This window comes from Polyodon spathula, chromosome 1, assembly GCF_017654505.1.
Source record: "Polyodon spathula isolate WHYD16114869_AA chromosome 1, ASM1765450v1, whole genome shotgun sequence".
In the NCBI taxonomy this organism is placed as follows: Eukaryota; Metazoa; Chordata; class Actinopteri; order Acipenseriformes; family Polyodontidae; genus Polyodon; species Polyodon spathula.
Window position 1 is genome coordinate 85,034,292 of NC_054534.1, and position 63,116 is coordinate 85,097,407.

General features: G+C 39.4%; 1 protein-coding gene across 4 annotated transcripts; it reads left to right on the forward strand.

Moving 5' to 3' along the window:
* Nucleotides 1-15,576: 15,576 nt before the first annotated feature.
* LOC121323538 (H(+)/Cl(-) exchange transporter 3) lies at nt 15,577-57,923 on the forward strand. 4 transcript variants are annotated; one of them, XM_041264654.1, is made up of 14 exons: nt 15,577-15,703; nt 24,094-24,269; nt 42,065-42,222; nt 44,613-44,712; nt 45,580-45,767; nt 46,233-46,355; nt 48,512-48,718; nt 48,967-49,047; nt 49,194-49,739; nt 51,711-51,897; nt 52,267-52,665; nt 53,096-53,312; nt 55,666-55,741; nt 57,554-57,923. In XM_041264654.1, the coding sequence occupies exons 2-14, from the start codon at nt 24,110-24,112 to the stop codon at nt 57,716-57,718; spliced, it is 2,607 nt and encodes an 868-aa protein (XP_041120588.1). In that variant the 5' UTR covers nt 15,577-15,703; nt 24,094-24,109; the 3' UTR covers nt 57,719-57,923. The 4 variants fall into 4 exon arrangements, with proteins under 4 accessions (XP_041120588.1, XP_041120600.1, XP_041120592.1 ...); XM_041264666.1 differs by lacking the exon at nt 55,666-55,741 and having other exon boundaries at nt 15,578-15,703; XM_041264658.1 differs by lacking the exons at nt 15,577-15,703; nt 24,094-24,269 and adding an exon at nt 31,852-32,091.
* The last annotated feature ends 5,193 nt before the right edge of the window (nt 57,924-63,116 follow it).

A 63,116-nucleotide genomic window follows, 5' to 3' on the forward strand; every position in this document is an offset into this window, starting at 1 on the left:
GGGTTTAAGTCTGGAGACTGTGCTGGCCATTCCATGATTTGAAGCCTACTGTCTTGCTCTTTTCTTCTAAGGTAGTTCTGACATAGCCTGGAGGTATGTTTTGGGTCATTATCTTGCTGTAGGATGAACCCCTGACCAACTAGACGTATACCAGACGGTATTGCATGGTGCTGCAGAATGTTGTGGTAGCCTTTTTGGTTCAGGGTGCCACTCATTCTGTGCAAATCGCCGACTCTGGATCCAGAAAAAGAGCCCCAGACCATCACGCTTCCTCCTCCATGTTTGACAGTTGGTGTCACACACAGAGGAACCATCCTTTTGCCTACTCGATGACGTACAAAAACCCTGCGTGATGAACCAAAGATTTCAAATTTTGATTAATCGGTTCATAAGACCATCTTCCAGTCTTCAGTAGTCCACTGGCGGTGCTTCATGGCCCAGGCAAGCCTCTTTTTCTTATTTTGCATTCTTAGCAATGGCTTTCTTACTGCCACTCGACCTGTCAAACCTGTAGCTCGAAGTCTTCTCTTCACATTTGAAACTGAGACTTGCTTACTTCGACCAGTGTTAAGCTGTGCTTGAAGCTGTTGTCCTGTGAGCTGCCTATCACGCAAGCTGTTGACTCTCGGAAATTTGTCTTCTGATTCTGTTGTGGCTTTGGGTCTGCCAGACCTCTTCCTGTCAGAGTTTCCTCCAGTTTCCAAGTGCCTTTTGATGGTGTAGGAAACTGTACTCTACTGACACCTTGGCTTTCTTTGCAATTTCTCTAAAGGAAAGACCTACACTTTTAAGGGTTATAATGGTCTGGCTGTCTTCCTTTGTTAATTGCCTTTTTCTCGCCATTATGATAGCGATATACTACTTCCTGCAGTACAATACTGTCCAAATAATGCTTAAGAGGGTGTAGTAACACAGTCTGTTCCAACATTGCTTTTATATAGACAGTGGGTTTGTAAGTAATCAACAAAAGTTGGGACACCTGTAGGAATTTTTAACATCAATAAGTTAATAAATCATAAGTTGTTAACCCATTACTTGTTCCCTGGAAAAGGCCTTTTTGTATAACTCTGAAATGTACATTATTTTTCAGTTTTTGGTAACCTAAACATTTTTTTTAACCTTTGGCAGTTTACCACTTACCTTTGTACCATTTCAGGTTATTCACTGGACTTGAACTGCTTAAATTTCAATAAAAACTGGAAAAATGGGGGTGTTCTAAAACTTTTGACCGGTAGTGTACGTGGGAATTAATGACAAAAATCCATAAATACACAAGAGGTTTAAATACTTCTGATGTGTAGTTAATGTACATTTTTAAAGAGGGGCATGAAAATCGTAGACTGTCAGAACGTTTCAGAAATATTCAATTTAATCTAAATGCACAATATTGGAAAGGGGGGGGGGGTTACAGTGCCTTTCGATGTTTGACAATTATTTTCTAAAGACGGCAAGAAAGAAAAGTAAAAAAAAAAAAAGTAATGTTTGGGATACTAATGGGAAACTAATTTGCGTGACCATTTAGAGATTCTGAGGTCGCTCTAGCCTTTTAAAAAAATGCATTTGTAAAAAGCATTGAGAGGCAGAACACGTTCGGTGGAGAAGAGCAAGTCCGTGCATACTCAATCCCAGGATCACTTTCTTTTGGATGCTGGAGGATGTGGTGCTAAAGCGTTATCGTCCCACTCTTCTGGTCATCCTAGACCTAATAGCTGAATTGAAGGATAAACTAGACCCCAGTGTCAATCTAAGGACCGCTGTCCCTGCAGATGTGAAAGTGGTGTTTTCTCTGTACTACAGCCAGGGGTTAAGTGCTGCGTTGTCGGCAGGGAGCGCCAACCCTTTGCACTTCTTGGACAAAGAGAGCACCACTTCCGTACTTCACATGTGGAATATTTAACTGTTTCGCTGCTATTAATGTATGGAGATAGATTTACACACGTATAACTCATACAAATAAGCAAATAATACAATAATCTAAGAAACCCTTGAGAGATATTTAATGAAAACGTTTGAATTAGCATGTCTCTGGTCTGGAACAACAGGTGTGAATAATGAGTAAAACAGGTGAAGGTGAGGACAGATTAATAGCGACCCCTCACTTCTAAATATAGCACTGCACCAGTGACTACCTCCTGAGACCACATGGTATGTCTGGAGGCATAGCCCAATCCACCTTTTCCAGAGTGCTAGGCACATTTCTGGCATGCTAAAATTATATATATATATATATATATATATATATATATATATATATATATATATATATATAAACAGCTCTGGAAAAAATTAAGAGACCACTGCAAATTTTTCTTAAATCAGCATCTCTACATGTATGGCAGCCATTCCATTCCAGTGTCTGTTGAATTCCAACACAGGCATACCTCATTCTCCTGAATAAGGTACTGATTAGGGGATCACCTGAACCAAATCTTATTTAACGAGGAAAAGTATAAAAACCACTCCTGTGGTCATCACTATCCTCTTGCAATAGGACCAGCTGGATGGCAAAACAGTGCTAGTAGTACCTCAAAAGTAATTGGAATCAAAAAATAACTATTGACCATGCCCAAAGAGTTGAAAAGGAAAGTTTTGAGTGAGGAAAAGAAGGGTTCAATTCTGGCTTTACTGGCAGAGGGATACAGTGAGCGTTGGGTTGCTTCCATCCTTAACATTTCAAAGACGGCGGTTCATAAGAACAAGGTCAAGCAGCACACATTGGGGACAACAAAGCTACAGACTGGCAGAGGGCGAAAACGACTCTCCACTGACCGGGATGACCGCCAACTCATTCGAATGTCACTCAGCAACCGTAGGATGACATCAAGTGACCTACAAAAAGAATGGCAAACGGCAGCTGGGGTGAAGTGCACGGCGAGGACGGTTCGAAACAGGCTCCTAGGGGCAGGGCTGAAGTCGTGCAAAGCTAGAAAAAAGCCCTTCATCAATGAGAAGCAAAGAAGAGCCAGGCTGAGGTTTGCAAAAGACCATAAGGATTGGACCATAGAGGACTGGAGTAAGGTCATCTTCTCTGATGAGTCCAATTTTCAGCTTTGCCCAACACCTGGTCATCTGATGGTTAGACAGAGACCTGGAGAGGCCTACAAGCCACAGTGTCTCGCACCCACTGTGAAATGTGGTGGAGGATCGGTGATGATCTGGGGGTGCTTCAGCAATGCTGGAATCGGGCAGCTTTGGCATGAATCAAGCCAAGTACAAGGTTGTCCTGGAAGAAAACTTGCTTCCTTCTGCTCTGACAATGTTCCCCAACTCTGAGGATTGGTTTTTCCAGCAGGACAATGCTCCATGCCACACAGCCAGGTCAATCAAGGTGTGGATGGAGGACCACCAGATCAAGACCCTGTCATGGCCAGCCCAATCTCCAGACCTGAACCCCATTGAAAACCTCTGGAATGTGATCAAGAGGAAGATGGATGGTCACAAGCCATCATACAAAGCCGAGCTGCTTGAATTTTTGTGCCAGGAGTGGCATAAAGTCACCCAACATCAATGTGAAAGACTGGTGGAGAGCATGCCAAGACGCATGAAAGCTGTGCTTGAAAATCAGGGTTATTCCACCAAATATTGATTTCTGAACTCTTCCTAAGTTAAAACATTAGTATTGTGTTGTTTAAAAATGAATATGAACTTATTTTCTTTGCATTATTCGAGGTCTGACAACACTGCATCTTTTTTGTTATTTTGACCAGTTGTCATTTTCTGCAAATAAATGCTCTAAATGACAATATTTTTATTTGGAATTTGGGAGAAATGTTGTCAGTAGTTTATAGAATAAAACAAAAATGTTCATTTTACCCAAACACATACCTATAAATAGTAAAACCAGAGAAACTGATAATTTTGCAGTGGTCTCTTAATTTTTTCCAGAGCTGTATATATATATATATATATATATATATATATATATATATATATATATATATATATATAATATATAAGGATACTAGCATAACTGATGTTGGCTTTTCCAAACAATTCCGTTTCATGCTGAGTGACCTCAGCCATAAGGACTCTCAGCGCCTTCTCATAACATTTTTCTTTTTTTTTCCTGAGATATATATGTTTGTATTTTCATGCTCCCAAATGTCAACTGCTCTGTACTACTCTGCAAGTGCGGCCGCTAAATAGACCGACGCGCTCATTCACACCCTCATTATCATAATTGATGATCATTATTTGTGCGTGTTGAGTAATTTATGACAAAAAAAAAAAAAAAAAAAAAAAAACAGCTTGGGCCTAGCACCCCTCTCAATCCTCGGGCTTTCCTAGCGTGGCTGTGCTTGCCCTCGGCGACCGCGCACGTTTCAATGCCGAACTCGGCACCAACAGCACTCTCCTCGAAGCCGATCCCGGCACCGACTGATTTGGCACCGGTGAATCATTTTGAAAGCGTTTGCAGGCTTCTCATCAAGCGCAGCTGCTTCACCTGCAAAGCATGTCGGTCCAGTCCACTGGGTCCACGTAGAGATCGTCCAGGACACCCCCGATACAGTGACCAGGGAACTCTCCCACACAACTGGGTCACCCTCCCCTTCCCCACCACCGCTACAGAGGCACAGGAGGCGAGATGGTCACAGCTGAGGCGGTACCACTCGAGGGGACGCTCACCAGGGGACAGACGGTCGCCGCGCAGGCACTGCTTCCCTTCCCCACGCAGGTGCAGACGATCACCGTCACATCCGCCTAGAAGGTGCCCAAGCTCAGCCGAGCGGCGTTTTGCGGAGCTGGCGGAGACTGTAAGGGCCCAGCAGACCATACTGGAGACCCTACTGAAATCTCAGGGCAGGCTGCCCCCTACTACCGGGCAGCCCCACCCTCCACAGTCTCGTTTCCCATCCCCTCTTTCTAGACCCCGTAGCCCAGGCGGACGTCTCAGACCCAGCCACCTCCGTCGGGCAGGCCACAGTGGGGAGCACCCTGCCGCCTTGGCCCCACGTGTCACAGAGGGAGGAGTTCTGGGCGCTAATGCAGCATGCAGCTGCAGCCATGAATGTCCCCTGGCCGGCAGAACAAGAGGGAAAGGGAAACCGCTTCTTCCAGCAGAGAGGACACCCACAGCACGCCCTCCCTTCCTGGATTTTAGGTTAGTTTGCACACAGTCAAAAGCACCCGCAGAGGCGCACACAAAACAGGTCATAGATCATGTGGAAAAGTTAGCGCTCTCAATACATCAACAGAAGAGCAACTTCGTACCGCTTCAGTCCACAATGTTCCTGGGGATCAAACTGAACTCTATGAGCATGCTTGCCTCACTGTCAGAAGACAGGATTCGGTCATGCAGACCACGCTCTCCCTATTCAGAGAGGACACTCTCCTACAGGTCAAAGTATATCAAAGGTTGTTGAGGCTGATTGCAGCTGCCTCAAGAATCGTTCCACTAGAGCTGCTGAGATTGCGCCCGCTTCAAGCCTGGGTGTACGCTTAAGGTGCACCTGGTCTGAGATCGGTACCGGCTGGTGCGAGTGACCAGACAATGCCGGAAGACACTGGATTGGTGGCTCTATCTCAGCAATCTGTGCCTCGGATCTCCCCTCGGATCTCCTCACAGAAGGGAAGTGGTCACCACAGACTCCTCCAGCCTGGGCTGGGGATCGGTCTGGAACGGGAGAGGAATAAGAGGTCAGTGGAAGGGACATTGGCAGCAAGCGCACATAAATGTGCAATAGCTGCAAGCAGTGAGTCTGGCATTATCCCATTTTCACCAGGAATTAGCACACAAACATGTGCTGGTCCAGACGGACAATACCACAGTCGTAGCCTACATAAATCACCAAGGTGGTCTGCGCTCACCGGGCCTTCACCACGCAGCGCACAGACTCCTGTCCTGGATGCACAAAAACTTGCGTTCCATCAGGGAAGTTCACCTCCACGGTGTGAACAGCAAGGCAGCAGACCTCCTGTCCAGAAGAGCTCCAGACAGCTCAGAGTAGAGGCTGGATCGTCAAGTGGTGAAGCAGACTTGGGAGGTGTTTCAACTGGAACGAGTCGACCTCTTTGCCACAGTCGAGTCCACTCATTGCCCCTTATGGTTCTCCATGGAGAGAGACGGGGGGCCAGCTCCAACTCTGGGTCTGGCTGTTCAACAAAGCCGTCTATTCAGACAAGGTTTGCCAGATGCAGTAGTAGAAACATTACAATCTGCAAGGGCGCCGAGTACTAGAGCCCAGTACTCATATAAATGGAAAGTTTTCCAAGACTGGTGCCTTGCTGAAGGTCACGATCCGGTGACTTGCCCAATTGAGACGATATTCACCTTCTTACAACACCTGTTTGACGCAGGAAAACCAACGTCCACTTTGAAGGTATACCTGGCAGCAATATCAGAGTGCCATGACAAAACTGATCGGTGTCCCCTGGGTCACATTTCCATGGCAGTGCAATTTCTTAAATGGGATCAGAGGCTTCGTCCTCCCATGAAAAGTATGGTCCCCAAGTGGGATCTAGAACTGGTACTTTGAGCCCATGATGTTAGCAGAACTGTGCCCTGTTTTACTGAAAGTGGCATTTTTAATAGCCATTACGTCTGCCAGACGAGTAAGTGAGTTTCATGCGCTGTCCATCGATGACACATGTATGGCTTTCACTGGAAGTGACTTGTGGGTAACATTAAGAACCACCAGCGGAGAAAGAATGACGACTGGTTTCGTCTCCAGCGCCAGAGGGAAAGGAGCCGTTGTTGCCGTCTCCAGTGCCAGAGGGAGATGTCCCACTGTTGTCTCCAGAGCAGGAGGGAGAGCTGCACCAGTCCCCTGCAAGTGAGGGAGAGCTGCACCAGTCCCCTGCAAGTGAGGGAGAGCTGCACCAGTCCCCTGCAACAGGGGGAGACTACATGCCGCTCCCACCTCCGTTGCCAGGAGACTACACGCCTCTCCCACCTCCAATGCCAGGAGACTACACGCCACCCGAACCTCCGTCACCAGGAGACAACAGGCCGCTCTCACCTTTGTCGCCGGGAAACTACACACTGTCTCTGCCTCCGCCACCACCAGGAGCAGAGCAACAGGAGCTGCCTCTGCCTCTGCCACCTCCACCGCCAGGAGCAGAGCAGCAGGAGCTGCCTCTGTCTCCGCCACCTCCATCAGCAGAAGCAGAGCAGCAGGAGCTGCCTCTGTCGTCTCCATCGCCAGGAGTAGAGCAGCTGGAGCTGCCTCTGCCTCTGCCACCTCCACCAGCAGAGGGTGAATGGCTGCTGGGTTCCCGTCCACCAGCAGAGAATGAATGCCTGCTGGGTCCCCGTCCATTAGCAGAGGGTGAATGCCTCTGGGTCCCCGTCCACCAGAAGAGGGTGAATGCCTGCTGGGTCCCTTTCTACCAGCAGATGGTGAATGCCTGCTGGTATCACTTCCCCCACCATCACGAGGAGAGGAGCTGGAGCTGCCTCTGCCTCCATCACCATCAGGGTCGAGGAGCAGGAGCTGCCTCTCCCTTCACCAGAAGGACCAGGACTAGATGCTGGTGGTCCTCAGCAGCCTTTACATAGGCTGCAGAGGGAAGCACGGGGAAGAGCTGCCCGGCAGCAGTGGCCGAGAAGAGGGCCAAAACCTGCACCCCAGCTTGTCCTGACTCCCCACACATCATCGCTCGGGATGCCTGCACGACATTGCCCAAGGATGCCTTCACGTCATCACTCGGGGGTGCCTGCCTCGCATCGCCTGGGGTTCCCTGCTGCTCCGCATCGCCTGGGGTTCCCTGCTGCTCCGCATCGCCTGGGGTTCCCTGCTGCTCCGCATCGCCTGGGGTTCCCTGCTGCTCCGCATCGCCTGGGGTTGCCTGCTGCTCCGCATCGCCTGGGGTTCCCTGCTGCTCCGCATCGCCTGGGGTTCCCTGCTGCTCCGCATCGCCTGGGGTTCCCTGCTGCTCCGCATCGCCTGGGGTTCCCTGCTGCTCCGCATCGCCTGGGGTTGCCTGCTGCTCCGCATTGCCTGTGGGGCCACCGGTGGCAGGGTACGAGGGAGAAGTGGAGCGCCAGATGCTTTTCCATTGCTCTGTTTCATTTCTCTGTCAATACTCTCGCTAACAACTCTCGACACCGCAACTGACGTTATTCCCATTCTTATGCGCTTCTTTAGTGTAACGTCACATCCGCTGCTAGGTGGTTCTAAACAAGCAGGCATGTCAATGGCAAAAGGCATCAGTGCGTTTTAAAACCTCTATAAATTAAATTGTAAGGGGTCATTTTTTTTTTTTTTTTTTAAAGTAAACAGCATGGTGTAGTGTTGTGCTGCAGACTGCAACCACCATTCAGAAACTTTCTGAGAAAGAGAAAACTGCAGTTTCGTTAGTCGATTTTATGTATTGCTGGTGCCTAAATGGCAAGACATGTCGGTTTGTAGGAAACTGTCCAAATAATAGGCAACTAATAAAAAACTAAACACCACCATTTGTGTATAGACATGTAAGTTTATCATGTTCATTGTTATTATTATATTACTGTATACTACAGAGAACAATGAAGCACAACTGTTAAAATGTACAGCAGAATAATAAATCACTGTCAACTATTCCATGTATTTTTCATTAATATTATCAACTACTAGTGTTCTTGTTTAAAAATAAATTTTAAATTGTTTTTATGTACTTTAAAAATAAATTCTAATAAAGCGTGAATTTAGGAAGAAATTTGCCTCAACATTGTATGTTTGAAACTTTTTTGGTTTTAAAGACACCAAGTGTACCATTTTACACAAATGATTGTTCATCCCCTAATTTGAAAGAGTTTTCTTCACTTTTAATTCATTTTTTCAAGTCTATGCAGAAAACAATGATAGTGTCTGTGGCAGAGCAAAGCTCTGCCCTTTTTAAATTGGCAGGCATGGGGTTAATTTCCCCTACCTGCCTGGGTTTATTATGTTCAGGTGGCTGGGGTTGATTAGTTGATTAGGTTAATTAACGATCAATCAGCACCCAGCCACCTGACATAAAAGGAGGCCTCTGCTTATCATTTGGGAAGGGGGAGCTGAGGAAGCAGGTTGGTGTTTGTGGTTTGTGGTTTTTTGTATTTGTGAATCCAGTGAAGGCATTGCCCAGCCTGGAAACCTTAATTTTGCAAGTTTTGTTTTTGTATTGCTTTATTTGTGTTTAAATCCCTTTATTTTGCCCTTGTGCATGTTTATTTTGTGTTTATTTATAATAAAAGTATAGCGCATAGAGCAGTCTGTCTCTGGGCCTCTATCCACTCGCCAGCCTGCCACAGCGTCACATTTTTTAGAACCTCGTAGCAACAATATCCAAGGAAGTAAGTGTTTCTGACGAAAGCACTAAAGAGCCGTATACTACCCAATGGCACTTCACTGTCCCCAACCTGCTCTCCTCCAATCACTGCCGCACATCACTCTCACTGACTGCCACAACCCCTTCCCGGCCGATATAATATATATATATATATATATATATATAATATATATATATATATATATATAGTATATATATATATATATTATAGCATAATATATTAGGTATGGGATATTCCTGCCCTTCAGGTAGGTATTGCTGAGCTGTCTATGCCAAAGCTGCCGAAAGGCCCCCTCCTGGGATGATGCACTCGGTCCCGCCTACTGAGGGAATAAAACCGTCACTCAAAGGAAAATATTCATCTTTTTCCATCAAACCCATGAAGGCGAATGAAGCGACCGCGTGGGTGGTGGTTGTCTTCTCTTTCAGGGTACCAGAGTTACAGTAAGTAACCTAACATTCCCTTTCAATTCGAAGATGACCACCACTACATTAGGTATGGGAATATGTATACAAAAGCCGTCGCGGGGAGAAGGAACGGCAGCATATGAGGGATGCACAACATTGTCTAACCCAGAGGTTAGCGGTGTGAACTAACACCCTCAAGGACCCTTGTGCCTACAGAAAGAAAGCAGTGTCTACCAAAATAATATGGCAGAACCTGGAGAAAGTATGCAGCCTAGTCCAGCTAGCTGCAGTACAAATGTCAGACAATGTCAGGCCCTTTGAAAAGGGCCCAAGATCAACCTTCTTGTGGAGTGTGCGGCTACCCTACTTGGTGGGGGCAAGCCAGCACCATTATACGCAGTCTAGCCTTTGTTTACAATCCAGTGTGACAGACGCTGCTTAGAGAGAGGCTGTCCTAGGGTTTGTGTCCCATAACAGACGAAGAGCTGGTCAGATTGACACAGAGCTCTTGTCCTATGCATGTAGCATCTCAATGCCCGCACTGGGCAGTGGAAATTCAATCTCTCATCCTCTGTTGAAGCAAATGGAGGTGGAAGGAAGGCCTCTGATTCCACAGACTGATTAATGTGGAAGGCTGTGATCACCTTGGGGAGGAAAGCAGGGTTGATGCGCAAAAACACCCTGCTGCCATCTTCCCAAATACGCATGCGGGAGCTGTGCGCAGACAATTCCTGCAGTTCACTTACCTGCTTAGTGGAGGTGATAGCCAAGAGTAAGGCTGTCTTCAGACATGTACTTCAGCTCTATGGAGTGTATGGGCTCAAACGGGGTCTTTGTGAGAGCATCCAGTATAATATTAAGGCTCCATTCGACAAGAACAGTCCTCCTAGGAGGGAGCGCCTCTAAGAAAACGGGTAGCCAAAAAATGAGCACCCAGAGACAATGAATCTACAATATCTCTGGTAAGAAGAGACAGCTGCTAAATACACCTTCAATGTGGAAGGTGGCCTTCCAGCATCAAGCAGTTCTTGCAGAAACTGCAAGATGACTGACATAGGGCAAGATATGGAGTCATGGCTTAAAGTCAGACACCAAGCCTGAAAATACTTCCACTTACAGGTACACAAAGACCTAGTGGAGTCTGCCCTAGCGCTCTGCAGAGTACCCACAACCACATTCGATAGCCCCAGGGCTAGCCAGTGGTCCCTTTCAGGGGCCAGACCCATAGCTGGAACCTGCCCAGTTCCGGTTGCCAAAAAGAGCCTTTCACCTGACTGAGGAGATCCAACAAAGTGGAGTCTTCCACGGCTGGCCATGCAACAGCTGGCACAGGGTCGAAAACCATACTCCCCTGGGCTACTAGGAGAACTGACGCTTTCTCTAACTGGACTTTTTCGAGAAAAGCTGGGAGCAGCTTTATAGATGGGAAAGCATACAAAAATGCTTTGGGCCACTTGTGGGCTGCTCTCAGCTCCAAGCATTTATGTGCAGGGATGTCCAGTAATCCGGCCACAGTCTGTGAACTCCTCTACCTGCAAAGACCCCCCCCAACCACAGTGGGGTGCGTCTGTCATCACCAATTGACGGTTGTGTATCACTCCTATCCTTGCGCCTTCGCTCAGGTGAGAAGATTGCCTCCACCAGCATAGCGCTTCCCAGCATAGGTGAGACATGGTCAGCCGATGGTGTCTGTCGCGCTTGGGGTGCAGCCGAAGGCACTGAGCCTCGGACGCATGTGGAGTAACCCTAGTTGGGTGGGTGATGAAGCCGCGGCCATCAGACCCAATAGTTTTTAACACAACACCAATTGTACTGTGAACCCTTGTTGAAAAGGGCCAGACAGTTACAAATGGCAGCTACTCTGTCGTCCGACAGGTAGGCTTGCATCGTAAGGGAATCCAGCTGGAGACTCAAGTAGACCGTATGTTACACCAATGTCCTGGGGAAAAAGTAGACCAGGGAAAAAGTGGATCACAGTCTAGAATTTAAAGGGAAGGTTCCATTGTTTCTAAGGTTTACGCATAGATCGCTGTACTAGTGCTGCGTCTGGGGAATTTGTAGATTGAGCCCAGGGAATAAGTAGATCAACAGACAGCTGCAGCATCACACATTGCTTCTTAATGCTGTTCCAACAACTATACTAACAACAACATTTTTAAATACACACCGGCAGAAAAAGTTGACACTTTAGTCTGAGTATAAAGACATAACAGAAAACTTTGCATCACACATATTTTACAGACAGAAAATAAATAAATAAAACCAAGAAGGTGGTGTGTGAACACATTACCATACGATCTGGAAAATAATATGATCAGACAGAAAATGCTGAGTGCAGTTAACTTCCCCTTAATCAAATAGCTGCCGCGCCTTCCTTTTACCTTACTGCGCTTGCATGATCTACTTTCTTCCCAGTTTACTTTTTCCCAGCGACACTGGTATTAATGAGACCCAGCCTCAAACAGATCCTTCATCACAAATAGCTGTGTGGGCCACTGCTCCTTCCTGAGTCTGGGCAGATCAACCAGTCGTCCAGGTAATTCATCACCCTGATAACTTGCAGCCGCAAGGGAGTTAGGATGGCATCCATGCATTTCAAAAACGTGCGGGGGCTAAGGAGAGACAGCATGGAAAATTCAAGACGTTCCCCTGTAAGGCAGAGTGGAGATACTTACTGTGCGCTGGACCCATTGGAACGTGGAATCAGCGTTCTTTCGGTCCAGTGTGATAAACCATTCGCCCAGCCAGACAGTCTGGCGAGTACAGCGGACGCAAGCATCTTGTTCTCTACCTGCCGCGGCGACTTGTACCAAGCACCGTGAGCACTGCATGCACAATGCGTCCCGAGCGCCGTGCGCACAGAGTACCGTAAGCACTACGTGCACCATGTACTGTGCAGCACTGTGCGCTCTTGCACTAGCTCTGTAGCAGTGGGTACCACCGTGCCCACCGGGTACCGTGCACTGCGTGCACCGTACGTGCTGAGCCCTGTGCGCGCCGAGTACCGTGACACTATGTCCACCGAGTACCATGCAGAGCACCATGTGCACTGCATGCACCGTCTGACCCGAGAGCAGTGTGCAGAGTACCATGTACTATGTGCAATCCGTGCAACACCGTGTGTAGTAGTAGTAGTGGTATTAAACACTGTGTGCACCACGTGCACCGTGCGTACTGAGCACCGTGCACACTGAGTACCGTGCAGCGCTGATTGTGCACTACCGCTGAGGCACTGGGTACCGTGTGCCGCTTACACTAAGCACCTGTGCACCGAGATATAAATATCACAGGCTATGCATGTGCCGCGGTACCGCAGCACCGGGGAGACCGCTACGCAATGTGCCTGCCCTAACTGCGTGGTCAACACACACACCTGGTCAGCGCGTAGTGAGTACTGAGGTGAGTGGGCTTCCGTGGCCGGCAGGGTCTACTCGACAGCAGGGATGCGGCAAGGCCTAGCCCTGTGGAGGAGAGCGCAGCTGGAAGGGTCACTCGTCAGCGGGGATACGGCAAAGCCTAGCCCCAAGGAGGACACTCAGGAAGAATAGACAATGATTTGCAGATGACTGCACAGGCAGTCACTCACATACGACAGACAGATATAAAGAGCGGCCTACCACGCAAGCGGGGAAGTCGCTGAAAGACAGAAAGGTAAACAAGGAATCTGTCGTTTTTAAGTAGTTGATTCCAGGAAAGCGGCAAGCCGGCTTTCAGCATGAATGCAAGGGAAATACAACCGACTCGAATCGATTCAAGAAGCTTTTTCTTTATCCACATCAGCTAAACACAGAGGTCTTACCTTACCATCTTGAGTGGGAAAAAGAGGAGGATCTTCCTGTGAGTGACGGTTTTATTCCCTCAGTAGGTGGGACCGAGTGTGTCATCCTAGGAAGGGGCCTTTCGGCAGCTCTGGTACAGAGAGCTCAGCAATACCTACTCGAAAGGCAGGAATATCCCATACCTAATGTAGTGGTGGTCGTCTTCGAATTGAAAGGGAACTCACCTCACCTCTAGGCTTTAAATGCGGCCTAAGTATGCACAAGCTGAAGCGGCGCTCATTGTGACCCTCAGAATCATGATTGCGGCTCATTATTTGCTTAGGCCTCAGTACAAAATAATTGCATGCCCGCTAGACGATATGGATTTTGCAGCAGCAGTTTTGTGTCGCTGTTCCGTGATTTGTCAATGTCCTTAGTGTCTGTGCGTGTGAACGAGTCGTGGTCCCAGTGTGCTTGTGAATGTTGTCCAAGTGTCTTGTTATGTCTAAATATGACATGTTTTCACACGGTTTTGGGGTATAAAGGGGCAGCTTGCATGCTGCTGTGGGCTGTGTTGTGGTGTGCTGATCTTCTCAATAAAACCTGAATGAGATCTTGCTGTGGTCGTCTGCCTCCCTTTTGTTTACACCGGAACACTACAATATATATGGCTGTCAGTTAAGCCTGAAAATAGCAATCGATTAATTAGCACACTAAATAAAATCGTTCTAATATATATCAATGATTGTACTGCCCACATACAGTTTCGCTTCCTCGACGTGATTATTTTAATATAATTGTAGTTAAGTGAAAGCTTGTGCACTATAATTGAATGCAAGGGGTAGTTGTGCCTTGGTTGACGCAACAAGCGTAAAATAAATTTAACATACTACAGGGGTGTGTTACTAAAATATTTATTCCAAACAGATTACACTACTGTGGAATGTAATTTATATAAACTAGACATGAGTTTATGAAAAGTGTTTTTTTTTTTATCCAGTGACAGCTGCAGCATCACACATTGCATCTTAATACTGTACCAAGCTTCACTATATGAAACACACATTGCATCTTAATACTGTACCAAGCTTCACTATACGAAACACACATTTAATGTAACTGCAAGATGCCCATTATTATGATTAATCTGGTATCCAAGGTCATAATATTTTTTTTTGGGGGGGGTGGGGTTGGTGTGTGGGGGGGTGGCAAAAATGTACAACGTACTGTTGCATGAACACAGTTATTTGTCAATTTCAGGGTTTAATTATATTTAGTTCCCTAATAATATAAATCAAACTAAAGGTATGCTATTCTTTATTCAATGTGGTGTACGGTCTACACCACATGCCACTAGAAACGATGTGATATTGAGTTTACAATTCCCAGAAATTGTACTTTAAAGGGGGGGGGGGGGGGGGGGGGGGGGGGGGGCGAGGAGAGGGAAAAAAAAAAAACAGAAAAAAACCCATCTAAAGTTGTTTTGTTCACCCTTTACAAATATTGTAACCATACACTGTTATGCAAAGTGCTAGAAGACCATGGTTCTCTAGTAAACACAATGTTGCACCTTTTATACCACTCTGTGCAGTGGATTATGTGTGTAGTCATTTTCTCATACAGCGGATAGTCAACTATGCAAGTATTAAATCAGATGTCACACAGGAGTGGGAAAATCCACTTGTAAAATTGTTTTGATGAATGATCTTACATTTTAATAAATATGTTGTTGTTGTTATTATTATTATTTATTATTATTATTATTATTATAATTTTTTTATTAAATTTAATAATGATCTTATTAAAAAAAAAAAAAAAAAAACCTTAACTGTTTACATACGGTATCAGTACCTGTTGCTCTAAATCCAGACAACATTTGAGAAAAGTTAATTACAGTGAACCCGTAGCATTTATTTAAGATGGACCTTAATTCCAGACATCAATATAGTTGGGGCAATACAGGGAAGACTTAATATAATTCGGCGTGTGCAGCAGAAACGAGTTCGTGTTTATCTGCAACCGTCCCTCGTACAGTATAAATCGATAAACTTTTTTTTTTTTTTTAAAGAAACAACACCACTTGCTACTTTTCAATTAATCCGGACGGTTCTCTTTTACTCGGTGCAGGTGGAGCTAGAGAGACAGGAAGTTAACGTCATAGTACGACAGGAATCGGAAAAAAACCCACTATGACAAGGAGGCGAATGTCAAGTCATTTTTAGAAGAAACCAGAAACCGTTGAAGATAATGTTTTTTACTGTCTGTCGAGACACCGTGGCTTTGGAGAGGTAGGGTTGTAGCTTGTCTCTCTGAAGCTATGTCATTTTACGTTAGTGTCGACGAGCGAGATTTGGTACTCGGTAAGGGGCACCAGGCATAATTCGTTAGGAGTAACATAAATGTGTTGTCTTGTTGTTTTCCTTTCTATATAATATTTCCAAGTGCCGATTTTTGAAGAGAGGCTCTTGTGAGTATCGGGCCTTGTTCGATTGGGTAAATCTATTTTAAAAGGGATTTTGTAATTGGTCCCCAAGTTAGACCTTAATTTCTAATTATATATATAGTATATATATATATATATTATATATATATATATATCTATATATATATATAATATATTATGCTGACATATATACCCTGTGTGATAATATATACTGTTAAAACTATTAAAGTGTGTTAAGCTTAAACGACGTTGCATTGTTTTGCACTTGCTACACAAGATGTGTAAGGCATCTGAATCATGAAACTCGTTCTTAGCTATCTACGGTTCTTCTGCACTCGCACCCAATCCCACCGAGAACTGCTTGTGACAGAGTAAGGAGGGCTGAAATATGGGCTGGCAAACCGGAAAATAAACGTATGTTGCTGCAGTGGGATTATGGTCCATGATTCCTGTGTCCATTTCATTAAACCCTTTAGTGTTTTTTTTATTTTTATTTTTTTGGGGTGGTATGGCACAAATGTTTGTACATGTAGACATTAAAAGCTACAGGCCTCAGTGCAGTAACAGACACACTAACGTTATTATGAATATAGCCCATGTCATGTCGATTAAAATACCATGCACGATATCATGGGCTTTACAAAATGACAGTGTTTGGTATAAATAACCCATATCTTATTTTGTGTTCCCCTCATACCCCAGACATAGAAACAACAATATGTGCTATGGAGAAACTGACAAATCCTGTCTTGGTTTTTCACACAAGTAAATAATGAAATGTCTATTAATTCAAATCAAAGGGGGGATACCTTTGCAAGATAATTGTTCTGGATTGCAACAGGTTTAGGCACAAAGACATACCATAATCCTGCCAATGAAGGAACATGATACAGTGAATCTTGAATTGACCAATGTACAAAGACTAAACATGTACAGTTATCTGGGGTAATGGGTGGGGACTGATGGAGGGATAAAACAAAAACACGGATGATTCAAATCATAATAAAACTCATTCAAAGTTTGTACATACTTTATAGTTTTTTAAAGTAGTCAATCCTGCTTGTTTATCTCGTTGACTGGCTTTCTTTTTTTTTCTAATATTTGTCCTTAGCACTCTCAGCTGCTCAGCATAATTAAGCAGAGTTTCAACACACATGGGGGCTGTACTGTGAGAAACGCAATGCTGCAGAATCAGGTTATCTCCCCTCCTCCCCTTCTTTTTCACTGGACTCCGTGGTCTTTCCACAATGTCTTCATCAGTAAGCATCTCATATCCAGCTTCATCACGATCGCTATTCAGCCACTCCCCAATATTTTCAGCATCGACATTTTCACCTCTTACTATTTTCTGCACAATTTCTGCAATGTTATGCTGAGATTTCTTCCTCTCAGATTTCTGTAAATATTTTACAATGATGTTGCAATCTTCGGATTTGAGGAAACCTTCATGAGGATGAGAAGGGGCATTATCCTGCAGCAGGACATACTTTTCTGTCAAGCTTTTTGACTGCGGGTTCTCTCGAACCCGTGGAACAAACTTCTTATCAAACCATTCTTTAAAAATGTCACAATCCATCCAGTCCGATTTCTGATTAAAATAATCCATTGGCCTATCAGAGGCTTCGGTTCCTTTAAATGAGGTTGTTTTTTTTGCTTTGCCAATTACACAAAGTTTGAGTTTACATGAACCGGTTGCATTTGCACAACACATAAGTGTTAGCCTCTCTTTACTAGACTTATGGCCTGGGACATGTCGTTCGGCTTCAAATGCTAGAGTGGGCTTAAATAGTACTGCACAATGATGTACCACAATTGTCTTTACAATGAGTGCAGCAAGCGCAAAAAATAAGTGTTGTACTTACAATTAATTCTAATCAATTGTCCAACGTTGTCTGCTTTTTACAATGTACCACCACCCACTGTAAATCCATCTCAATTTTGTGTGCAGCTTCATAGCCACAATTCTGCCGCAGTCCAACAGAAATACGCTGTTGCGAAGTCAGTATGTTATAAAACCTGCATGAAGTATTTGCAAGTGCGCTCTGTAGCACTGGCAAGTAGTAATAAAGTTGTCAGTAAGTGGCGTATCAGAATTCCAGTAACAGTGAAGTCTATGGGACGGGATTGGTTCCTGGGAAAATGTTGTTAATAACCGGCATCTACTGTGTGTGTATATACACACATATATAGCTAAGAAAGGAACTTTCATATTTTTTTCCTGATTGTTTATGAATTTATTTCAGTACAAATATAAGTATTAATGAAAACTATGGTAAACAGCAAAATAATAAGGTATTTGTGTGAGTTTTTTAAAGCCTTGGTTTATACAGTCAGCAGTCACATATCCAACCCTATAAAATTTTGACTTCAGCGACAGTTAAACAAGAGTGACGCATATCTGATTATCTCATTTCAGCCCATTCCAACCCTTGTCTTTTTTTAAGGAAACACACAAATACAATGCCAAAAATACATAGCTGAAAGGACTGTGTTTAATAAGTAGGCTTCCATTTAGGTGTACTGTAGTTGGTTTTGTTGTTACAGTACTATATTTTCAACAGAAGTATTTTAATTCAAAATGATTCGGAAAATATCACTTGCCAAAAGATGACTGTGGACATGTGGACTGTAATACAGTACATACTTGTAGCAGTATGAAAAATTCCCCATTAACGACCCAACAGCAAGATGAAATCAAAATGTTACTCATACACAGAACAGTGTAAAACGTAAAAGGCAATAAAAGATTGTAGTGAAAAAATTAAGCTGACAAATGGTTTTAATTCAAAAACACTTTAAATACAAGAAAGGTATATCTCCAATACAGTCATATAAGCACGAGATTTAAACTGACTGGACCAGGCCTCAGTACAGCTCAGTGCATACGTTTGTATTAGAAAGCACGGATATCCATGGAGTCAATTCGAAACAGATGAAAAGACCGACTAAACTTTGCAATGTTTGATAGTTATACCTTTGTAAGCAATTGTTGACTCCCCTTCGTCACATGCTACATTCAGTAGGGCACATCCATCTGGTCTTTTAAAATACCTCCCCCGTCTCAGGGTCAACCATGTGTGATGAGAGAATTCTAAACTTGGACAATACTGCATTAAAACAACTATAAAATCACATTCACACACTATTTAAACATACTGATTAAAAACAACTTAACTATAAAATACACACACATACACATAATTTAAAACTTACAATTAATAACATAATTAATACCTCATGCAGAAAGCCAGTACTGCAAGATTTAAAAAGAAACCAAAACAAAAACCCAACAGTTTCCTGAAATAAAACAATATCCAAAGTCAGTATTAAAAATTGCAGACTATAGTGCTCGATAAGGCCCTAGTGTCACACTTTACTTGCAAATGAAAATGCACAAACGCAGCAAGGGATCACAGATTTAAAAAAAAAAAATACATCATAGTATCTAAAACTGTTTAATGATTAATTGTTTTACATTACAGTAGCTGGTCTCGTTTACTTTATTGTTCCTGCAATTTCGTCAGGTGAAACTGGGGGAAGCGCTGTGTAACTGCACAATAAAGACAGACTGATTTGCACATGTGAGAGAAAAAAAAACTGCAGGCTGTGACAGATAATCAAATAAATTGTAGTAAAGAGGCAGTCCAAATCTGTGGATAATGGAATATGCAGGCTCCCCCAGAATTCAGTTTTCCACAGGTTCACCATATTCTGCAGCTACATTGTCATAATTATCATGTTAAAGTGACTTGAAGTATGTAACTTAGTTCAATTCTATTTTTGTTAAATTAACAACTCTTTTGTCCCCATCAAAAAGTAGGAGGTAATTAAAGTGGAGTTAAGGCTGAAAATGCAGCCTAATAAGGTACTTGTGCAGTGTTGCATTTCTGTCTAACCAAGAACACATTATAAACAAACTGATATATGTACTATAAGACTTAAATCATATTGGAGAGAAAAAACAAACAAACAGTAGTACTTCAGTTGAAAGATTGCAGAGGAACAAAAAAGGCAGATGCAGGAGCTCATTTTATTGACAAAAGTGCTTCATGTATTAAATTTGAAGTACTTAACCTATACATTGTTTGATATGATTATGTTAACTTAAACATTTTTAAAGCCATTATTGATACAAATACCAAACACGTAAGATGCTCCGCAGAACACAGCAGATATAGCCTTAAAATTGCCTCTTTTCACTGTCTTTTCATGGTAATTATTAGCAGCAGAGTAACACAATAAATGAGAAGATGATCTATTCTTGAATATTTAGGCTATGAATGTTCAGCTGTAGGCTGCTGAAAATGTAAAAACGTATCAGTGGTAAAGAGAAAAAACACATTATTTAATTTCATTTGACAAGCACCCCAACCAATAGTACCATTAATTATTTGTTTATTTTTAAAATTTGGAATCACCAATTATTTCTTATTTTCACCCTAATTTGAAATGTCCAATTATTTTTATTTCAATCTGGCTCACCGTTGCCACCCCTGCACTGACACTGGAGGGATGGATACAGACATACGCGTCTTCCAAAATGTGTGCCATCAGCTGTCTGCTTCTTTTCACTCTGTGGGCCCGCCATGCAGCCACCTCGGGGGTACAGCATCGGAGGACCATGCAGCTCCGGGTAGCTTACAGGCAGGCCTGCAGGTGCCCGGTCAGCCTACAGGAGTCGCTGGTGCTCGGTGAGCTAAGGACACCCTGGCCAACCTAGACCCTCCCCACCCGGGCGGCGCTCGGCCAATTGTGCACCGCCCCCTGGGAACTCCTCTGCACGGTCGGCAGTGGATTAGCCTGGACCCGAACCAGCGACCTCCAGACTATAGGGCGCATTCTGCACTCCATGCACAGTGCCTTTACCGGATGTGCCCCGATAGTACCATTATTTTACTTGTCACATTTACAACACATTTCTGTAGCTACACTAAAAGTCGTCTTCGGTATTAAAACATGCTTTCTTTGAACTTGATCGAACCCTTCTTTTGTCTTGATCCCATATAGTTCTTAAATTACAGCAAAAGCTTTTTGCAGTGTTATTACATTGTAGTGTATGCTACTATTTTCAAATAGCTTTAAGTTAATGTGTGATATTTAAACTAGCCTATAGGTCCTTGAAAGAAGCTAAGATATTTAGCTGCAATTTAACAAGTTAAGGAGGTGTCTAGGAATATTTACATGTGTATATATATATATATATATATATATATATATATATATATATATAATATATCTATACATTATATGCGGATACGCCTAAATTTAGCTTCAAATGAAATTCAAAGGTGAACCCATGGTTGGTTTCGACCCAGGGTACATTTTCCTCTTCATCTGTGTACCACATCTAGGTGTTCTCATGTTTGAAAATTATTGTTTTGTGATACTGGTAATACATTTTAGATGGTATGATATTCCATTTTGAGGGTTGTGGGCATTTATTAGGGGTGTTAATGTTAATACAATATGCATCAGTTACTCATTTTTGGGGGACATACAGAAATACATATCATCTTACTGTAAGTAGACGATACAATGAGCCAAAACATTACAATACAAGCAACAGGGTTGTTTCAGGAATTCTTGTTTTTTTGTGGTCAGATTTGATCCCAGTCAGTATAATTTACCATAGGGTAAAAACTCAGAGACATCTCATTGTGTACAATTTTCTTGCACGCAGTTTATTTCCAAAGTTGAGCATGCATAACAGCTAATAAAAACAGCCTTGTGACTTGGAACATGAAGAGCAGTGTGCATCACAAGATGAGATTCAGCAGGGTGGTAAGTCTGGTGAAAACTTTGAAGTGTTTAGGAATACTGACTTCTTGGAGGTTGATGGTAAGTGTTTAAAGCATGGGAGTTAACAATAACAAGCCTTATAAACCATTTAAAACAAGTCATTTTAAATCTAAAGGCTATTTCTTTCTTTTTTGTAATTTGGTCTTTTGTAACAGGTTTAATGGACAAAATCCAGATCGACAACTTTGATTATTATTTTGTCTTTTTGTACACACGCTGCATATGCAGTGATTATTGTACAAAGGCAGATCTTGTGTTGATGGTCATCTTACTGTTTTATTATGAATAATGCTGAGTGTATAAAGAAAAGGTGTGTTTAATTTGATTAGATTTTTTACCTTTTAACTTTAAAATGTTACTTGTTGTATTTTACTTGGACAATACTGCATTAAAACAACTATAAAATCACATTCACACACTATTTAAACATACTGATTAAAAACAACTTAACTATAAAATACACACACATACACATAATGTAAAACTTATAATTAATAACATAATTAATACCTCATGCAGAAAGCCAGTACTGCAAGATTTAAAAAAAAACAAAACAAAAAAAAACCCAACAGTTTCCTGAAATAAAACAATATCCAAAGTCATTATTAAAAATGCTCCATTAGTGTGGCAGCTTTCACAATGCATTGTGTGTCCCTGTGGAAGTGTCTTAATCAATCAAGTTAAAGTGTTTATTTAGTGTAATGAAGTGTTTTTATTGTAAATTGCACCAAAATACATTAAAATATTAGACATTTTATTTAAACTCTGTAGAACTGTAAGGCACACATAGAACTTTAATAAGTTATGAAAAGAAAACAGAAATCAGTTTTGCGTAGAGAAATACTTGCATAGAGTAGTTTACCAACAGAAGATTTAACAATTAAAACATTTGGAGCCATGAAATCCTTTGATTCAGTTAGATACTGTAGTGTTCTCTTTTCTCATGTCTGTCATTGTGCAGTTACTATTTTTTTTTTCTTTTTTTTTTAATGAAACATTACATTTCTTTCTCACTGCACAGCTTTAGCATCCTGTGCCTTTTAGGTGAAAAAATCTGCCTAGTGCAGTGAGAGGAAAGCAAGCCTTTTAAATTGAAGTTAAAGAGGAACAGTCCAACTAGTGTGCTAAAATATAAACCTCTGCTGTATTATTATTCCCTTGCTTTTGTTCAGAAATGTCTGCCCTGTAATGTTTCTGTCATGTACACTACATACTGTAAGAGCATAGTAAGTGTTATGAATGAAAGGAGGTCATTTGGTCTATCAGTGCTTGTTACTTTATCCGGTTCCTCGTAGCTGTGTCAGCTCTTAATGGATCCCAGTGATTCAGCAGCAGTAAAGTGCCTTTTTGCTGTTCTGATGGGGCAATTTTAATTAAACTCTAATACTGTAGCTATGTTTTGGATATTTTATTTATTTTTTTTTTTTTACAGTATGGGGATGTGCAATGAACTTTTCTTGATGTAATGTGAAAGTCATAAATATTGAACTGTAACACCAGTAAATGCATGCTGTACATTGTTAGTTTTTTTTGGAATGCTGTAAATTTAAGGCCTTAGTTTAAACTAAGTACAGTAATTCATTGTGCAATGCTGTAAATCATTGTCAGTATGGAAATGAGGGTACAGTCCAAAATATTTTATGTGGAAAGCCACCAGCTGTATTACAGAACAGTGACACTCCAGCAGGGGGCCCTATAATATTGACAGTGGCCTTGCAGCTATTTTACAACCACGCATATTCACCTGAAATCTTCAACTGATAGGATTTTGTTGTAAGTCTGCCTTATTTAAAACTGTTGTACACAATAAGGAGGCCCTGTCTTAAAATAGAGTATTGTTTTGTGAAACTGTTTGATTGCTTATTAGCTAAGGGCCTGCTCAGTTCTAGAAGTGCATTGTGAAACTTGCCCTAGGTTACTAGTCTTCCATTGAAAAGGCTGGTTTACATTAGGTAAGAACATAAGAAAAGTTAGTGAACAAGAGGAGGCCATTAGACCCATAAATGATTGTCCAGTTCCTTGACTAATCCCAGGGTTTTGCTGTGCTGGATCTATAATATCTCTGCAACACAGCAACAACATGGTACATGTACTCACTACTGTGTAGAAAGGTGTCACCTACCCTCTCACCTGAGTCAGTCCCCATTCAATATCTAACAGTGTCTTGTGGTCCCAGTCTCTGTGCTATGCTGGAAGTAGTGATAGTCCACTCCTTTTGATCAAATCTTCCATAACCTTGCTCAGGAAGTGAGTCTAGTTGTTTTTTTGCTATACACTCTCAAAAACAGCAATGTCCTTTTTGTAATGAAAACTACTGTACTGCTACTTTAAATGCTGTCTGGTAAACCAGTTCTTAGTGCTGTACTATAAAATACAAGTATTTTTCCCAAGTTCTATTGCTGTAGGTAAACCAATAACCTGTGTATTTTGTTTTAGGTTGTCAAGTAGCTAAATGGAGTCAGAGCAGCTTTTCAACAGAGGGTATTACCGAAACAGTTACAACAGCATAACAAGTGCCAGCAGCGACGAGGAGCTTTTAGATGGAGCAGGCGTCATCATGGATTTCCACACCTCAGAAGACGATAATTTATTAGATGGGGATGCTTCATCCGGTAAGCAGCACTAAATCGCCATGTTTTGTATGGGAAAGCCTTAGGGCCATATTCACAACGTATGCTCCTGTTTTAAAAAAAAAAACCCAAACAAAGTGTTGATGTTACAGAGCTTCTAATAATACCCCAGGAGGTTCATTTGAGAGCTGATACTGAAATAGTTCTGCAACAATAGCAGTTTTTTTCCCCAACAAAAAAATAACCTACACACTTATCAGTGCATGGCCCATATTTACTCCAAAATGTCATTAGTAATGAACAGAGAAGAGTTCCATTTGCTATGTCAAATATCCTTCTCAAATTTCCATTTTAAAATATTGTCTTAAAAAATTACGTAATTTTCAGGTGGTCTTGCGATTCCTAGGTTATTTACTCTATAAAATCCCCACCGCTTCAACGTCTTCTTTCTTGACAATAGCCAATCAGTTGCTTTCTCTATTACAGTAACTGACAGACTAGCCAGCAATGTGCTTCGACACTGATGAAAGTGAAATGTCTTAAGACGTCAAACAGTAACATACTACCTATGTAAGATGAGCAAACTACGGACTAATTGCTATACCCTAGTGTAGTGCCAGATTTATGTTTTGTGGAAGTGTTTACTGTGGCATGTATTTGAGGTCCATGTATTGAAAGGAGGTGCGCGACAGGTAATGGACATCTTTTGTTTGCGGCAACCACTTTTAGGCTGTGTGAAATACCTGTAGAAGACACTTTCCAGTATGGCCCGAATGTACGTTTGGTGGTTCTTTGGTTTTAAGGGTCGTACTGTACATGTACTGGGTATAGTTCTGCCAACTCATCTATGGTTCTCAATCTTATTGAGCAGTGGAACAGGATTACATCAAGACTCAAGTCAGCTGCATTCTTAACAAGTCGGCATGAACAAATTGACTTTTCTTTTGTGCCCAATACGGGTTTGAAAATAGTAACACAGCATGCCTTCCCATGCCTTCTTTAGACAAGGAGAAACTATAGGGATAGGTTTTAAAAATAGTGACTAAGAAAAAGTGAAGGCCAATATTCTGTACTTTTTAGAGATGGAAAAATTATTAATTTCACTTATCAAATTAATTATGTTTGCCTCTCAGAATGTTTCTGGCACTGGTGTTTGTTCCCTACAGCAGATACTTGTTACTTGAAACCTCTTTCTTCGCAGCCTGATGTTGACAGGCAGTCTACCCATGTTAAAGGGATTGAGTTACGTTGCTGTCAGTACAGTAAAGGCAAAGATTTTTCTACCGTCATCCTTGTCCTTTTGAGGAAACCACCCCAAGCACTGAACAAGACAAAAAGCTGGCGCTTACTTTTTTTTAACCACCCTGGGAATGCACAGCATGAAGAACTGCTTATGCAATGAAACTTGCTTAGCACATTCTAAAGCACAAGTTTGGAGAATAGGCCTATGTCTGTAAACAATATAAGTGTACATTTTTATTTCAGCTATGTCTATACAACTTCTTATCTAATTGTAATAGAACATGCTTAGAACATCCTTTACCATGTGTTTCAGAATCTAGGGATTTATGGAGGAACATGTCTAACCAGTTTGTATGTGTGTGTCTCACATTTGTACACAGACGTGAATGTGGGTCCTGGTGATCTGACTTAACATTTTGACTTTTCATTTACAGTGTAGCAGCAGATGTCTGCTACTAACATTCTTGTTTAATTTCTATTTAGCTTCATGGGTTATCACAAAGCTTGAATGTGCCATGTATAACATCTGCTGCAAGTACAAACCTGCCTATTTAGATAGATTCACATGGGGACAAGCAGATTTCAAAGGGTGGGAAAGCTTGTGTCCCAATCGCTGAAACATTATTTGAACATGGAAACAGTAGATTGATCAACCAACACCCCTTTCTGGAAATACTATAGTGCACAGAGCTAGGCTATTAAAAACAGCCGTTAAGAAACACCAAAGAAGTACTAAATAATTGTCAAATTGAACATGATCATACATAGTGTAGGGGTTATTTAAGCAACCCCAGAGTTCCTACTCAATTCTTGCATGGAATATATGGAAACTGTTTCTACTGAATACAAGTACAAGGTAAGGATATAAACATGTCTTTAAACAAAAGGTCTGTGTTTACAGACTGAACAGGTTTAGGAGGTTCTGAGAACCCCCATCAGCTTGTGTAGGTTTCTCACTGCTGAAGCTTTAGTATTAACAATTGCATGCTAACATTATGGGGGTTATTATTTGTATACTAAATTCCAAGCATCCCCTTGTGGTAAAAAAATAATATATCTCCCCCCCCCCCCCCCAAGAGTTCTTAGTACAATAATGGAAGTAAAACAAGCGGCAACCAATTACACTGAATAACAATTACACAGAAAAACAATTTCACACCAAATGTACTGTCATAGTAAGGAGACACTGCAGAGCAGTTACTGTAAAGCTTTCCATTATTGAAGGTCTGAACAGTGTACTGTGCTGTATTACTCCTGTAAAGTATACATAATTCAGTAGTAACATAGCCTGAAGTTTCCACTTCCACTTAGGAAGTTGTGTTGAAAGTGCCCCTACATTATCCCAATATACATTTCCCAGTATAATATTTATTCTGAATGCTTTTTAAAAGAAGAATATGGAAAAGGTAGTGTCATTTTTCTGACTTTACTCAATTAAATAAGCCGGGACTTTATTACAGAACATTGGAAAATAGGGCTTGTGGGCTAGGAAGCCCTGACTGTCACTGCAGCTCAGTCCTGTCATGAAAACATTTATTTTTTATGCAAATAAATTCCTTGCACATTGTGTTGTGATGTGAACTTTGTTACCTTAAAGGTAATGCCCTTTTCATGGATAAGTGGCATTGCCTAATTGTGTCCTGCCACTTGCCTTTTAGCTGATATTGCAGAGCTTTAATGGCTGCATCCTGGTTGAAGTCATCACACCAGTTACCGTGTTCCTTCGAATTTAAGACACGCTTTTTAAACCAGTTTTTTTTTCTTTTCAGAATTGGCCTGCGTCTTGAATTAGGGTGTAGTGATGCGTGTATTAACCACCCAGCTGCATGCAGGCGCTTATAAGTGCATCTGCAGTGTTTAACAGTACAGTTCCCTTTCAATTGAATGACAACCATTACCGAGCGAAGAGCCCTCTCTGACTGCCAATCACTGAGCATATATAAAAAAGCTGCCCTATCAGGGCCCTGCTGTGAGGGGAAAGTCCCTCCCACCTCCTGCTGAAGAGGGACATCCTCACATTAGCACATCGCCATTTTCTCTCTCACTTCACTGGGACGGGTCATAGATTGCTCCGTGCTTTCTTCGCCTGAATTTGGCTGATTTGTCATTTTTTTTACAGTCAAATTTATTTAATCCACGGTAGAGTCACGCTGTCGAGCGTTTTTGAGAGTGCTCCTACCTAATTCTCACATCTGAGCACTAGAGCCCAGTACTCATATAAATGGACTGGTGCCTTGCCGAAGATCACGATCCTGTGACCTGCCCTATTGAGACGATACTAACCTTCTTACAACACCTGTTTGAGGCAGGAAAATCAGCGTCCACTTTGAAGGTATACCTGGCAGCAATATCAGTGTGCCGTGACAAAATTGACTTGGTGTCCCCTGGGGCACATTTCCTGGCCGTGCACTTTCTTAAAGGGGCTCGGAGGCTTCGTCCTCTCATGAAAAGTATGGTCCCCAAGTGGAATCTAGAACTGGTACTGCACCCTGTTTCATTAAAAGTGGCATTTTTAATAGCCATTACGTCTGCCAGACGAGTAAGTGAGTTTCATGCGCTGTCCATTGATGACACAGTCTTGGCTATTACGGGTAATATTAAGAACAAATCAGTCCTTTTTCCCAAAGATGGTATCCTCATTTCATCTGCTTTGTCTGCTTTGAAATCCATCACACACAAAAAAATTCTGCTTGCACAAGTATTACCATGTTATATTATAACATTGTTAAAAAAAAAAAAAAAAAAAAAAAGTTATTTATACTTATATGATGCTGTCTCTGGGGGAAACAAATTGTCATGTTGTGCTCTCTATTATAATGTTATAATTGTAAACACATTGTTGTTATTTAAGTTATTGAAATACTGTATTTCTGCTTATCAATATCACAATAAAAAAGTGTGTTTAAAAAAAAATATAGCACAAATTGTTTTGAAAACTGACCAAATTATTTGAGGGCTAAGAGTGAAAAATCTGAAAAAAAAAAAAAAAAAAAAAAAAAGTATTTTTAACATGGAAATTGACCAAATAAATGGGCAGCTGGGTGGTTAAAATCACCAACAAAAGACGTGACTGCCCAAGTACACGAACAGCAACGTGACTGACTGCCGAGAAAAGACAAACAAAAACATTATTGCCTTATCTCGAATGACCCATGACATACAGGCAGCCATTTTCTTTATCAGAAATGGCTTCTGAACGGCGATACTACTGACACAAACTGAATGAATGTGAAGTGCACCTCAGTGCCTCTTGTGTGAGTGGATTGTCAAAGCATGGAATTCCATAAAAGCAGACTATGGTGCACTCCTTCAAAAAAATGTACATATAAAACCAGCTCGATGTAGTAGAAGATGACATTGTCTGGGAGATGTCAGGTAACAGAGGACTCCATCCAAAAGCATGATGACTAGGAGAGATTCGATGTTGTTACAATATGCTTTACTGTTATGCCTAATAAATGTGTTTGTAGCATTGCAAATAATGGAGCATTAATTTGTATAAATGGCTCTTATATGTATAATTGAGCCTTGAGGTTTTATCTTTGTAAATGCATCTTTATTTGTTGTTTTTTGTTTTGTCCTCAAATTGAGGGTGGGAAATTTGGGCTGTGTCTTAAATTCAAAGGAATACTTGTTAACTTCTGGGAAGGTGTAATTGAAGGGCGAAACTGTAAATTGCAAGTTGTCTAACAGGATTTGCTTGTTCTGTCAGGGTGATACAGTATTGTTACATACAAATTGAGACCTAACCATATGGCATGTGGATCTACTACAGTACAGTGTATTAGCTCACAGACAATAGACCTGTATTTGAGAAACCCTACAGCAGTATATTAAATGTCTTTCTCATTTATCTTGCATATGTATCTAGATGATATACTGTAGGCTTCCATTTTACCAGGACTGGTGCATTTTGAACTGGTGACATCATCTCAATCTGTACTCTTACTTGGCAAAAACAGCACAGCTTTTTATACTGTAGTACCAATCATTGGTTGCAATAGAAAACGCCCTCATTTTAATTTAATTTGTTTTATATATAGCATTTTCTCCCATGAAACTCTCTTCTTCACAGACAGGATTGCTTCACAATATTTGTTTTAAGATTCATATTGAAAATGTACAAAATGAACAGACTGCATCTCTGACATTTACGGTAATGATTGCGGGTGGGGATAGGAGTGATTGTTTCAACATTATTCACTGTATGTTCGATGTTATGTAATACAGTTTTATGGCAATGTTTTGTTTTGTTTTTTTAACCCTCAAACAAAAACATAATAAAATCAATAATAAATGAATTATTTCATTAACAAAGAATTTCCATTTGGCCAAATGTGGTATTTATGTAAAACAACTTAGATTACCTAGTATATCCCTTGATTGTAGTCCATTCCTGAAATCACAGGATGGTCAACTTTGAGGCAGCAGAGGTCCACAAAATACTTAAACTATTACTCAACCTAGCGATTGGCCTTCCTCATTGAAGAATAAACTTTAGGCTTGGAGTATGCTTATCACAGCAAAGCAAAAAGTTTAAGACCTAAAACATAAAATAATATAACTTTGGTAAATGGCAGAATAATCTGTTACCTGTTGGCAGGCCAAATAAAATGGTCTGGTAGACCAGCTGCCCATCTCTGCCATAAATGGTCAAGTAGAGCATAATACAGGTGTTCCATTTATCACTGGGACCAAGTTGAAGGTGATTTGATTGATGTTAATTTCCATTGGCAGCAAACTGACCTCAAACCATTTTGAACTGAGACTCAAAACTGAGGTGTACAAAAACCTTACTGCCTGTCACAGCCTCTGGTCAGTAAATGTTTTACCAGTCACAACTCAAAACATTATCCTCATTCATGTGACACCTGTCCATTCATAAAGCGATATCGTGTGGATTGAATCGGCCTGTCTGTGACTTGCGTTGTTAACAAGCATGCGCTGAGGCAGGAACTGCCAAACCACTCACTCATTTAAAGGGCTTAGTCTAGAGGAGCACTGGAGGCACGCTCATTCACTCTTGTTAGTGACAGTCAACGTTTCTAGCTGCCTGTCACAGACCTTTTGCTGACAGTCAGATTGACAGGTGGCTTCAGTCTCTGCTCGCCGACTAGCTTTTGAAACCGTCCGTGACTGGTATTTACCAGTTAGCAGAAGTGTATTGTAGACTACAGGTGGATATTGGAACAAGATGAGGTAGATGAGTTTTACAGACTGGTTTCTTGATGAAATGGAAAAGTGGTATACTGTTGTGCAGATAGGTAATTTTTTACATCTTTGTGTTCATTAGAGCTTTATCAATAATTAATATCATTACAGAGATTTTGATTTGAATTTGCCCTTTACTGGAGTCAGGTTAGATAGATTTTTTTTAAAGGGGAAAGTCTTATCTAAATGATGCTAGCTACAGTAATCAGTTCTTTTTTTCAGGTGATCTGTTTGTAATGTTTTGTAAATAGCTTGAAAAGGAACCATAAAAATCCTCCTGGCTGTAAATAAATACTTGAATTAGCAACGCCAGTAGCTATTGTGCAGACTGGATTTAAGAATCGTTAAATAATGCTACAGCACTATTACTTACCAACTATACTCTATAGTTTAAAATTCATTTATTTGTTGTCTTTGATTTATTTTAAATTAAAATACCAAATTACAAATATCTACAGGCTTGTAATGGTGTCACCCAAGGACTATTTGTTCTATATAATATCATCTAATATAGGGCTGCAACGAGGGGTACATTTTTACATTCGAAGGTACTAATTTGCATAATTTATTGGTGATGTCAGCATAGCTACTTGTTTATATTTGATTGAAAATCATATTATTTTACGGGTAAACCATATAAATGGAATAAAACATATGTAGTTTAAAAATACATTATATAGAACAGTAATCATGTTTTTATAGTTTAAATTAAAAAAAAATAATACACGGTGTATATTTAAACGTAATTGATGCTGCTTGCGCGTAAACTTGCATTGCAGCAGCACTAACTGCAACGGACTTAGGCAAAACAAACTTAATTTAATAGTCACCGTTCCAAGCAGGTTATAAGCAAAATTTCACAATAATAATAATATTTTATAATAATAATAATAATAATAATAATAATAATAATAATAATAATAATAATAATAATAATTTACGATTGTAAAGAAAGTGTTAAGTTATTTACCATTAAAATAATACAAAAAGACTAGTTAGCCTCATTGTGGTGCAGATTCATTGCATTATCCCCTGTGCTATGAATAGTTTCCTTCGGAGTTACCTGCCAGTGTGTGTGAAGTCTTGCATTGCGCCTCTGAGCGTAGTTCGATTGTAGCCACTAGCAACCGGGGCGGCAATCATTTCCAACTGATGACATCAGCAGGCATTAGAAGGAGTTAGCTGCTGCAGCAGACCAGCATATCCTCCGATCCTTGTCAAACATGGCAGCTCGCCTGATTGCTGCTGCTGCTGCTGCTACTACCTCGACTGCTGAACAAATAAAGCTAGCTTTGTAAGCCGGAAAAACATTTCCTTCCTTTTCTGTGAATCATGGACATGTCTTCCGATCCTTATTTACCCTACGACGGGGGAGGGGACAACATTCCCCTGCAGGAGATGCACAAAAGAGGTAAGATCATTCCGTTTTTAATTCTGCTTTCTTATATACTGTAGTAGCTCTGCTGGCTGAAGGCTTAAAACATACTGCTGCTTTTTATGTTGATGAAGCGGGTTTGTAAACAGGATGATTACCATTCCAGTAATGTGTTAATGTTTATTATTTTTTCTCTTTGTGTGTTAATCTGTCTAGTACGGTAACTATGTCTCTTCATACTGTGGCGCTGTGTTTATTTATTTTTATTTTTTTTCGGTGGGCAGATTAGCTCGTCTTCCCCATTACAGCAGCAAGCGACTCCATCTTTATTTTATATACTGAAATTCAGCAGACAGTTTGTCTTCTGATGCAAAAAAAAAAAAAAAAACTTACATCCAAAAATAACTAAGATCTCTATACTCAAAAGCCAGTTTGTCACATTCCTTTTCAGGAATATTAAAATGTTAACCCTTGTGTCACCGGTCCAGTTATATTTGTTGTAGGTACCTGTTTTCATTGCTACTGATGCGGAGCCGCACCATTACACAAGCAGGTTAAGATTTTAATGTTTATTTTCTTTTTCTTTGTACTGTATGCTGTAATGTGTTTGTTCTGGTCCTTCAGTCCCACTGTAGACAGTCTCATACAGCATGACTGTAGGTACTGTATATCTAGACAATAGGAATAGCAATTGCTAAATGATTCTGTAATCTCTAACAATTGTGCTGTCTATACCAGTTAAATTGTAACTAGGTCATACTCATTGGGTCATTCATTTACATGGCCTTTTGGGGCCTATATTATCTTTTCTCTTATTTGCACTTGTGATAATGCAAAATAAGCCACAATATAATTAGCTCCCTTTCCTCATGTTTATGGCTTCAGTTCATATAAAAAGATCATTTCCTTTAACTGAAGTACATAATGTGCAGAATATTAGGTTTGTATTTTTTTCCATGTCCACTTTGCAAATCCTCAGCTTTGTAACCATAAGATTTATTTGATGTGTTGTAACAGATAATCGGTTTTGTATAGAAGTTCAGAGCATAACCAAGCATAGATGTATGGTTACAATACAATAGGCTGTTACTTTTTAAGGTGTGCACTGTCAGTGTGTGCATATATATATAATTTTTTTTTTTCTTAATAATTGTATAGTAAATTGATTGTTGCAGTGCCAGAGACTCAATTAAGAAACAAGCAGTGGCTTTTCCCGAGTACAGTCTCATGCTGTGTGGGGAGTTGCAATTATAAGTTTGTCATGCATAAGGGCTGTGGCTGCTCAAACTGTACAAAATGACGTCTCATATTAGACTGCTCAGGATCTTTCAGCCAATCCAAGACCACGTTTTGCATTCTGTATTCCTTGAGACATCACAAAGAAAACATTTTCATGACCACAACACTGTCACTTTCAATTTTTACTTTGTTGTATTCTCCATATCAGCATGGTTAACGTCACCTACAGTGAGGCATCTTTTGGAATTCCATTCAACTGCAAAGTCCATTCAAAATGGTGGCATCACAGTCAGCCATAATTAACAGTATTCTCTTCATCACCCTTTTCCCTCTTTACAGTGGACTAAATAAATGATCGGTAATGAACTGGATTTTTAACTTGTGTATTAATAATAAAGCAGTATTTAACAGAGTTATAGGATGGTGAATGTTTTTTGTATGGGTTAAATTGACACTTGTGGCGCTTAAGCGGACCTCAGATTTCACCCTTGTTCTGTTCATTTCTACATTATAAAACCATGTAATTGCACACTAAACACGACATAAAAAGTGACGTGACATCGTGACAAAGTATTTGCCCCTGTCTGATTTTCTGCATTTTTGTACATTTTTCATGTTGAATTTGGTCAGATCTTTTTGTGGGTTGTAGTAGTATATAGAGAGAGTATGAGAGAAAAAAATGACACCAAAGTTTGGTGCTTCTTTCATTTGTTTGGTGTGCAAGGTAATCAAACATGCAATCTTCAGGTGTGAAAAAAGTTGTGCCCCCCCTCCCCAGAAACCACTGCTCACTAAAAACAACATGAATGCTCGTCTCAAGTTTGCTAAAAAGCACCTGGATGATTCTCAAGAGTTCTGGAACAATGTTCTATGGACAGATGAGACATTAAGAACTCATATCAACGTTCAAGCATGGTGGTGGTAGTGTCATGATTTGGGGATGCTTTGCTGCATCAGGAACTGGATGACTTGCCATCATTGAACCAACCATGAATTTTGCTCTCTATCAGAGAATTCTACAGGAGAATGTCAGGCCATCCGTCTGTGAGCTGAAGCGCAGCTGGATCATGCAGCAAGACAATGATCCGAAAAACACAAGCAAGTCTACATCTGAATGGGTGAAGAACAAGAAATTTAAACTTTTGGAATGGCCTAGTCAAAGTCCAGACCTAAAACCCATTGAGGTGTTGTGGCAGGACCTGAAACGAGCAGTTTATGCTCAAAAAACCACAAATGTCATTGAGTTGAAGCAGTTCTGCATGAAGGAGTGGGCCAAAATACCTCCACGACACTGTGAGAGACTGATCAATAACTACAGGAAGTGTCTGGTTGCAGTTATTGCTGCTAAAGGTGGTGTAACCAGTTATTGAGTTTGAGGGGGCAATTACTTTTTCACACTGGGGCATTAGGTGTTGCATAACTTTCTTTAATAAATAAATATCAAAATTTTGTGTTATTTGTGCACACAGGGTCCCTTTTCTCTAATATTAGATTTTGGTTGAAGAGCCGATAACATTCATTGTCAAAAATATGCAAAAATGCAGAAAATCAGACGGGACAAATACTTTTTCACGGCACTGTATTTATTTACTCAGAGAGGGACTGCTAGTAAACATAAAAAGTGTTGTGGGGATGAGGGATTCATGATTGTCTAAAAAAATGTAATTAAAATTAGGGATGCACTGAATCCAGGATTTGGATTCGGATTCGGCCGAATACTTAGGATTCGGTGAACCGAATCCGAATGCTATATCCGCCCAGACGCACATCGGTTTTAATACATCCCTCCAATGTGTGCGGCTCTTCTTTTAAATAAGTTACTAATCCGGTATTGAATGTAACTGTTGTATTTAATAATAGGTATTCAAGAACAAGAACTCTGTCACAGCTCTCAACTCCCTAAATTACTGGTAGCGCACACACTAAACACATCACACAGCTGCTGAATGCAAACATACTACCTCCCGTATGCAACAAACTGTTGTACACTTTTGTGCTTTGTTGCTTTGTCTGTGACGCGTGTTCTAGAGATCATACTGAGATAAAAAAATAAACTTGGTCCACAGAAATATATATTTTTGTAACTTTACAACTGTCAGATGTGCAAGACGTTGCACAGTATGCTTTAGTAAATGCCATTTTACGTTATTGTAATGTGCCAGTACAAGTTGAACCATTTGGGAACTGCTGTGTTTTATTAAAATAATTTTAAAACTATTTTGTAGCCTATTTAATAGGTGTTACACACAGTGCATTTAAATCGATGTGCATTTTATTTCGCAGGGAGATTCAAGTCACTTATGGTAATTTTTTCCTCATAAGCTCTCTGATCAGTTGACACGGGTTGAAATGTCATAAAAGGAAATAGTAGGTTATGGCAAAGATGCAGCTCTCCTTTCTTGTAAAGGTAAAGTAAATGGTTCTATATTTTGACGTTTCTGTTGTGGGGGGAGGGTCTAGCTGTAAATTGTGTACGTTTCAAACGGAAGTGTTATGCAGGGATGTATTTTCATTCGGTAATAAAAATATTATTAACTAAAAGGCTCAAAACAATAGATTATGCGAGTCCCTTGTTAGTAGCTGCCAGTCTGTTTTTCATTCAACAGTTTCCTTCAGTTTTCTTGACAGTTTTTGTAGATTCAGTATTCGGTTCGTTATTCGGCCAAATCTTTTAAGATGGATTCAGTATTCAGCCGGATCGCAAAAACTTGCATTCGGTGCATCCCTAGTTTTAATGATACATTTTTGTCTTTTCTAAGCTTGCATTCTTGGAAAGTATTTCAGATACCCTCTAGGCTGGATATTTGAGATTCTGTATTGTCCTTTTAGAAGGTTGTCAATGTTAACTGTACCTCTGAACCACCTGACGGAGTTTGTTGCTTTGTACAGTACAGTTGTTTTCTGCACTGCTATATCAAGGTGGGTTGGAAAACATAATTTGACAACCAAGTTTTACAAAATGCAAACATAGCAAGAGAAAGCAACACAGCATTAAATACTGATTACGTACCTTTCATTATTCAACAAATTAATGGGATTGGATTCCTCAACAGCTGGCAGTACATTTAAAAGATTACAATACATATGTAGATCACCTGGATGAATTGGGTATGCAGCGTATATACATGTTCCTGGAGTTATAATTAAGAATCTCTATGAGGGAAGCATATATGTTTTTATAAATGTACTGCCACTTATTTAACTGCTCACATCTCATAAACACGATGGCAGCAGAGTCTCTATAATCTAGATGAGTAAAACGCTATATATATATATATATATATATATATATATATATATATATATATATATAATTTATTTTGTATTATATAGTGGGGATTTCTTTGCCACTTTCAGGCCCTTTATCACTGTGTTCTAATGTAAAAGAAGTACTTAAAACAACAGGTTCCAAAACAGGGATGTGCCTGTATATTTATTTCAACACAACAAAATAAAATAAACAGAACAAACCCAAAGTCCGCCAAGTGCATTAGCTGGACTTAAACAAACAAGTTCTAACTAACAAACCTGATGGCTAAGGTGTTTACCTGTCACCAAAACCACTTGTTTACTAAACAAGAAGCACTCATACAGTTCACACAGTACCTTTCTTTAAGGTTTATCCCTTTACACAGACCTCTTTCCCAAAAGCAGACAGACCCTTGCATATATTTTAGGACCTTTTTAAATACCTGCCTACTTAATCATAGGCAGGTGGTTCTGTTTCTGGCTCTAATTCCAACCCCAAGGTATTCTAGGGTCTGTAGTCCTGCTACATATATATATATATATATAAAATATAATATTCACACACACACACACACATACATATATATTATATTATATATAATTACAGACACACATACACACAGTACCAGTCAAAAGTTTGAGTATACTTGCTGGAAACTAGGTTTTTTTCATAATTGACAATGTTTTACGCTGTATATGTTTTTGTAAATACTTGAAAATGAAAACACATGTTACAATATGCAAAACAAAACATAAGGAGTATCAAAGCAATGTTCAAGAAAATTGAAAATTGTCTCTAAATCTTGGATTCCTCAAAGTAGCCACCCTTTGCCTTAATAACAGCCTCACAAAGAAGAGCCATTTGGTTAACAAGTTTCAGCAGGAAATCACCCGACATGTCTTCCCAGCTCTTTTGCAACAATTCCCAGAGATGTAGGGCACTTGTGGATAGCTTTGCTTTGACTCTTCTGTCCAGTTTATCCCATACAAGTTCTATGGGATTGAGGTCTGGAGACTGGACAGGCCAGGTCATTAGATTGAGTTGTCCTTCACTTTCCTTCTTCGCCAGATAGTTCTTGCACAACTTTGAGGTGTGTTTCGGGTCATTGTCTTGCTGAAGAATGAAGGACTGCCCAACTAGCCGTAATCCTGAGGGAATGGCATGCCTCTGAAGTATGCTATGATAGCCATGCTGGTTGAGCTTGCCATGGAATTGGTAAAGATCACCAACTCTGTCACCAACAAAGCAACCCCAGACCATGACACTGCCTCCTCCATGCTTGACAGTGGGAACCACACATGCAGAACTCGCGCTCACCCTCTCTGCATCTTACAAATACTCGTTGGTTGGACCCAAATATTTCAAATTTTGACTCCTCGGTCCATAAGACCGACTTCCACTCCTCAGACGTCCAGTTTCTGTGTTTTTTGGCCCAGGCAAGTCTCTTCCTCGTATTCTGCACTCTTAACAATGTTTTTTTTGCAGCAATTCTTCCAGTTAGGCCAGCTTCACACAATGTCCTCTGAACAGTTGATGTTGAAACATCTGTACTTCTAGTAGCATTTAGCTGAGCTTGTATTTCAGGGGCAGTTAATTGCCGGTTTCACAGACTTGTGACTCGAATGAACTTGTTTTCTGATTCTGAGGTCACCCTTGGCCTGCCTGATGTTGTTCTGTCCTCATGAGTGCCAGTTTCTTCAAATCGTTTGAAGGTCTTGGCCACAGCAGTTACAGACACTTGCAAAGTTCTTGCAATTTGCCGTAAAGATTGACCTTCATTTCTTAAATTCTTTTTTCTTTGCTAAACTGAGCGTATTTTTCCATTTTTTGCTTCTGTCACAGAGACGGCCGAAGTGGGCGGCGTCAGACCAGGAAATAAAATACACAAACACAGGACGGATGAATTGAAATGATGGGGACGCTTGCTTGCCCCGGTTTATTGCAAAATAAAAGGTTTAAACAAACAGAAAACAGGACAAGGCACTTTACGCCAAAATAAATAGACACACAAAACAGACAATACTAGACAAACACGGTGAGCAGATAGACAGACTAACAAGTATCGTGCTGGTCCCACCAGCACACAATAGCAATTGATAATACGCTCTATTACTCCTCCTCTCTCTCTCCTGTTCCCTACTCACCAAACACCCAACCGCGAGTGGGTGAAAACATGCTGCTTTTATGCAGCTGTACCAAGATTCGACTGCTAATCAATCATTCAATTGGAGTCTCGGTACAACTGCACGTGAATTAATAAAGTGCAATTCCCCATGCTCATATATTACTTTTTACTTGCACGTAAAGTGCTGTGCAATCCTCGTGCCTAAATATAAATGTGCATTTTTAAACACACATGAAACACAGACCCGTTTACATCCCGTTTACCAATGCCTATACACCAACATTAAACACACAGCACGCAACATATAACAGATAATATACACAGGGGCGGGCACTTTGTCACACTCCCATACATTCAGGAATGACAAATTTGTGCCTGTGCTACCTATATTTATAGTAATCATGGACCCTCACCTGTTAACAGTAATTGATGACAAAAGGTTAATCGGGTAACATGCTAGTTAACTCAGAACATCTAACAAAGACACTTTTATACTTAAGCTAACACCGTGTGATACACATTTCAGACTTTTAACTGACTTGGGCTTCAGACTGAAATCCCCTTGCTTTGGGTGACCATTTCATTGAAATTGACAATATTTACATTTTCATTTAAAAATTAAATTTTTTGAGCAGTTCACTTATGATTATCCGCTTATAGAAGTACTCGTATTATATAATGAAATATTAAGTGTTTATAGACAAGTTTATACATTTAAAAGCATAGATAATCATGAAAAACCTGGTTTGAAGCAGGTGTACTCAAACTTTAGACTGGTACTGTATATACTGTGTAGAAACTGTAGAGTATTTTCATAATTGAGTTTGGCATTAATAAAGGGGTATTGATCAAACATGCTGTACATTGATTGCAAACCTTCACAATTTGTTTCTATAAAAATTTTATATATATATATATATATATATATCTATAAAAAAAAAAAAAAATACAGCCCACAAAAAAATTGGAACTGTGGATAAGGCCTCATTGTAAGGAAAGTGTTTTCCTTGACCGAGGGTGTGCTCCAAGCATGCTTAGTCCCACGCAGAGGGTTTTTTCACTGATTTACATTTTTTGTTTGCTTGGATCTATAAATTCCATCACGATTGCACTAGTGACGACATTGTGCTTGAGTTTTCCAAGCATTGCGAGGTTACACCCCGACAGATGTGTTTTTTCAAAACTGAGTTGCATTTTAAAAACAATTTTCATATGCTAGGAATTATAACAAAATGGCAAGATGGAAATAGCAAAGGTGTCGGATTTGAAAATCTGGAATTTTGTGGAGGTTGTTCAAGGCAGGAAAAAAATTATGAGTAGGGTTTCTGTTTTTATTCATTTCATTTTCTGCTGCTTATTTTTAGCTATTTTCGAGTTGTATGTAAATCGTTTTTTTCGGGGCTTTCTCTTTTTATACACTATATATGTCTATATAGTGTATGAAATTATTGTTTTCGATTACTTTCATTTTTTTCTGGCACAATATGTATAGTAACTCGACAGTACTTGCACGCTTCAATTGTACCTTCTTTCCTTTGCTGTCTTCCACAACAAAATCCGTATGGGCATTTTTTTTACATTTCACCACAATTTGCTGTATTGTTTTAATTTGCTGTATTGTTTTAATTTGCTGTATTGTTTTAAATTGTTTTAGTCGTACTTTAATATAGCTTTAAATCTTGCAAGCGTGTTAGAATCCTCCAATGGAAATGTAGGAATTTGCTGTCACTCATTAGTCAGGGTGGTTTTAAAGTATTTAGAATGAAGGCATGCAAGTCGGGAAGGCAGGGCTTTTTTTTTTTTTTTTTTTTTTTGCAGGTATTTTATTACATTTTTTCATGGGTCAAGTCACCATGAATTGAGTAACCATTTCCAGTATTTTTTGGATATACACCAATTTCATTTTTTTTTTTAATCAGAAGTGTTTTATCATTTTTTATCGGTTAAAACCAAAAATCAGAAACCGTAATTGTAAATGATGATGAATTTACTGAAGGCATCTGCTTTTTCTAATGTTGGTATTGGATAAAGTTAACACAGCTCTCGTATGCACTACACACCAGTTTTTTCAATATATGATTTATGTCTGGAGCTACAACACAGCTTGAGGATGTCAGCATTTGACTGCTGCAAGTATGCTTGTTTACCTGCAGTAGCATTGTGTAAAGCAGGTCCCAAGGGGTGAGGATACATGTTTCTCCACAACCAAGAGTTGCTTTGTGGAATCCAAACAAATAGTACAGAAAACAAAAGTGCGCGTGAATGTCTGTATCAGTGTGGTAAGAAGGGTTGTGGAGAGAGAAAAGAGCAGTGGTTTTTGTAAGAAGTGAGTACTGTTTGGTGTGTGTGTTGGTACAGGTAAACAGCCTAGCTGTCCTATAAAGTTAAGGAAACATCTGTCAAGTTGAGTTTGTGCTCCAAGAGGAGAAAGGGTTTCTTTTGTTAGTGTGTTTTCATCTTGTAAACAGTGTAAATAAAATTGTGTTGTACCTCCATTCTATAGGGCCTCTCATCATTGCACACAAAATGGCTTTTTATCAATTTAACAATTACCTCATTACACTCTATTGAGGTTACATTCAGGTGCTCAACCTCAAGCTGACTTTGAGCTCACTGAGGACACCTGATGGACACTCCTGTAGAATTGCAGTTTTTTTTTTTTTTTTTTTTAAAAGAGAAACAACGCTTTGTTCAGTCTTAAGCCCTGGACAGGTGCGGCGCGGCACATTTTGCCACCAGTATCGCTGCCATTGCTTTAATAAGGGGTTGGGCAGATCAGTGTGAGACGATACCTCTAATCCTGCGGTGCCGCTGAGCAATTTTTTTATGGGTGCCGTGTGGTACCGTCGGTGGATTAACCAATCACAGCCAAGTGCTGACAACACGTGTTTTGCCAGGAAAAATCATGAATGAAACTGTTGTCTACGGAGATGTCCAAGCATCCTGAAGCGTTTGATCCCTCCAACATTTCATAAAAAGACATGCCAGTCAGTATTTTATACATCGCCCCTGATAAGCATCCTTCCTGACTTTTTATTATTTCTGTAGTTCACAACTATTTCTACTAAATAACTGGCATAAAAGGAGGATTTTCTAACGCTCTAGTAGTAGGCTACTTGCTGTCAGCAATATATTGTTTGTTTATTAGCCTATCTGCAGCCTAATATTCTACTAGGTGATGCAAAACTTTTGGCCATATATGTGAATTACATTTGAGTACATGGCTTATGGTATGGTACTGACAACTACGGTATGTGTAGTGCATACCGCTCCTGTGTGTCTGGGTTCAGACTAGCGGTGCCACACCGTGCCTGTGTCTCGGGTTTAAGACTGATGTATTTACTCACTGTACCACTATATACAGTATAATTAACGATAATTTTGGTCTTTTTCAGGAAATCACTATACAATGACAAATGGGGGAAATATAAGCAGTTCAACCCATTTACTGGACCTTCTAGATGAGCCCATTCCAGGAGTTGGTACCTATGACGATTTCCATACAATTGACTGGGTTCGAGAAAAGTGCAAAGACAGGGAAAGGCACAGAAAGGTAAAGAAAAAAAAAATTAAAATAAAGGGACATAAAAAAGGAATATTAATGTGTGCATTATTTGCTGTTCAATGCCTGCTAATTTACAAGCAGACACGGATTACTTTTTTTTATTGTAGTCCTTTTATTTATTTATTTATTATTTGAAATGTCGTGTATATTTACGTTTTTACATCTAAGGTCATATCACAACATGGTTTCCTCACAAATTACTATTAAACAACTTAGTCACTATAGTTCACCAATTATGCTATAAACTACAGCAATACATTACTCCAATAGTGATTCGCAGTTCTGGCTGAATTTTAATTGATTAAATCATGAATGTTTACTCTCTGTAAAAGTGCACCTTGTTTCAAACAAAAAACCAGACAATTTAAGAAATAGTGATTTTTAACTAGTTTTATTATATAGCACACATGGATAAGCAAAGACAGCACAATAGATATTCTAAATCTAATAGCTATAGGCAGCTCTTGATAGGTTAAAAATTATATATTTACCCTTGTGGAGCTTGAAGACAGGTTTCAAGAGCAAGAATGTTTCAGAGTTTTGCAAGTCCAGTTGTAAAAAGAGTCCATTAATGTGCAAAACTTGATTTAAGAGTCCTGGAGTTTCATTGCAAATTTTTTGATTTCCAAGAACAATGTGTGAAGTTTTTCTTTTAAAATCCCACGTAGAAAGTCAGTTGCATTTAATCCTCTTCAAAGATATTGTCTTTTGGTTGCAATTCAATTCAAAATTTAGTTCCAAGGTAGATTGAAGTTCTTAAGTTGAAGAAGGTTTTTTCCAACAAGGCAGCTTCTGTAGCTTCCAGATATATCGATGATTTTCAGTCTTTTAAAATTGGCATGAGATGGGTGTTCTGAGACAGTCTATTTGGGATTGACACAAAATGTAACCTCATTGGCAGTTGGCCTTAGAAAAAGATGTGAACTCTTGATCTTCGAATAATTCTTGTCCACTCCTTGGATAAGGCTGTCCATCAAATATCTTCTTAAAAGGTAACTTTAACAAAGTCTCTTTTATTAATAACTCCACTGTGCACCTTCCTGTCTCTATAAAACCTTCATATTCATGTTGCCCACAAAAAGATGAATAACTCCATACCTTATTATATATGGCTACTCAGAGCCTGAGTAACACAAAGTATATTTGGTTATAAAGTACTATTTGTTCATTTTAAATTGTAACTTATTCTTTACAGATTTAACCATGTATGTGCAAAATGTCATTTTAAGGCACAAAACAGATATTTTCAATTCTTAGTATCATACTGACAGTTATCAAAATGCAGGAAGAATTCAGCACATACAAGAAAAATATATAATTATATTAGAATACATAAATTTCCCTCACAGAAATTAATATGCGGTCAAGGCAATCAATCAGTGACTGGGCTGAAAGGATGTCTGTGGTCTTAACCTGGCATGTTTCCATGAATCTTGAAGCGCTTACAGTATAATGTTTCCAATTCTTTGTACTCCGGAAAGAATAGGGTGAAATTGATGAGCCTAAAATAGAAAGTAGCCCACAGCTCGAGCAATTTTCAGTTTGTGATAACTTGCCAACAGGAGTAATGTGATCAGAGGTTCACCTTGTAATAGATAACATCAAAGAAACAGGGCTGAGATTGAAAGAAACATTTTACTCTCTAGATCATGAGTATTGACTTGGTGATAAAATAAATAAATACACATACTGAATAACAGTATCAGTTCAGAGGAATAAGATTTACCATCCTAACAAAAAAACTGATAGCACAATTCTATCTTGGGTTTCAAAAAGGTGCAAAGCGAGAGAGAACGTGTTGCATGATTCTCCTTTGGAATTATTTACTTTTCCTCGTATAGTTGTTTACATGGAAAGCTAATTGGGTTATGCTATGGATTACTGCACTAGTTTCACCTCTGGAGGTCTAGATTTTAATCCAGGCTAGGTCACAAATGAGTCACGTGTAAATTTGACTTCGGTGGACAGTAGTTCACATAGCATAACTGCAACATAATATGCTGTTGTTGGCCTTGAACTGTCTTGCACCTTAACAAAGTGATGATTCCTTCCCTGGCACTGCTTGTGCTATCCCTGATCTGTAGATGAATACAACAGAGAGAACCTAATTTTGGTGATCAAGAAAATGCACTTCCGGCTATTTTCTTAAGCATCAAAATTCAGCACCAAAAATGTAAGTCAAGTGTAACTTTCTGGCACATCACTTGAAACAATATATAGAGAATAAAACCTGTACTTTCTAATTTCACAGGCCTCGATTTGTCTTGGATTTTTGCATTAAATTGATGACGTTAGTTTGTACAAGGTTAGTACTGTAAAAGCAGTTTAAAATATGTCCATCTTTAAGATACATTTTTGGTTTAACTTTTTTTTTTCAGATTAACAGCAAGAAGAAAGAATCAGCATGGGAGTTTACAAAGAGCTTATATGATGCTTGGTCAGGATGGCTAGTTGTGACTCTAACAGGCTTGGCTTCTGGTAAGGAGAACTAGAAAAGACTTATTGAACCTTATCCTAACATCTCCTGAACATTAATTTAGAACAACATCAAGCGCACAGGGCATAGAAAGCTTTTCAATCCACTAAATTAAATCTGTCAAGATACAAACACAGCAAATGGATTACACTTAACATGATGCACAACTGCTGTACATGGCAGTTGAAATATATTTTTAACTAGAACAAATATTGATTCTAATATACTGAAACTCTTTCGCATATTTTTTGTTTATTAAAGTAAAACAGTATTTTGAAATGGAGACTCCTGTTGCTTAGCAGTTTGAACCATTCATCTTTTAACGTGATTTTCCTTTTCCTTATGTATTTCAAGAGTAAATCTGTAAAACCTGAAATAACTCAAACTGTGCTTGGGTCACCTAACTAACTGTCAGTGTGGTCAATTATCTAGCTGGTGATGACTGACGCGTTAGACGTTAATGCTTAAATACTGAAAAGTGAATTTACTTCTTCTCCTGTCTGAGATGTGCGCAAAGATAAACTGTTTATACCATTTTTAAAATGTTAACTGGAAAATTGCATTACCAAACTAAGCTGTCCTTCAAGAAAAATAGCCTTGTAGTCTAAGCAAGAACAATTTGCAGGTGACTGATTCTATCACATATGTAACCTCTTGGTACTTTTATCATTCATTAGAAAAGACAACTTGCAGTAACAATATTATGTAAGGATGAATTGTAGTGAATGATATGAGTAATTTTATTTTGAAAACTGCAGTTTCATAACCATTCTGTGAACCGAACAGTTCCGGAGAGGTTGTCTTCAGGCCTGTACCATCAGTAAGCGCTGACTCGGACTGAATGTTCCTACGTTGCCTTTCCCTTGTAGGCGCTCTGGCAGGTTTAATAGACATTGCTGCAGACTGGATGAATGACCTGAAGGAAGGCGTCTGCCTCAGTGCATTATGGTTTAACCACGAACAGTGCTGCTGGGGGTCAAATGAAACGACCTTTGAGGAGAGGGACAAATGTCCCCAGTGGAAAACATGGGCAGAGCTGATCCTCGGACAGGCTGAAGTAAGCATAGCGATGGGGCGGGATTTTAAAATGTGTGTTTTGGGAATAAGGAAGATAAAAAAAAAAACTTCCTTTTGTAATGGCTTCTTTTGTTTTTTATGTTTTCTTCTTAGTATTACAGAATTTAGAGAGCTAGAGTATTTTAACATAATTTTATATAATTTTAACCAAACCATAAGTAGACAGATCAGACATTTAATTTAGGAGATTGTATGTACTCGTAAGTGGTAATTTGTATTTGAGAATTTTAATTGGTGTTTTGTTTTGTGAGGAGAAAAAAGCGCTCGTAATAGTTTCACACAGAATTTTAAAGCCCATTTTCCGTCTCATAAACATACTAGTAGTCACCAACTTTATCAGTAGTGTTGAAGCAATAAGTATCTTTTAAATGCACATATTGTTTGCACTGTTTCTTTTATTTCATTTGCTATTTTATTTATATATTTATGTTCTTCTGTCTTGCAGGGTCCGGGTTCCTATATAATGAACTACTTCATGTATATCTACTGGGCCTTGTCTTTTGCATTCTTGGCTGTTTCAATGGTAAAGGTGTTTGCACCATATGCTTGTGGTTCTGGTATCCCAGAGGTAAGGTTTTATTAGTGGCGTTTTGTGAAATCATTTTTTTTTTTTTTTTTGTCAGAAAAAAATGTTCCTTAACAAAATATTTACAAGCAGCGCCTACTTTACATACACATATAACACATTCTAGCTTCATCTTGGTTCCATTTTAAACCATTCTAAACGTTAAGTGATTCTGAAGAATTACAAAAGCAATAGGTAGATTAGCGTGTGTAACAAGGTAAATTATGTATCAATGCAGGGCTTTTGGAAACTGTTCAGAGAGGAATAAATTGGACATTGCACAATATTAAACAAGAAAGTGATTGTCTCTGCTGGGGATGCATATTCCTGGTAAAGGATCCTGTTTGAAATGATTGTCCTATCCTTGCTGTCTTGTGCTGGTATTGCCGAGGAGAATAACTTATCACCTGTTAAAACACTGTGGAAAGTAATAGTCGTCAGCGCTTAGAACAGGCTTGCTTGGTTTAACGTGATTCACCCACAGTCTGTAATAACCTTACGTTCAAAATGTCTGTTTCACAAAGATGGCCGGAATGGGGGACGTCCAACCAGAAACAGGAAAATAAACAAAGACAGAGGTGGAGTTTGATGGAGCTGAGCGAATGGTCTCGCTCAGCATTGAATAAATAAACAGAACAGAAAATAAAAAGGTTGTAACAAACAAAAACACAGGACACGGCACTGGTAGCCAAAATAAACAGACAAACAAAACGGACTATCACTAAACAAAACACGGTGAACTTCCAGACTGAACCAAAAACACGGTGAATAAAATTTATATTTTTATTATAATTATTGTACTGGAGGTCTCCAAGAGGTCAGTGGTTTTGCAAGGTGCAAAAACACGCAGCTTTTATGCAGCTGTACCGTGACTCGATTGCTAATCATTCAATTGGAGTCTCGGTACAACTGCACGTGAATTAATAAAGTGCAATTCCCCATGCACACATATTATTACTTTTTACTTGCACGTGAAGTGCTGTGCAATCCTCGTGACAAAATACAAATATACATTTTAAACACTACACTGTGTTTAAAATACACTGTGTTACACAGACCCGTTTTATATCCCGTGTACCAATGGCTATACACCAACATTTAACACACCACACGCAACATATAACAGAAAATACACACAGGGGCGGGCACTTCGTCACAGTCCCCCAATCACCAGTACAGTAATCAAACAAGCCTTTGTGTGGTTAAAAGTTATTTATTAAGACACTCATTACAGTAATGAAAAGATGGCAGCATTTCTACTGCATTAGAGTTTGCCTAGTCATCCTAACTCATTGGACTTGTCACTGTTGCAACTGAAATCTAGTAAAATGTCTTCAAGCGTGTATATGTGTTTTTATTCGATATCATTCAAAGGTAGGCAAAAGAGTTATATAATCTGCAGTTGGACTTTTCTAAGAGAAATAGTTTATATTGGTATGCAACTAGCAAGAAGCAGCTTTGTTTTATACTGTTAAAGTACATTATTCCTCTAAAAATTTAAACTTGTTTCAAAAAAGTGTTCAAATCACAGATTATACTAACACTGCAGTCATTGCTGAAACTGCACTACCTTAGTACTGGCATGTGGAACAGTAATTCTGTCTGAGAGTGTTGCTCTTCAGCAACGAAAGAATATAGCTGATTGAGTCGAGATTTAAAAAAATATGTGTTTGACCTTTAAAAATCTACAAACAAAATCTATCCAAGTGAGAAGACAAAAATCTGTGCTTACTGAAAATTCTGACTCGGTTACTTAATATCATTATATATAATTATTAGCCAAGGGCTCTATATCCCCCAGACTGTGATGCTTAGCCAAGTAGGAAAGTGCTAAGCCCTCTAATTACATTTAGGCTATAATTCAGTCTCTAGACTGAATTCTAAATGGAAGGTGATGCAAGCAATGAACAACCTTTGTTCTCTGCCGCAGTATGGGCTGTTGAGTACAAGTGTATTTTGTGCATATAAGCAACTTTTAATAAAGGCAATGTTTAATAAATCTATTTAAGATTATTATTATTATTATTATTATTTATTTATTTTTTTTTAGTTTGAAATCCAATAGGACTAAAAGGAACTAGCTCTCTTGGCAGACAAGAATAACATTGCATGTTCTTTTTGTTTCAGTTATATATAAGGTATTCTTTCTTTGCTTACAGATCAAAACAATCCTGAGTGGGTTCATCATTCGAGGGTACCTGGGCAAGTGGACACTGTTGATTAAAACTATAACTCTGGTGCTGGCGGTGGCATCAGGCCTGAGCCTTGGAAAAGAGGGGCCTCTTGTGCATGTTGCCTGTTGTTGTGGCAACATCTTCTCTTATCTATTCCCAAAGTACAGCAAAAATGAAGCTAAAAAACGAGAGGTAAATGCTTTTTTTTTTTTTTTATTTGCATGGTTTTCTATAAATCTTAAGTATAACGATCAAGAAAGGATTGTCTGCTAAACTCTTGAATTTTGTGATGTACAATAGCTTAATTTTTTTAATAGCTTTTTTACATTGGAAAAAATAGTTTATAGTGACAATTCATAATCGTGGTGAACAGTTAAGGATCAAAACAAGAAATAATATGTACAAGAAAGAATAACTCTTCTGTTTGCTTTTCTGCCTAGGTGCTGTCGGCTGCATCTGCAGCTGGAGTGTCTGTTGCTTTCGGTGCTCCAATAGGCGGGGTTCTTTTTAGTTTGGAAGAGGTTTGTTTGATTTTAAGTGAGCAAAATAAGTCAAATGCACTCAATAGTGTATTTTTTTTTTTGGGGGGGTGGGGTGATGCATGCATTTTTTGTATTGGTAAATCATTTCACTGATGTGATTTTAACATTATTATGTGCCTTCGCAGGTTAGCTATTACTTCCCCCTGAAAACACTCTGGAGGTCATTTTTCGCTGCTCTGGTCGCTGCTTTTGTCCTGCGCTCCATCAACCCCTTTGGAAACAGCAGACTGGTATTGTTCTACGTGGAGTACCACACCCCATGGTACCTGTTTGAGCTTGTCCCCTTCATCCTGCTGGGGGTCTTCGGAGGGCTCTGGGGGGCCTTCTTCATCCGCGCCAACATAGCCTGGTGCCGCCGGCGCAAGTCCACGCACTTCGGGAAGTACCCGGTTCTGGAGGTGATCACCGTGGCAGCCATCACGGCGATCGTGGCATTCCCCAACCCCTACACCCGGCAGAACACCAGTGAGCTCATCAAGGAGCTGTTCACCGACTGTGGGCCCCTCGAGTCCTCCCAGCTTTGCCAGTACCGCAGCGAGATGAACGGAAGCAAGGTGGTGGATGACATCCCTGATCGACCCGCCGGGCCCGGCGTCTACTCCGCCATGTGGCAGCTCTCCCTGGCACTCATCTTCAAAATCATCATGACCATCTTCACCTTTGGCATCAAGGTCAGTCCTGTATGGCAGACCCAGGGATGCATGATGTTCACCTGATTTTAAAGAATCCTTCCTCATTGCAAACCATGCTGTATGTCTTGGAGGAATACCAGTAAAACTTGAAAGTAGAAAATAATAATAATAATAATAATAATAATAATAATAATAATAATAATAATAATAATAATAATAATGAGAAATAAATAACAAAAAGTCAGCTGTGTCATTATACCCGAGTGTGGAATTATCTGGTGAGTGGTATGAAAAGGAAAGGAAGCCTTTGGAGAGTGCAACTACAGGAATAGTTTACGGATTGCACTCTGGGGCACTGCGGCCCTTTGCCAGTTTTGTTGAGGATAGGGCAGTTATCTAAACTCGTGTAGTGGAAATATTCTGCACATTGCAAGCCTGTCACGCTTATCACAAAACTTGGCCATTTTCATTCAAATCTGGCCTTCAGAGGAATTCAAATTATTTCATGCGTAAGCATATGAAATTTGAGCACATGCATACATTTGTATCTAATGTTTACCATTATCAAGGCATTAGCATGGCTAATAAGCTAAATATTTAAAGGACCAACACAGATTCTACAGAATTCAAACAGTTGTATCTGTGTTGTGCTGTTTGCTGGGAAGTGAGTTTATGATTTCTCTACTTTTGTCTCCATAACAGGTGTCACACTAGTTTTTCTCACTATTAGCCGCGATCCCGCTTATCAAACCGCTATTTCTCCCTGTCTAGACTGATCTCATTTTTGTAATGTGTTTTTTTGTAAGAACTGTAAGTCGCCTTGGATAAGGGCATCTTTTATAAGAAAATACACACATATATTAACAACAACAATAATTAACAATCCAGATGGAATTAATAATCCCGATGGAATCACCTGTTTAATAGCCTTATACATAACTTGCTTGACAAACCTGGGGGGAGTTAATTCAAATTAAATAAAATGGGCTGAACGGGCTGTGGAATAAGAAAGGAGCACCTTTCGTACATTTTACATTCAAAACAGCGACAAAATTTACCAATACAGTACCAAGGTAAGGAAGTGCAAACTGTTGTTTGATCAGTCTAGGGTTTATATACTGCTTTTAAAGTAAAGCTTTCCTGCATTGTACAGGTAGTTGTTTAGTATCTGCCAGCTCGACCTATGTTACATACCGACATTATGGACTATACCTGGAAAGTGATTAGTTTTGTTTCAGTCCGAAAGAACGACCATGATTGCAGCTTCCCTGTTTATTTTTTAAACATGTATTCACACTAGTGATGCTGCTGTCATAATCATTCTTTTGAATATAATCATTACATTAGATGTGGACATAAACTTGTATGATTGCTGGGTGTTTTCCATTGCTGTAGTACCCCAGAAAGCGCCTGCATTGATTGGGTGAGTGAGTGAGTGTTGGAGTGATGTGGGTGGAGTTTAGGCCTGCTTTTTAAAAGCATTATTTTGTGCCTAGCAAAACTGGTTTTGTGCTTGCCGCATAATTTTGAACATGGCCGGATCTCACAAACTGTTGGCCACTCCCTCCAAACTGCGCTATGCAGACATTGTATTTGTGCACAGCGAAAAACGGATTGTGGCATGCAAAAAGAAGTTTTGAAGGTGGCGCATAATGGCCATTTGCAACACGCATAACCCTCTGTGCGGTGTGCAAACCTTTCGAATATCTGGGCCATGGTATGTTTCATATGATCCACAATATTACTTTTCAAAGAAAATAATTTCAGTGATATATAACACCCTATTGGTATAGTACATTTATATCCCACTCAGATCCTAGATCTTAAGTGTTAAAATGCTAGGCTAAAATAGTCTTATAACATGAGAGAATATTAATGCAGCATTTAAAAAAAAAAAAAAAATCCTGGAATTTGGATTTCTGGAATACTGTTAGCATTATTTTGTCACAAGAGTTTGAACAACTGCAGTAACACCTTTTGTAATTCTTTCATGCTTTCTCAAACTTCTAGGTGCCATCTGGTCTGTTCATTCCCAGCATGGCTATCGGTGCGATAGCTGGAAGGATTGTGGGCATAGCAGTGGAGCAGCTGGCTTACTACCACCATGACTGGTTCCTGTTCAAGGAGTGGTGTGAGGTTGGGGCGGACTGCATCACACCGGGACTCTACGCCATGGTTGGGGCTGCCGCGTGTCTGGGTTGGTTGACATAACATAACACATTTATCTGCAGTATTTTATGGATCTACAATTTTGACCAAAAAAAAACAGTAGCAATAAAATGCCATCAATCTGAGAAGCTGACAGCACTTCTGAAAGTGTTGTAGAGATTGAGTTATTGTCAGGGGCAGCATTGCAAATAGACAGTAAGAGGCTTCAAAGTTTGATTTTTGAACCCTGTTAAATTTTTAAAGGCAATGTACAGGGCAATATTTAATGTCTTAAAGTAATTGCACAAATAGTGTATATAGTTATTAAAAAAATAATCTAAATAGTTAAGTTTTCAGATAAAACAGGCAAAGGTAAATGGGCAGTAATGAAGGATGTGTTCTGCTCTTTACCTGGTAGGGGGTGTGACCCGGATGACAGTGTCGCTGGTGGTCATTGTGTTCGAGCTAACTGGCGGTCTCGAGTACATCGTGCCCCTGATGGCAGCAGTGATGACCAGCAAGTGGGTGGGGGACGCGTTTGGCAGGGAGGGCATCTATGAAGCGCACATCCGCCTGAATGGTTACCCCTTCCTGGATGCCAAGGAGGAGTTCACACACACCACGCTGGCCTCCGAGGTGATGCGGCCGCGCAGGACCGACCCACCCCTGGCTGTGCTCACACAGGACGACATGACTGTGGAGGAGCTGGAATCCGTCATCAATGAGACCAGCTACAACGGCTTCCCTGTCATTGTGTCAAAAGAATCCCAGAGACTGGTGGGATTCGCTCTGAGGAGAGATATCACCATTGCCGTAGGTAAATATCCCTTTTATATTTAGCCTTAGCCTCATACTCAATGTGACACTGATTCCAAGGTTGGAGGATGCTACTACATTCTCCCATAGCCTCCAGTGCACTCATCAGAAATTAGACATTGCTGGTGTAAAAGATCCATTTTTCATTTATTTTGGATTTTTTTGACATTGTGGTACTCGTATACCTGTAATCAAGGGCCAGGTGGAGATTGCATCAGGGCATTGCTTGAAATGGGTGACAAAATACAATTGATAAATTCTTCAAAGACCATTCCTTAGCATAACAACAAAATATTATCAACACAGATTTTGAGGCTCCGAGAACCGATCACCTATTTTGCAACTGCTAAGGCAGACCTGGAGAAGCATAGAACTGGAATTGACCTTTTTAAATTAAGATTATTATTATTATTATTATTATTACATTTCAGAAAATGCACGTCGAAAGCAGGAGGGTATTGTCAGCACGTCCAGGGTGTACTTCACCCAGCACGCCCCGTCGCTCCCTGCTGACAGCCCCAGGCCTCTGAAACTCAGATCCATCCTGGACATGAGCCCGTTCACTGTCACTGACCACACGCCTATGGAGATTGTAGTGGATATCTTCCGGAAGCTGGGGCTGAGGCAGTGCCTTGTCACACACAACGGGTAAGCTGCATATTACCAAGTGAGACAACAACTAGCAATGCTATGGTAAAAAACTGAAACCCTTTCTGCCTATCTGCTTAAGAAAAAAAAAATACCCTTTCATTGTAAAGGTGTCAGATACTGATGTTTTAAAAATACTATGCATTTAGTGTTAGCATTGCTACTGCATAAACAACCATAGCATTGCAATCTCACCTTTCTGCAGTGTGTGTAACCTGCATGGCTACTGCCTGTGTATTCTCACCTGAATGCATCACCAGTAACAAAATACCTAATGTATGTGTTTTGTTTCTTTTTATGTATACTTATTGTTTTTATGGTTCCAGTAGTTGAAAGGAGATCATCATGTTTACAAGTGGGGTTTTTTTGTGTTGCCACAGTCAAAATGGTTGACATCATAGAAGGAGCTGTAGAAGTCAATGGATGAAACAATGATATTCATCTTCATCCACCAGGGGGCGATACTTAGAGACTATTCATAGCACTGACAGAGTACTGTTCTATAAAATTCCCTATTCCCTAACCAGTTCCTCGTTTTAAAATTAATAAACATTTAGTTTTGTGGTGGAAGTGCCAACTTAATAGTACCACCACTGCAATAGTTCACGCCACTATTAAATAATTGTAATATATAATATCAAGCAGTCATCAACAATAACTATAGCATCATTTAGGTTTTTTTAAGCAATAATCGCTGACCCCAAAACAACAATCAACAAAAAAAACACCAGTTACTGCTACTTCATTTTGTGTTCAGTCTGCTGTATTTTGTTACAAATGAGGCACAGCTTTTACTGTGATTCCATTCTGTGCTGTTAGAGCAGTTTTTAGGATGCCTCAGTGCAAATCCAGACGAGCACGTTTGAATGATGCCAGAAAGAACTGCTCAATTCACGTATACAAATAAAAGCCCTGTTCTGTTTTTTAAAACATCTGAAAAAAAATTAAATAAAAAAATTCAAAAACACTGAAAGAAGAATGAACAGTGAAACCCTAAACATAATCTAAACTAAGTCAGTACTGCCATATCAATACTGCCTCCGGGTGTCTGAAGAAACAAGTACAGGAACTCCCACACTACAAGTAAATCTTCACTTCATTTGAACACTGAGTGGGAAGCCCGCTGTGTTTTGTAAAGATAAAGTATGTATTTTGGATTTATTATTTATTTAAACAGGGAATAAACAGGTTATTTTGAAACAGATATAACCAGGCTTCACAAAAGAACTATATCACAGTAAGTACATATGTATCTTAAAGGTGTAATAGCCAAGGCTTATGTGGGTGTCCTATCATCTGCAACACAGTTAGTGGATTTAACAGGAACAATGCTCATCATCCGATTCAAAGTGACAATAAATGCTGAGAGCCGTGTCATAGCAAAGGTAAACACTCATCTATTAAAAGGTCAGATGCTAACAATTTCTTATATTGAATACTAACTAACAGGAGTTAAAGATTTCAGTTTGATCTCCATTTTAAAATGTGTTTTATATTCCCATAGACGTTGTAGAGGCAATCCAGACATGATAGAGCATTTCCGAGGTTTATTTAACAACACTAAACAAAACTTGTTTTTGGGGAGGGGGATCAGAATATTAAATTATTTACTTTAAATTCATGCAGCTTTTCTTTTGGGGAGCATTGTTACATTACATCGGATTGCTTTTGTCATGATTATTTTGTATATTTTTTCATTTATCTGCTCAAAGGCTTTTTTTCTACACCTCACAGATACCCTTGTTTGGATTTTAGTGGAAATTGAAAATATTGTTTGAAATGGACAGAACTCTCTGTATTGGCTGCTTGTTCATAGCAGTTCCAAGAATATGAATGCCATTTACATACAAACATTAAATTTCAAATTTTGTGACAAAATTACATTTATCACCTGTTGTTGTGATAACAGTAGTGTTCATTGGCTGTATTGGTATACTTTTCACAAAACACTGGGAGCAATACTTAGGGTTTGAAGAGTCACACTAGTGGAGCAAAATAAATCGCTCATCATGCCATTTTTGCACCTATTTTAACCCTGGCTAAATAAATCCCTTTGATTTTTATTGGACATATCACATACTTCTAATGATTGTTACACTGAAAAATAATCAGCAGTATGACGCTGTTGCCATGGTTAAAAGCACTTTCATGCATTTAAGGATAGCAATTTCATTGCATCTGTAAACGCTTTTATCATTTGTTTTTTACAGTTTTTTTTTATTTTTATATGACCATGTTTCCACACTTACTTGATTTTACTAAATATTTTATTTTTGTTTTATTAGCTGTGCTTTCTGTTGATTTTGTTTGCCTTGTTTTCAGTCGCAATTAGCATAACATGATGTGTTTGCAGGATTGTCTTGGGGATCATCACAAAGAAGAATATATTAGAGCACCTCGAGCAACTAAAGCATCACGTCGAACCCTTGGTGATTAGATACATCAGATCTGCCTCTTAGACCTGTAGAATGAATCAAGGAGGGGATGCATGAAACTTGTGAACAGTTCAAAGTCTTCTCTTTCCTAAGAGGTTGGGAAAGAAAGACATGTTGATACATTCCTAAAATTAAAAAAAAAAAAAAAAAAAAAAAAACAAAAAAAAAAAAACACAAGTATGGGAAACTTTTTAGGAAGTTAATGTTACCATAGAATTTGATTGAGTAGGAACCAGTTAATCGTTTAATTGATTCTGGTCCACAGCCATGTAATATCCAGATGTATTTATTGTTGTTCATCTCAGATGTTCTTTGTTAGAATGCAGGCTTGTGATGCCAGTGTTGTTTTACTTAATTTAATGGAAGTAGTAGTTTTATATATGTGTGTGTGTGTCCTTCTCCTGTATATAAATTTAAAGTGTGCATGTAGAATAAACATGTATTTACTACCTTTTTGCACCCCACGTTTCATTATGAGATTTCACTTGATTGTTAAGAAACAAGCTAAAGTTAATAGAAAAAATCCATGCTTTACATTTTATGGTAACTGGTTGATGACACCTGGATAGTTAAGTAGTGTCCGGTCTGTTCAGTGATTGGCATGTAATTTAATGTAAATAATACAACTAACTAATAATAACTAGTATATTTGAGACGCTTTTAAGGGACAGAGTTAGAATGCCATTGTCTTTGTACATTTACAGGCAACAAGTCTGTAGCAAAGCAAACTCCCACCATCACACCCCCAGCTTGTGTTAACGTTTCACAAGCGTTTCATGCTTCCTGCTGTGACTGTACTAACGTGTGTAGCCCATGGCTACAGCTTTCTTTGCCCTGCTTTCTCCACTTCTTTCCTGTAGTGTAAATATCCTGTCCGACTACCTCTCCATGTTTCACTTTGTCGCTAATACCTCCACGTCCTCACTTGTGTCTCATGGAAAACTAAGAAAAGGGTTAAAATTTTCATAAGAGAATTCAGAGGTGCACTACTAAAAACAACTAAATGTTACTGTATGGTATACAGCATAAATATGTTTATACTATAGCAGTATGCCTTCCCATCTTGCACCATTATTAGATGAGTAAACACTCTAATGATATTAAGGCAGAAACAAAATTGACGACTACTGCTTTTTTTTTTTAATTAGGAATTGAAAGTAAGAACATTGGCTGTCCCAGTATACTGCCCTGTCCTAAAATTTAGCTCCAAGCAGATGTAAAAGGAGATGCCCTTTCGTAGACAGAGGACAGAAATGTGATTCCAATAGTAAATGCCCAGTATATGTATCCCTAAGTGCACTCTTAAACTCTTATGACAATCTTAAGGTGGTAACATGGTTTATGTTAAAGGTGATATGGTATTGGAAGAAAAGGTTTGCGAAGGGAGTGGAAACAGTTGGCTAAACATGACAATGGGTCTCCTTTTTTTTGTTGTTGTTCCTTTGGGATTAGCATCAATTTTCCTTGTACTCACTCCTGCTCTCTCTTCCTTCCCTAAAAGGTATAGTGTACATGTTTTTGTTGGCATATTTTGGTTAAGGAATTAATTAAATGATTTCTTATCTTGGTCAGATGGGAGTGATTAAAATAGACCACACAGAGCTCGAACAAAGAAATTGCTACTAAAAAAAAATCCAGACAATACATTTTCAGCATTGCGCACAATTCCGTTTTTAAAGAGGCCTAGTTATTTTACAAGCTTAAATTCTTACCAATTTCTGCCAACAAAAAAGGTTTGCTTTACCTATCCAACACTGTAGACACTTGGACCTAACTGTTTGTCTCTCACTTTGTTTTGTGTTTTAGGCGTCTCCTTGGCATTATAACAAAAAAAGATATCCTCCGTCACATGGCCCAAATGGCAAACCTCGACCCAGAGACAATAATGTTCAATTAAACCCCATGGAGGAGGAGGAGGAGGAAGACGAGACGGAAGAGGAAGTCCTTCTGTTGGACAGCACAGCGCTCTGACCTGGGATCCCTCCTCAATAGTAACTTAAGTGAAACAAAATAAAAGAAGATAATGATTCTGCAACGTTTGCACAAGATGCTGCTTCAGTTGAGGAGATGTGAGTAATGCACTTCAGTGTTACACAGGGAAGATTACTCCTCCCCTTATTTAAATGTGCACTGGATATGGCTGGAAGAGGTCTGACAAGACAGTACAATGTTGGAAGAAACAGTGAGCAAAGTACATTGTTTGCCTATGTAAAGGGTCAGATTAAACTGGGCATCCACTGAAAGTGACTTGAGCTATCTAAATATGACTGCAGGGTGCTCCCCTTTTGTGCTTTGTTTACTTATGAAACTTGTCTATCACAAATCATTTCCACATTCCATAATTTAAAACTGTTGCTTTTAAAGGAAACACAAAAACTATATATATATATATATATATATATATATATATATATATATATATATATATATATATATATATATATAATTTTCTTTCTTTTTTTCTTTTTTTAAAACCTTTTAAGAATCTCTGGCGTGCCACCAAAACGGCTATTTCTCATATTGAGATGCTGTTAAGTTTAAAAAATATATATATATAAAATAAGTAATGCCGCAAAGTGCATTTTTTTTAATGCCTGTGTGTGTGAGGAGTGAAAACACAAAGTAATTTAAGTTTAAAGATCATTGTTTTGGTACTTGAGCTGCCAAATCTCATTTTGAAGTTTCAGTCAACAGCATGGCTTGCTGTAAGTTTCTGCTTTTATTTAAAGTAAGTGGATGTTGGCAGAATTGTAACAAACAGCAGATGCACTAATGTCCTGCACTACATGTAGAAACTACATCTGATTAGCTGTTCGTTTCAGCAGCATCACCCATGATGGCCAGTGAAGGTGGAGGCCCTGAATAGTAATGCATCTGTGCACTCCAACAATGGAAACCTGTTTTTGGTTAAAGCTTTTCTTCCTGCTGACAGTAGAGTGTAAAATTGCACCAGTGTTTATTTTTTGTTTGTTTGTTCAAGTCATTTTGAAGTCATTGTAGGCTGATATTACATAGTGAAACAAAGTCTACAGTATGTCAGTTAACAGATTATTAGATTCACATGAATATTAAATAATTAGGAAGACAATAGTCTGCATCTTCAGTGTACTTCCTTTGTTGTCTCCATTACGTTGTCATGACGACTGTGAAGTTAGGAAGAGGTCAAGCTCTGTAAGAACACCAATACATCTAGATTTAACACAACTGGTTCATGTCATTCCACCTGGTAATTTCTGAACACCATGGCACAGCATTATTTCCTCAAGCTGTTGTTACATACCCTTTTGACATGAACATATGCAAAATTAAACAATGTGCCTGTGCAACCCAAAGGAGCCCTTTTTTTGTTTTCATAGCAACATGCACAGCACCTTACCTGCAGATATTAAAATGCTAATTCTTGAGCTAGTGTGGGGCCAGTGTTTTTGTGTGTTCTTTTTAACAGTAATCGTCCTGCTGTTGGTTAATGAAAAATGCATTGTCTTTGTTAACCTGTGGTGTTGCCTAACACTATTTAATATTGATCTTGATGTTTTTTTGTTTGTTAGATTTGCATATTATGGCGAATTTAAAAGTCTTATATACTTTGGTGGTTTGATTGTATATTAATCCAAAAAATATCTTGCAAAATTAAAACTTTAATTGAAATTAAAAACAACTTTGTTTGGAATCAATGTTCTGCTCTTGGTCTCCAGTTATAGTAATGCAGCCTAAAGGGGATACTTCATATCATCTACGTAATCAAAGTATTTCATTTCTTATTGTTTAACGTCTGCTTCTAACCACTTCTATAAGATTATTTTCTGTAGTGAGGTAAGGGGTGTACAAAACAAACAGTGATGCTCATAGGAAGCAGCACTGCCTCTCTCACACACTTATTCAGTACACAAACTAAGGAATTTGTTATGTTAGGTTAATCTTTCTGAACCCAATTACTGTAGACCAGTATTGACAATTAAAACTTTAAATACCCCCCCCCCCCCCTCTCTCTCTCTCTCTCTCTCTCTCTCTCTCTCTCTCTCTCTCTCTCTCTCTCTATATATATATATATATATGTGTGTGTGTGTGTGTGTGTGTGTGTGTGTGTGTGTATGTATGTATATATAAACATTTCATTCTACAACTGAATGCCGGTGTCACGGGAAATAAGTTAGCGTTTGCCTTTTTTAACCTTTCTGCGCACGCGCGAATTTTAAAATTGAAAGGCAATGTTAAGCCATCTCCATTCGCTGTTGGTAAACTTTAATTCAGAAAATTGTTTTTCTTTTAAAAATTGTCAGGATCTTTATTGAAGCTACGTTATATGTCGTTTAAATCGAAAACACGTTGTTATGTTAACACTTTTTATTGTATCATGTTGTATTTTATTTAATAATAGCGGTTAACTTAAAGCTACTACAAAGACGTGGTCGTGCGATTTATTTTTATGTGCAATTAGATTATTACATCTGTCAAGTCACAACCCCCCCCCTATAATGTATACTGCCTAGGTCCACCCCAAAAAAAGTGCAAAATCTAAAACAACTGATTTTTTTAATAAAATGTACAAAAAACAAAACCAGACTGCATCAGAAGCATCGATCTGTAAGTACTGCACTCTAATGTATTATTCATAATACAGGTGTGTGTGTGTGCACGTCCATATATAAGTAGTCTGCCTGTGTTTCTTCGTAAGATCGTATGAAGGTATGTATTGGAAGTAGGATGACCACCTGTCCCTAATTGGGCGGGACAGTCCTGAAATGTAAATATCAAGTCCCGGTCCCGGGCTTCATGCCTCCAGGACTGCATTTGTCCCGAATTCGTGGACACAGTGCAATCTTAGTTTGGAGTTACAGTCAAACCATAACATACCCGTTTATAGCGCATCATAGTACCGCCCCTGCCGCATTATTTTGCAATGCTTTACACTCGCTTGCTTGTCAGTTAAAACAATAAAAAAATGTATGTATATATGCCGGCGTGCTCCCATCTTTCACACACGCACTGAACCACACCGACACCCCATCCCATGCCGAGAAGGACTCTGCATCACCATGCCGTAAAGCGTTTCAGTCAGAGTGCTGCATTTCTGTTCTTTCTAGTTTCCCTTTTCTTTTTAAAAATGAATGAACACACATCGCCAAATAGTCCACAACAATAAAAACTACAAATAAATCTATTTGAAATACAGACTTAAAGGAAAAGCTAGCTCAAAAATAGTTTCCGCTGGTTCAATTTCTAATCATTTTACTCTCGCAATCACTACGGGTGATCGTTGCCAGGTGATTTTTGCATTTTGAAAAGGTGTTCACCTTAATAGGAAGCCAATCGTTTTGTGCGTTTCTCAAATGACCTATATATCTCAAACACAATATTTCACTAAGAACGTACACGTTTTCTGTATATATTGTAGCGCCCCTGGGTCTGTGCTATCAATAGTCAGCTGTGTTACTGCACTGCCATGTTGTTGTCCGGGGAAGACGGGGGACGGACATGTGCTTACCTGTACTTTCTGTGTGCAAGAGGAGTGCGTCACGTGTGTGTGCGGGCTCTCCAATTGGTTGGTTGGTAATTGGGGGTTTCCCTAGGTTAAAGGCAGGGTTGGCGCCAAATCAGGACTCGATATAAGGGAACGCGGGAGCTGGGAGAGGGGAGAATGTTCGAAGTGCGTCTGTGAGAAGCTGTTACGCTGTCCTTGAGTTTTTTTTTATGTTGGTTAATGTTCAATAAAACCGGCTATTCGAGAGCTGCAAGAGCTGTCTGCCTCTCATTTTATCCTAGAACCCTAAAATGCTACAATATTAAAACAGGTTTAGATATTCCCACATGCAGACTTGATTAATTAAAACGTCAAAAACAGTATTTTCTGTATCAATAAGTGTGTACCCACTTCCCCATAACATTTTTTATATATCACACACACACACACACACAAAACAACCGCGCATTTTACAGTGAAAATAATAACTTCAACTTTGAGCCTACACAGAATAAACGCTTATATTTGCTTACGCGACTATGATATGACTTTTTTAAAGGAAATAAACATTTGGCAAGTAGTGATTTTAACTCAGCATAAACATAAATTACTAAAAAATTATGTTTTTTAAAATATTTATTTTTGCTAAAAACCAAACTAAACAGCTAAACATAGCGAGCGCTTTATTTTAAATAAAAGGTATTTATAACAACTTAAACGCAATTTACACTTCGATAAATAAGACGACAAACATCACATTTTTAAACAAAAAATACGGTCTGCAATATCTGTTTGTTTATTAAAAAAATACAAATGGCATCTGTAAAATCTTGGATAAATCCTCAGAAACTTGCCTTTAACTCTAAAATTAACACGTGCGCAGAAAGACTCAAAAGGCAAACGCTAAACTTATTTCACGGCTAATTTATTTCTCGTGACACCGGTACTACAAACATGTTACAAACATGTTTGAAAAAACTTTAAGCACGGGGTTGTTTTTGTTTTGTTGTGATTGGGACAACTGCATACAAGAATCTCCTCCAATGGCCAACCACGAAGGGGAAAAACGGCAACTCCTGTTAGAATCAAGTCTAGATCCACACAGAGTTCAATAAAAGCAATAGTCATTATTAAATATCTTTCAAATTTAACAGTAAACATAGCTAACACCTTTCGACTAATAGGTCTTCAACTATATAGCCACTTCTGTTTACAAATTACATCGATATAAAAGGCCTTTTTTATTTAAACAATTGATTTGCTTAACTACTGGTAAATTAAAGCTTACATCATTTTATTTACATGTATGTGTTCTCTGAATTTATATTTTTTTTTTTTTGGGGGGGGGGGGGGGGGGGCAAAAATGTAAGGGTTAAATAAATATCAGTCACTATCTGGAGCATTCTGCTTATTAAGGATGTTTGCTTTTTACTGATATCAGTAACTCCATCCACAATAATTTCTGAATGTTTTCATTTCAAATGGTGAAACACTTAACTTGTTTTTGTGATACAGCAATTTTTATTTGGCATAACTTACATACCACAGTTTTTTCATCAGGTTCCTCAAAATACTTCCACCCATGGCTTCTCTTCGTTCCTTTGTTTAGAGATTCCATTTTATTAAACATATATAACAAAACGCTTGTCATTGACTTCATTAGCCCACGGACTTGATACCATACCACACCCACTACAGCATGAAAAACAGAGTGCACCAGTGAGGCACCAGATTGACTGAGAACAAAACTCACCCCAGTGTCAACTGGAGGCAACTGCCAAGCTCCTTCCTTTTTACAATATCCACCACTCTGGCACCACAGCAGTCAGTTACGTGGTGACGGACTGAAATATGATGATAAATTACTAAAACTAATACATTCAATATGCGTTTGGTGAAATTTGTCAC

What these genes read in the sequence shown, in the direction of transcription:
- LOC121323538 (XM_041264654.1), top strand. Translation starts at nt 24,110, where the DNA reads ATGGAGTCAGAGCAGCTTTTCAACAGAGGGTATTACCGAAACAGTTAC. An exon ending in TGATCCTCGGACAGGCTGAA is followed by an intron (nt 45,768 to 46,232) that starts GTAAGCATAGCG and finishes TCTGTCTTGCAG; the next exon opens with GGTCCGGGTTCCTATATAAT. An exon ending in AGATATCACCATTGCCGTAG is followed by an intron (nt 52,666 to 53,095) that starts GTAAATATCCCT and finishes ATTACATTTCAG; the next exon opens with AAAATGCACGTCGAAAGCAG.